This window comes from Chelmon rostratus, chromosome 13 (genome assembly GCF_017976325.1).
Source record: "Chelmon rostratus isolate fCheRos1 chromosome 13, fCheRos1.pri, whole genome shotgun sequence".
NCBI classification, from domain to species: Eukaryota; Metazoa; Chordata; class Actinopteri; order Chaetodontiformes; family Chaetodontidae; genus Chelmon; species Chelmon rostratus.
In genome coordinates, this window is record NC_055670.1 from 2,483,556 (window position 1) to 2,555,644 (window position 72,089).

At 42.1% G+C, this 72,089-nt stretch overlaps 1 protein-coding gene across 4 annotated transcripts; it reads right to left on the reverse strand.

Annotated features, from left to right (window-relative positions):
- Positions 1-19,494: 19,494 nt before the first annotated feature.
- parp4 (poly (ADP-ribose) polymerase family, member 4) lies at positions 19,495-45,009 on the reverse strand. 4 transcript variants are annotated; one of them, XM_041950637.1, is made up of 36 exons: positions 44,898-45,009; positions 44,316-44,443; positions 43,891-44,116; positions 41,081-41,210; positions 40,517-40,595; positions 40,334-40,438; positions 39,919-40,077; positions 38,989-39,126; positions 38,697-38,864; positions 37,804-37,955; positions 37,044-37,175; positions 36,468-36,566; positions 35,816-35,999; positions 35,364-35,505; positions 32,742-32,884; positions 32,389-32,520; positions 32,166-32,252; positions 31,690-31,854; positions 31,121-31,167; positions 30,796-30,877; positions 30,260-30,397; positions 29,996-30,185; positions 28,049-28,119; positions 26,505-26,692; positions 26,053-26,152; positions 25,606-25,776; positions 25,181-25,261; positions 24,857-24,937; positions 24,674-24,769; positions 24,388-24,531; positions 24,177-24,275; positions 22,940-23,790; positions 22,630-22,690; positions 21,976-22,078; positions 20,712-20,844; positions 19,495-20,288 (listed from the first exon to the last, which is right to left on the reverse strand). In XM_041950637.1, the coding sequence occupies exons 2-36, from the start codon at positions 44,439-44,441 to the stop codon at positions 20,081-20,083; spliced, it is 5,211 nt and encodes a 1,736-aa protein (XP_041806571.1). In that variant the 5' UTR covers positions 44,442-44,443; positions 44,898-45,009; the 3' UTR covers positions 19,495-20,080. The 4 variants fall into 4 exon arrangements, 3 of the variants coding, with proteins under 3 accessions (XP_041806571.1, XP_041806572.1, XP_041806573.1); XM_041950638.1 differs by having other exon boundaries at positions 44,886-45,004; XM_041950639.1 differs by having other exon boundaries at positions 44,891-44,909.
- Between the last annotated feature and the right edge of the window lie 27,080 nt (positions 45,010-72,089).

Below are 72,089 nucleotides of genomic sequence, written 5' to 3' on the forward strand. Positions count from 1 at the left end.
AGTAACTGGCAAGTAACTGTCCAAACTGTGGCCTGTATTTCTGCATGTTGCTACATTGCTGCATTTTAGCAGCAGCACAAATATGACACTTTGGAGCGCCGTCTTAAACTATCCAACAAGGCCACACCAACCAAATGAGCCTTTTTATAGGGCCATTAAAGGCTTTTTCATGGAAAGGGTTGACATCTACAGCACAGATCAAACTTCACAAATACGCTGACATGAGTCTTGATTTGTAGTGACTCTTGTTTCTTGTATGTGTCTTCTCTTACAGTGAAAACGTGTCCTGCAGGATGGACGATGTTCAGTCATGCCTGTTATTTCCTCTCTAATGAGTCTGGCTCCTGGGATAGAGGCAGACAGGACTGCAGAGACAAAGGAGCAGATCTGGTGGTTGTAGACAGCTATGGAGAAGAGGTACAGTGTGTGTGTGTGTGTGTGTGTGTGTGTGTGCATGTGTGTGTTTGAACCATAAACTGAACATTGAAAAACAATATGGTGTCAGGCAGATGTGTGTGAACCATAAACTGAATATTGAAAAACAATGTGTTGTGTCTGAACCATAAATTGGACGTAGAGAGATAATATTTTGTGTGTGGTGTGTGAGTGTGTATGTGTGTGTTGTTTACATGCATGAATCACAGTATGTGATGGTTTTAGTGTGCTCCTTGCAAATGTATTTCTTGCATGTGTGACAAGTGGTGCTGGTTTTCCTGTCCTTGTTGGAGGGGCAGGACTGGCACCTTTTTCTCTTGCTCCCCTGAATCCCCTGCCTGGTTCCTATTGCAGGATGCTGGTATGTGTGTAGATATGATCCAGCGCCTCATAAACAGTTTACCTCTTCTCATGTTGACTGATGCTCCAACAGAATGCAACTGATAATATCTCACTCAAACCCTGTTTATATATGCCAATGTTTATTTTTTTATTGAAAATGTGTCAATATGCTGCAAGAAAGTTTGAGCCTTTGTGCGTGTGTGTGTGTATCAAAAAACGTTTGAGTTCATGTAGGGTGAAGGGGGTGTATGTGTGTGTGCGTCTGCATGCGTACATGCGTGTGTGTGTGCGTGTGTATATCGATTCTGCGAGGAAGTTTGAGTTCACGTGGGGTGAAGTGTGTGCGTGCATGAGTGCGTGCGTGCGTGCGTGTGTGTGTGTTGTGGGGCACATTGAGCCATATTTGACCCCACAGCTTTTAAGTGATGCATACAACAGCCAGTATTCTCTGCTGGGTCAAAATTGACCCATAACACCACAAATGTCACTTCTTTTTTTTTTTTTTTTAGACCTTTAGAATTTACTAAAATGGTGAAAATTAATTTTGTTGCATTAAACTAGTTGTGTCTGAGGATTAGATGAAGCCTCGTTCCACTACAAAAAAGCAAATGGTACTTTTTACATACCTAAACTTGAAAACAAACATCATATAAGGAATTGCCCTCGAAGCTGGTAAATGACGTTACGTGTGCTCTCTCCCTCATTTTAATATTCGTTCTATTAAATGAATCAACGCCACATGGTGATTTATACTGAGATGTGATGTGCCTGTGGACATGTCCGTTTACTCTCTGCTGGTTAGCTGACTTGGAATGTGATTTTTAAGTTATTTGACTGGCTTGCTAGTTTTGGATTAGCTGTGCCAGCCTTTTCTGTATGTGTGTATATGAATAATGTCAAGAATGTTTTGGTGGCTTATTGGTTTTATGGGAGCTCTCATGGTCATGCTAGCCTCAGTTGTGTATTTTGGCTATGAACAAAACGCTGTGTAATGTGATCTGTACTAGTCACTGTAATAATTGAATGACTTCCTGTGCCTTTCTGCTTAAAATAAAAGGTATGCCTGTTCTGTTATTATTTATTATTGTTTATTTTATTTTATGAATGTATCAGAGATAAAATGTGGAATTGAATGGTCAACAATTGATAATATATGCCAATACTATTTGTTTACTGCCTTACTGCGGTTGATGAAGTAAGACTGGTATTGGTGGAAGTGAACCCAGTGGCAGTTAAAATTGCCCTGGGAGCTGAATGTGGAGAGAAGAGAGAACTGCTCGCTGGATTGCTGGAAAGGGAAATCCAAACTCCTGTTTGAAAGAGAAAAGATCTTTGGAAAGATGTAAAGTTTTTTCGACTCTGGAGCAGTGGTGCACTGTTCTGTGTCAGAAGTTTGCAACGGAACATCTGAACAAGCCTGATGCATTTTGGAAACAAGTCGTGTGGACTGCTAAATTTTTTGGACTGAATTTTTAGATGGGCGAACCGGAGCACCCGGAGAAAACCCCACATCTGAAGGAAGGACAGCGAAGGAAGCAGGGCTGGGAGCTGAAGCCTTACTTTGTTCAAGTAAAACTACAATGCAGCCCTCAGCACACCTCCTGTCGTCCATAGTGCACTATTTAAGCTCGCATCCTGCTCCTTCCTTTCCTCGGCTTCGATATTTTCAGCCACCGTCTCGTTTTGCTGCGTGTCGTCCGGCTCTCAAGCGACTTGTCTCGTGACAGGCGTTTGGAGACACTCCTTGTGTCTGCCCTCCTCACTGAATTTGGTCGCCAACAGCAGAATTGTCTCTGCTAAGGGCGTCAGCAGCAGCGCTGATGTCTTTATTCTCCCTTTCAATAGACTGTCGCTGTCTGAGTATATTTGTAATTACCTGTATTTCCTTTATGAGGCCAGTGTTCTCGAGGTGAATTCTCTCCACCTCAGCTGTGTTGTGATGATATTGATTAAGCCAAGTTTTCGCACTTTTATATTCGTCTTTAAAATCCCGGATTAAACACTGACATCTGTAATTGTCTTTTAACTTCTGTTTTTTCTGAGCCTTCAGTGACGCATACTCGACCCTCATCTGTCGTTCATCACCAAGTTTTTGGGTCAAATCCTGATGCACTTGTTGTTGGCAATCGATGAAGTGCCTCAAGATTCGATTCTCCTCCTCCTGTTTTTGAATTTTCTCTTCCATTTCATATCTCTGCCGGGCTTCCTTCTCTAGATTGTAATTTATGCTCGACAGTTTCATCCTTTGCCAGACCAACTTCTTGTTTTGAATCTTTGTGTGGCTATATTCACTCTCCAAGGCTGCATAGTCCTTTAATTGCCAGTGCATTCCTTCAATATCTTGCTGGAGAATGTAGTTGTCTTTGGTGATGTTCTCTAATTCTTTTTCTGAATTCCTACATTGTCTTTCCATTGTTGCCTGACAACCATATTTCATTCTCAAGTTGCGCACTGTATTACGAGGAAATTCCCTTAAATTCCTGGCTGCTTTTCTGAGAGACTTTAGCCACGTAGGACTCCTTCCTGGGTCTTGACTATTAGGCTGTCTGACAAGGTAATCTTGGCTTTGATTCCCGTGGATATTGTTCATCTCCATGGCTTCTGTTTCCTTCCTTTCCTCGGCTTCAGTGTTTACAGCCCCAACTGTCTCGTTTTGCAGCTCGTTGTCCGGCTCTCCAGCGTCTTCTCTCAGGACAGCCGTTTGGAGACACTCCTCGTATCTGCCCTCCTCGCTTTTCTGGAGCTCTTGGCGGAGCTTCTGAAGTTTGTCGCCAAGAACAGAATTGTCTGCGCGGAGCTTATCAACAGCAGCTATGATGTCTTCATTCTCCCTGTCAATAGTTTGTCGCTGACTGAGTACATTCTGCATTTCCTGTAATTCCTCTAAATGGTTTGTGTTCTTTAGGTTAAGCCTATCCACCTCAGCTTTCATCTGATGATACTGAACAAACCAAGGTTTCAAACGTTCATGTTTTTTTTTCAAATTGCGGATTAAAGAATGGTATGCGGAATTGCGTTTCATCAGTTCCCCTCTTTCAGCTATCAGTGATGCATACTTGACCCCCATCTCTGTTAAATCACTACAGTTTTTGGTCAAATCCGAACACTGTTGACGTTGGCTCTCGATGAGGCATCTCAAGGTTTGTTCCTGTTGTAGTTGGCCCTCGACAATGTAGCTCAAGGTTCGATTCTGGTCCTTCTTTGGTTGACATTTCTCTTCTACGTGTTCTTTCCTATCGACGACCACTTTTAGCTCCTCGATTGTGTCCAACAGCGACATCCTTTCCATGTACAAGCTCATTTTACGAGCTCTAAGCATCGCATAATTATTCTTCAATGTTTTTATTGCTTCTTTTTTGCTCATCTCCATGGCTTCTGTTTCCATAGTATCTAAGCAAATGCTGTCGAGAGCACTTGTTAGGCCCCGTTTGCGTTCAAGCCACCAATCCATCAGTTTTTCTCTGCTTCTGTATACCGCTTTAATACAATATGGTCTATAACGCTAGCTGTTTCACCAGTGTCAATGAGATAATATGCTACTATTATGCTATAAAAGTCTTATCTACCTACGCAGTGAAAGTGTGCTAACCTGATCTGTGTTTAGAAATGATCTAAAGAGCAGAGCAGGAAGAGTCCTTTCATGTGTCTTGATGTGCTTTGATGTATGACGCAAGCATTGGCCCCGCCTCGCCGAAGGCCGCGCTCTTGGCCCAATGACGTCACACGCTGCACGAAGCTTGCACTGCGCGTGCGCGGCATTGCATGTCCGCATTGACGGCAGTAATGCTGGGCGCGGAGCTCACAGTTAAGGAAGTGACAGTGAGCGACGGGCTTCTATGTCATCCTGTCGCGGTTTGTTTCTCCATAGGAACCTGCTCACTGTACATTATCCCGCTAGCTACCACAGCATTCAATAATGTGACAGAAAATAATGACAAAACATATTTTATTGATTTCAAACGAGCCGACTCTCGTCTGTCACCGCTCTCGCTGCGCAGCGGCTCTGAAAGGAAACACGTACGTTGCGTAGCAACCACCTGTGACTGTGTGCAGGGCGGCAGGCAGGATAACTCGTGTCTTTACAGTTATTTAGCCTAGTTAAATTAATCATTAATGAATCATGTCAAATTTGGAGAAGTGACAGGATACCTTAGACCTGCATCCTGCTCTCCAACAGGCTGATCCTGCTCCTGGAGCAGATCCTGTCAGTGCTGCTGTTTCATCCCCGCACACACTGATGGGAAGGTTTACTTTTTTTTTTATTTTTAATTGAAAAATACAATAAAACACTTTCAATTACAGGGATACAGTTATCCTTTTTTCTATAAAAATATGCATATGTGAGCAATCACATATACACATAAACAAACGAAAAAGTGTTCGAAGCACAGTGAACACCCCCTACACATGCCCCAACTCGGCTCTTCATGACCAGCGCGCATGCTACTGGTTATTTATGCAATATACAATTTACCAGGGTAATAGGCAGAAATTCAATCAGGCAGTATCTTTAAATTCGTGAAATAGGAATAAATAATAAATAATAAAGGATTGCCCTTTGTGAAAAAAATGTGTACTGTGTTTTCTGGTTGTTCCTTGCATCATTTGTCGTTTGTTTTGGTCTCTAATCTTTTCCTTTCTTCCTTGGGTTGGCGACATGTTATTGGACTAAATGTTCAAATCCTTACAAGAAGATGTACGTCTTTTATGTTCCTATTGTATTGTCATAATAAATGAATAAAAAGAAAAAAAAAGAAACTATACAGCTAGGAAGCCCTATCATCTGAGGAGAGGAAACGTCGCATACAAGGTGGCTTATGTGTATACTTTGGTGATGCAGGACATCGCAGAAACATTGTCTGGTGCGGCCAAAACATTGGGCTTGCCAGTAGCGGTGAGGGTCCAGGGGTCCGTTCACAAAGCAGGTTCAACAAACTCTGAGTGTGACCCTGAACTCTGAGTTGATCTACTCTGAGATAGGAAACTCTGAGTTTTCGATTCCACAATAGCAGATTTGAGTTAGTTTGATTAACTCATAGTAGGTTCACCTCGAGTTAAGCGCGTGCACCGCAACTTTAAAAAGACAGCATCAATGGAACCCCGATTTGAGGAGTCACCATGGCAACGGGGAAGCGGAAGGCTGCGTACTTCACGCCACTGGAAATCAGACATTTTAATGCGCTCATACAGCGAATGTGAACACGTTTTTAGACGGAAGTCCAACACCGCTGCAGCTGCGAAGGAGAGGGAGACGGCGTGGGAGAACATTGCTGCTCGGGTCAATGCGTGAGTATAAATGTAGTCCTTTGAAATCACAATAATATTACAGGGCAAAACTGCTTGAATGGTTGCCTATTAATTTATTTCATTTAGGTGCAATCCCGCGGGGGAGAAGCGCACTTGGCAGCAGCTTAAAATGAAATATAAAAACATGGTTGAAACAGGTAAGACCTCGGCATGATCTCATGGAGGTGGCTACCTCATTTTGATCATGTTTTACCTTGTAAAGTAAATATTAAGTGGCTCCCTTTCATTGTAAAATTGGTTATATTGTGTTCATATAATGTTTTGTTTTTTGTTAACGAATGAAATTAAATTTAAAAATGAAAAAAGTGTTCTCATCTATATCATGTTATGTTAAATAATTAAGCCTATATTTAAACTAACACAGACTTTTACTCAGCCAACAGAAAGAAGGCAGATGCACGAAGAACGGGTGGTGGCCTAACACCGATAACTGTCTGGAAAAGCAAGAACATCGTGGTCTGATAACTATCTCCCCACAAATATTTAATTCTCTCCGCAGTATCGCTGCACCTTCATCCACGGGATCATGATCGAAAGACGTTAACATGCCATGTTAACGAAAAAAGTCACCACCTACTGTGCCTAATGGACTTCCACTGACTGATATTTTTAATGATTTTTTTTAATAACAGACGGCAGAACTATGGCAAAACTCGTCTGCCGACTGAATGAATGAATGAGGAAATGAAATACGATGTGTGGTTGAAAGAGGGCGGAGACACAGAGAAACTCGAGGTTTCTTGAGTAAAACCTGGTCCCGACCAGGTTAGGTTCATAGAGTCAGTTACTGCGGTAACTGACTCAGAGTTTAACTTACCTCTGTCTGTGAAACAGGCTTGAGTTACCCCTCTTTCTCTGGTTTGACTTACCTTCCTATGTGAAACGGAAAACTCAGAGTTTCCCTCATTTCAGGGTTAACATACTCGGAGTTTTCAGTAAACCTGCTTTGTGAAACGGACCTCTGGTGAGTGTGACAACAGCTAACTCCTCATCCAACGTCAAGATATTGTTACCTGCCACCCTCAGCTGTCAATCTCACTCTCCCGGTAACCACACTGACTTAATGCAGCTGTGTGTCATGTCTATCCCCCGCACACCACTAGTTCTTGGCTAACCTTGGCTCAAGATCCACAACCCACACATTGAATATACAGCACTCAACACCTGCACCCAATCCGACCTGTAAATCACCAACGTTATGCATTACAGAAGCACAAATATCAGCACGACTGTCAGGATGGTGCTGTGATCTGCTTCCTGCTCTCCAACAGGCTGATCCTGCTCCTGGAGCAGATCCTGTCAGTGCTGCTGTTTCCTCCCCGCACACACTGATGGGAAGGTTTACATTTAATAACCACACACATTGCTACAAATCTTCATTGTTGAACAACAGCAAAACAAGTAATCCTTCATCAGAGACACTAAGTCTGTATGTTGCCTCTTCTTCCTCTCGTTCGGCCCCCCCTCCCTTCATATCGTAACAGTGTATTTGAACAGAACATCGGTCCACATGTGTAGGCCTGTACTGTCTGAAGTTTGTGTTCTTCTAGATAGTGGTGAACTTCCTCAAAAGTCCGTTCCCACTTGTCAATAGTTCCTATTATTTGTGTTTCTAAGGCATATAGAGTTGGTTTACCTGGGGGCGTCATTTTGCGCTGCTCCGCTGGCCTTGTGTTGCACTTAAACAGTGGACGATGAATCAAAACCTCCCTAACTCAGGATATAACAAAATAACCATCATCACAACCAGAATAATATCTCTGAATTCATTTATTTTCCCATTTTGTTCACTCAGCCCACTCTACCTTATCTGGAGGAGAGCTCCACGGCTGAATCGTGAAAAGGAAAATCGTGACAAAAGTTGAGAAAGAAGCAGAACAGAAAGCCCAACATCACCTCTTTTCACATTGAGGTGAAACTCGTGCATCTTTCATATGGAGGACCGGTCCTCTGTTCTTTCAGAGAACTCAAGCTCAACACAACAGTGACGAATGAAAAGCGCACTCACAGCGGGGAAGTACTGCTACAATGAAATACAGGCCACGGTTAAATACTTCATTGTCAGTAATAAAACAGCACAATAATACAATGACAATACGCTCGTTGTTTTAATCCTCACATGCAAAAGTTTTGCTGTAAAGCCAGCTGTCTTTATCATTTCTGACACCACAGAGCTTCAGACTGAGTGAACATTAACCTGGCAGACATCAGAGAGCCTTCTCAGACAGAAGGGAAGTATTCATAAGCAGATGAGAGCGTGCTGTGTGTGATGTGATTGATGGCATCACAGCACAAACATGGAGGTCCCGGCTGCACCGTGACAACATGTGTGAGCAGAGAGACAGGAACCTGACTGCCAACAAGGGCTTTGGACTGATTTATATTTAGTTTTAACCTCTAAATAGTTCCTACTTAAATAAAAGTGTTGTATCAATGTCATTTGTTGTTTGTGTATTCACTGTGAACGGGAGACAGAATGGACAGCTGAACAGTTAAAGAGTTGAAAGTGGTGTGAAGTGACATAACGATGATGAATTTATTTCATTTGGAGTCTTGACTCACATGTTTTGAGTCTTGAGTGGCAGCGTCTTGCAGGACAAATGAAGTGTATAGAGTATCTAATATAAAACAGTATAAAACAACATGGTGATTGTGCTTCATGTGCTGACAGCTGCGACAAACACGGCATCAAACAAGCAACACAATACACATGGCATGCAGTATGTACAGCAGCCTGGATTACTTCCCCGCTGTGAGTGCGCTTTTCATTCCTCACTGTTGAGTTGAGCTTGTGTGCTCTGAAAGAACAGAGGACCGGTCCTCCATATGAAAGATGCACGAGTTTCACCTCAATGTGAAAAGAGGTGATGTTGGGCTTTCTGTTCTGCTTCTTTCTCAACTTTTGTCACAATTTTCCTTTTTTCACGATTCAGCCGCGGAGCTCTCCTCCATCAGAGCCAACCTGACGGAGCGTCTCCAGGCCAGCAATGACCAGCTGGCTGAGAGAGACCTGCTGAACGCCAGCCTCACCGAAAGGACTCAGGAGCTGGACAGACTTCAGAGACTGTCCAAACAGAGTGAGTGTTGCCTGTGTGGGTTCTGCACAGCTGTCTCCTATCACGAAGGTCAAGACCCACCACAAACCACATCACCATCGAAGGATCCTGCTCTCAGTTCTGTAAACTACACACATTTACACTCAGTTTGCCTTCTCGCAGTGACTTCATGTTTTCTCTCGACTGATTTAAACAGACATGTATTTATGTATAAGGCAGGTTTTGCACTTATTCATATCTATTTTGTAGCTAAAACCTTGTTTTCAAATGTCTCGGTTTAAATGTGGACGCTGTCTCTGTGTGGAAAAATGGATCTTTACTTCTATGCTTGAAAGACTTTAACTTCCTTATAAGACTGTGATCTGTTCAAGGCTAATGCAGCTTCTTTATATGGAGATTTCTCATGTGCCAGTTAGATATAGTGCTGTAAGTAATCAGTTGTATCGTCTAATAATTATTTGGACCAATCGAGTGTGAGGAGTCATGAACAAGCCAACGAAGCAGCATGAAAGCACTTTGGCTTCAGATAAGGTAGAGTGGGCTGAGTGAACAAAATAAATAAATGGGAAAATGAATGAATTCAGAGATATTATTCTGGTTGTGATGATGGTTATTTCGTTATATCCTGAGTTAGGGAGGTTTTGATTCATCGTCCACTGTTTAAGTGCAACACAAGGCCAGCGGAGCAGCGCAAAATGACGCCCCCAGGTAAACCAACTCTATATGCCTTAGAAACACAAATAATAGGAACTATTGACAAGTGGGAACGGACTTTTGAGGAAGTTCACCACTATCTAGAAGAACACAAACTTCAGACAGTACAGGCCTACACATGTGGACCGATGTTCTGTTCAAATTCACTGTTACGATATGAAGGGAGGGGGGGCCGAACGAGAGGAAGAAGAGGCAACATACAGACTTAGTGTCTCTGATGAAGGATTACTTGTTTTGCTGTTGTTCAACAATGAAGATTTGTAGCAATGTGTGTGGTTATTAAATGTAAACCTTCCCATCAGTGTGTGCGGGGAGGAAACAGCAGCACTGACAGGATCTGCTCCAGGAGCAGGATCAGCCTGTTGGAGAGCAGGAAGCAGATCACAGCACCATCCTGACAGTCGTGCTGATATTTGTGCTTCTGTAATGCATAACGTTGGTGATTTACAGGTCGGATTGGGTGCAGGTGTTGAGTGCTGTATATTCAATGTGTGGGTTGTGGATCTTGAGCCAAGGTTAGCCAAGAACTAGTGGTGTGCGGGGGATAGACATGACACACAGCTGCATTAAGTCAGTGTGGTTACCGGGAGAGTGAGATTGACAGCTGAGGGTGGCAGGTAACAATATCTTGACGTTGGATGAGGAGTTAGCTGTTGTCACACTCACCAGGACCCTCACCGCTACTGGCAAGCCCAATGTTTTGGCCGCACCAGACAATGTTTCTGCGATGTCCTGCATCACCAAAGTATACACATAAGCCACCTTGTATGCGACGTTTCCTCTCCTCAGATGATAGGGCTTCCAAGCTGCATAGTTTCTTTTTTTTCTTTTTATTCATTTATTATGACAATACAATAGGAACATAAAAGACGTACATCTTCTTGTAAGGATTTGAACATTTAGTCCAATAACATGTCGCCAACCCAAGGAAGAAAGGAAAAGATTAGAGACCAAAACAAACGACAAATGATGCAAGGAACAACCAGAAAACACAGTACACATTTTTTTCACAAAGGGCAATCCTTTATTATTTATTATTTATTCCTATTTCACGAATTTAAAGATACTGCCTGATTGAATTTCTGCCTATTACCCTGGTAAATTGTATATTGCATAAATAACCAGTAGCATGCGCGCTGGTCATGAAGAGCCGAGTTGGGGCATGTGTAGGGGGTGTTCACTGTGCTTCGAACACTTTTTCGTTTGTTTATGTGTATATGTGATTGCTCACATATGCATATTTTTATAGAAAAAAGGATAACTGTATCCCTGTAATTGAAAGTGTTTTATTGTATTTTTCAATTAAAAATAAAAAAAAAAAGTAAACCTTCCCATCAGTGTGTGCGGGGATGAAACAGCAGCACTGACAGGATCTGCTCCAGGAGCAGGATCAGCCTGTTGGAGAGCAGGATGCAGGTCTAAGGTATCCTGTCACTTCTCCAAATTTGACATGATTCATTAATGATTAATTTAACTAGGCTAAATAACTGTAAAGACACGAGTTATCCTGCCTGCCGCCCTGCACACAGTCACAGGTGGTTGCTACGCAACGTACGTGTTTCCTTTCAGAGCCGCTGCGCAGCGAGAGCGGTGACAGACGAGAGTCGGCTCGTTTGAAATCAATAAAATATGTTTTGTCATTATTTTCTGTCACATTATTGAATGCTGTGGTAGCTAGCGGGATAATGTACAGTGAGCAGGTTCCTATGGAGAAACAAACCGCGACAGGATGACATAGAAGCCCGTCGCTCACTGTCACTTCCTTAACTGTGAGCTCCGCGTCCAGCATTACTGCCGTCAATGCGGACATGCAATGCCGCGCACGCGCAGTGCAAGCTTCGTGCAGCGTTTGACGTCATTGGGCCAAGAGCGCGGCCTTTGGCGAGGCGGGGCCAATGCTTGCGTCATACATCAAAGCACATCAAGACACATGAAAGGACTCTTCCTGCTCTGCTCTTTAGATCATTTCTAAACACAGATCAGGTTAGCACACTTTCACTGCGTAGGTAGATAAGACTTTTATAGCATAATAGTAGCATATTATCTCATTGACACTGGTGAAACAGCTAGCGTTATAGACCATATTGTATTAAAGCGGTATACAGAAGCAGAGAAAAACTGATGGATTGGTGGCTTGAACGCAAACGGGGCCTAACAAGTGCTCTCGACAGCATTTGCTTAGATACTATGGAAACAGAAGCCATGGAGATGAGCAAAAAAGAAGCAATAAAAACATTGAAGAATAATTATGCGATGCTTAGAGCTCGTAAAATGAGCTTGTACATGGAAAGGATGTCGCTGTTGGACACAATCGAGGAGCTAAAAGTGGTCGTCGATAGGAAAGAACACGTAGAAGAGAAATGTCAACCAAAGAAGGACCAGAATCGAACCTTGAGCTACATTGTCGAGGGCCAACTACAACAGGAACAAACCTTGAGATGCCTCATCGAGAGCCAACGTCAACAGTGTTCGGATTTGACCAAAAACTGTAGTGATTTAACAGAGATGGGGGTCAAGTATGCATCACTGATAGCTGAAAGAGGGGAACTGATGAAACGCAATTCCGCATACCATTCTTTAATCCGCAATTTGAAAAAAAAACATGAACGTTTGAAACCTTGGTTTGTTCAGTATCATCAGATGAAAGCTGAGGTGGATAGGCTTAACCTAAAGAACACAAACCATTTAGAGGAATTACAGGAAATGCAGAATGTACTCAGTCAGCGACAAACTTTTGACAGGGAGAATGAAGACATCATAGCTGCTGTTGATAAGCTCCGCGCAGACAATTCTGTTCTTGGCGACAAACTTCAGAAGCTCCGCCAAGAGCTCCAGAAAAGCGAGGAGGGCAGATACGAGGAGTGTCTCCAAACGGCTGTCCTGAGAGAAGACGCTGGAGAGCCGGACAACGAGCTGCAAAACGAGACAGTTGGGGCTGTAAACACTGAAGCCGAGGAAAGGAAGGAAACGGAAGCCATGGAGATGAACAATATCCACGGGAATCAAAGCCAAGATTACCTTGTCAGACAGCCTAATAGTCAAGACCCAGGAAGGAGTCCTACATGGCTAAAGTCTCTCAGAAAAGCAGCCAGGAATTTAAGGGAATTTCCTCGTAATACAGTGCGCAACTTGAGAATGAAATATGGTTGTCAGGCAACAATGGAAAGACAATGTAGGAATTCAGAAAAAGAATTAGAGAACATCACCAAAGACAACTACATTCTCCAGCAAGATATTGAAGGAATGCACTGGCAATTAAAGGACTATGCAGCCTTGGAGAGTGAATATAGCCACACAAAGATTCAAAACAAGAAGTTGGTCTGGCAAAGGATGAAACTGTCGAGCATAAATTACAATCTAGAGAAGGAAGCCCGGCAGAGATATGAAATGGAAGAGAAAATTCAAAAACAGGAGGAGGAGAATCGAATCTTGAGGCACTTCATCGATTGCCAACAACAAGTGCATCAGGATTTGACCCAAAAACTTGGTGATGAACGACAGATGAGGGTCGAGTATGCGTCACTGAAGGCTCAGAAAAAACAGAAGTTAAAAGACAATTACAGATGTCAGTGTTTAATCCGGGATTTTAAAGACGAATATAAAAGTGCAAAAACTTGGCTTAATCAATATCATCACAACACAGCTGAGGTGGAGAGAATTCACCTCGAGAACACTGGCCTCATAAAGGAAATACAGGTAATTACAAATATACTCAGTCAGCGACAGTCTATTGAAAGGGAGAATAAAGACATCAGCGCTGCTGCTGACGCCCTTAGCAGAGACAATTCTGCTGTTGGCGACCAAATTCAGTGAGGAGGGCAGACACAAGGAGTGTCTCCAAACGCCTGTCACGAGACAAGTCGCTTGAGAGCTGGACGACAAGCAGCAAAACGAGACGGTGGCTGAAAATATCGAAGCCGAGGAAAGGAAGGAGCAGGATGCGAGCTTAAATAGTGCACTATGGACGACAGGAGGTGTGCTGAGGGCTGCATTGTAGTTTTACTTGAACAAAGTAAGGCTTCAGCTCCCAGCCCTGCTTCCTTCGCTGTCCTTCCTTCAGATGTGGGGTTTTCTCCGGGTGCTCCGGTTCGCCCATCTAAAAATTCAGTCCAAAAAATTTAGCAGTCCACACGACTTGTTTCCAAAATGCATCAGGCTTGTTCAGATGTTCCGTTGCAAACTTCTGACACAGAACAGTGCACCACTGCTCCAGAGTCGAAAAAACTTTACATCTTTCCAAAGATCTTTTCTCTTTCAAACAGGAGTTTGGATTTCCCTTTCCAGCAATCCAGCGAGCAGTTCTCTCTTCTCTCCACATTCAGCTCCCAGGGCAATTTTAACTGCCACTGGGTTCACTTCCACCAATACCAGTCTTACTTCATCAACCACAGTAAGGCAGTAAACAAATAGTATTGGCATATATTATCAATTGTTGACCATTCAATTCCACATTTTATCTCTGATACATTCATAAAATAAAATAAACAATAATAAATAATAACAGAACAGGCATACCTTTTATTTTAAGCAGAAAGACACAGGAAGTCATTCAATTATTACAGTGACTAGTACAGATCACATTACACAGCGTTTTGTTCATAGCCAAAATACACAACTGAGGCTAGCATGACCATGAGAGCTCCCATAAAACCAATAAGCCACCAAAACATTCTTGACATTATTCATATACACACATACAGAAAAGGCTGGCACAGCTAATCCAAAACTAGCAAGCCAGTCAAATAACTTAAAAATCACATTCCAAGTCAGCTAACCAGCAGAGAGTAAACGGACATGTCCACAGGCACATCACATCTCAGTATAAATCACCATGTGGCGTTGATTCATTTAATAGAACGAATATTAAAATGAGGGAGAGAGCACACGTAACGTCATTTACCAGCTTCGAGGGCAATTCCTTATATGATGTTTGTTTTCAAGTTTAGGTATGTAAAAAGTACCATTTGCTTTTTTGTAGTGGAACGAGGCTTCATCTAATCCTCAGACACAACTAGTTTAATGCAACAAAATTAATTTTCACCATTTTAGTAAATTCTAAAGGTCTAAAAAAAAAAAAAAAAAGAAGTGACATTTGTGGTGTTATGGGTCAATTTTGACCCAGCAGAGAATACTGGCTGTTGTATGCATCACTTAAAAGCTGTGGGGTCAAATATGGCTCAATGTGCCCCACAACACACACACGCGCACGCACGCACGCACTCATGCACGCACACACTTCACCCCACGTGAACTCAAACTTCCTCGCAGAATCGATATACACACGCACACACACACGCATGTACGCATGCAGACGCACACACACATACACCCCCTTCACCCTACATGAACTCAAACGTTTTTTGATACACACACACACGCACAAAGGCTCAAACTTTCTTGCAGCATATTGACACATTTTCAATAAAAAAATAAACATTGGCATATATAAACAGGGTTTGAGTGAGATATTATCAGTTGCATTCTGTTGGAGCATCAGTCAACATGAGAAGAGGTAAACTGTTTATGAGGCGCTGGATCATATCTACACACATACCAGCATCCTGCAATAGGAACCAGGCAGGGGATTCAGGGGAGCAAGAGAAAAAGGTGCCAGTCCTGCCCCTCCAACAAGGACAGGAAAACCAGCACCACTTGTCACACATGCAAGAAATACATTTGCAAGGAGCACACTAAAACCATCACATACTGTGATTCATGCATGTAAACAACACACACATACACACTCACACACCACACACAAAATATTATCTCTCTATGTCCAATTTATGGTTCAGACACAAGACATTTTTTTTCAATATTCAGTTTATGGTTCACACACATCTGCCTGACACCATATTGTTTTTCAATGTTCAGTTTATGGTTCAAACACACAAACGCGCACACACACACACACACACACACACACACACACACACACTGTACCTCTTCTCCATAGCTGTCTACAACCACCAGATCTGCTCCTTTGTCTCTGCAGTCCTGTCTGCCTCTATCCCAGGAGCCAGACTCATTAGAGAGGAAATAACAGGCATGACTGAACATCGTCCATCCTGCAGGACACGTTTTCACTGTAAGAGAAGACACATACAAGAAACAAGAGTCACTACAAATCAAGACTCATGTCAGCGTATTTGTGAAGTTTGATCTGTGCTGTAGATGTCAACCCTTTCCATGAAAAAGCCTTTAATGGCCCTATAAAAAGGCTCATTTGGTTGGTGTGGCCTTGTTGGATAGTTTAAGACGGCGCTCCAAAGTGTCATATTTGTGCTGCTGCTACAATGCAGCAATGTAGCAACATGCAGAAATACAGGCCACAGTTTGGACAGTTACTTGCCAGTTACTGTTTTCATTAATTCACGTTTGATTCATAAAATGTCTAATTTTGGCCTAAAACTGGCCACAACATCCTAAATCAGATCCTAAAAAGATCTTCTCACAATGCAGGGTGACTGAATTATTGAACTTCTGAGTAAAAAATGCTAAGATAGTGCTAAGCTCACTCTGTTTGACCAAACTCTGAAGTCTTTGCAGCTCTTGAGTCATTTCACTGAGGCTGGCATTCAGCAGGTCTCTCTTCAGTCAGGGAAGAGACCTTGTTCGTGGCCTGGAGACGCTCCGTCAGGTTGGCTGTGATGGTGGACAGTTGTGCAGCTGAACGCTGAACGGAGTCGTGGTCTGAAAGGATCAAGAGATGCGTCTCTGAAACAGAGAGATATGATGGATGGAAAAACCTGATGAGAAGTCAGGGTAGCTTTCAGCAGTGGAGATAAAACACGTCACTGCTGTTCTGCCTTGAAAATGTTATTCCTGTAAAAAACACACAATTCAGCTGACGCTGGATAAATGCTGAAAAGATGAGCTGCACTGAATTCAACTTGAATATAGCAACAAAACCAAACTAGAAAATTCCGTCTGGGAAATTTTGAAAGGGACACGGGGGGCTACTGCCAGGGGAACCATCTCTGTCAACACAGACAACACAATGATCATCTTTCACTGAGCAATGATTGAGGAGCTGTAATCACATTAAGTCTTCTGTGTGTGTGTGTGTGTGTGTGTATCTCTGTAATCAAGTTACCTGTATGTGCGTGCATGTGTGTGTGTTTAAGCCGACAAAATTATCTACATTTTAAAGTTTGAATGAAGCCTGTCGGAGAAAGTATGGCGAAGCAGCGGACAATTGAAAAAGGCTGAAATTTGAGGAAACAGCAGATAATTACCTCTCTACCTCTCCCACTTTTTTTCCCCATTTTTAACCCTCTCACTGCCAGTGTTTCTGTGGCTTTCTCCTTGTCTGTCTCTGTTGATCACCTCAGCTGTCTGTGTCTGCTTCTCTCCTCTGCTTCATGTCTCTGTTAACATGAATTAATGAACTGAATCAATAAACATGAATGGAGCTAATGCTAACGGAGCTAACAGAGCTAACACTAACGGAGCTAACAGCGCTAATAGAGCTAACAGCGCTAACGCTAACAGAGCTAACGGTGCTAACAGAGCTAATAGAGCTAACGGCGTTAACAAGGGGGCGGGGGGATGGGGTTTTCATTATGCATTTGTCTGTGTGTGTGTGTGTTTATGTATCTGTCGTTGTGTGTGACTGCGTATGTGTGTGTCTTCTCCTACATGGAGATGTGTCTGGTATATGTGTGTCTGAATGTGTGTGTGTGTGCGTGTGTAACTTCTGCCCCACCTGCTGATAATTACCTCTGCACCTCTCCCACTGTTTACCTGTTCCTGTTCAGTTTTGACGTGCTTGTTTTTAATCACTTTTAGCTGTTGGTTAGCCCTTTTTGTGTGTGCGTTTGTGTGACTACTGTCTCAACATTTTTGGCAAAGAGCTTTCTGAAGCTGAGTTTAACTGTTTGTTGGATGGAGATTGTTTTCAAACAATGCCCTTGTTTTGACTGAGCTCGTTAAGATAATCATTCTCAGGCTGGTTGTCCTGCAGATGTGTGTGCGTGGGTTATTGACCGGTGTGTGTGTAAATGACAGTTGCACCTGTTCAACTCTTCCCTTGAAAAGCGGCTTTTTCGCTGTCGGTTTCTTTCGAACAACTTGCGATTGTGTCAAAACCGTAGCTGCTATCAAAAAAACGATTACACTGTGAGATGCGGACAAGTCTGGGCCAGATGTACGTGTGTTTTATGTCCAGATATTCTTTAGAAAAATGACTAAATGGTCGATTTAAAAAGACACTGTCCGGCAGGCTGCGACTCAGAGAACAGGAGTTTGTATTGTATGCAGTGAGATTTGGGTTCGGTGAACCTCCTGAACTAAATCCTCTGGTGAGAGAACCGTACCTCGTATCAGAGTGTACTATAGATCATCGGACTCCCGAGACCTTCCTGAGTCCGACTATCTCCTCATTTTATTCCTGAGACAACAACTTTTCTTTTTATGGCGATCTAAAGACAGGAGGCATTTCTGCTATTCTCCCAAAACAGCTCTTTTACCAGCTATTACCTAGAGGATCAGCTCTGAAGCATGGGCCACAGCTTGTGTTAATCATGATGTGGCTTTCAATTTCTCTTAAACTATTCAGGAAGTTACACGTTTTAGTGGTGGTGAGAATAGACTGTACAACAATCTTTCACCACCGGAGCGTCTGTGTAGTCACATGAACAGATACATCTAAAGTCTGCGAGGAGAACATGGCCAAAATATACCAAAATATACACAGATTTTATTTCTGAACTGGATGGACTATGTAATGAGGTTGTCACAGAGACATTGTTGAGACATTAAATGACCTCTAAACATTAGTGAATGAATGAGCGAGGGACCACCAGGCCCCCTCAGAGAAACCCAACCATGCATAAAAATCAGAATTACATTTTTCTGCTTCATTCCAAATTTAAGTATATTTGTCCTCAAATTTAATTTACAGTACAATGTTAATATTTCTGAGTGAAAATCAACCAAATTTAACACCACTTCAACTTTGAGTCATTTTGGGAAATGCTCATTTGCTTTTTTCGTGAGAGTTAAAAGAGAAATAAATATTCTACTGTCAAACGCTGGAGGTGTGGGCAAACACTCATGTTGTGACCTCAGCACTCCATTTTTTACCCCGTCACTTGACCCAGCAATGTTCTGCACATAAACCAATGGTGGGAAACCTTAAAGCCATCATTCAGCAACAAGCTGCTGTCCCCACAGACATTCACGTGATCCTGCAGATGTCTTCTGTCTGCCGAGGAAGAAGAAATGTTTGCTCAGGGTGGAACCAAAGTTGAACTCATTAATCACCAGCATGGCCACCATGAAATTTAAAGCTTTAGTTGAGAGTGTCTCACAGGGTGAACTGTGGTGTTCTCCTCACTTTTCTTATCTGAATGTTGGGAAGCTTCACACTAGAACATTCTGTCACATTCATTACATTAAACGGAGACCTCAACTCACAGACCAATGAGATGTAAAAACACTGACAGTTTACCAACAGTGTAAAGATGTGGTTTTGACAGGTTTGATAAGAGGCCTGACAGCTGCAGGGCTGCTGTGTGGACGGAGGCAAAACACAACAGAGGTGTCCTGCAGAATGAGTTAATGTGATCTCAAACACAAGAGGAGATATTAAAGCACTCTGGAAACATTTTAAAATAACAACAAACGACACTTTAAAAGCAAACTATCGTGTATTTAATGAAGAAGCCACTGATCACCAGAGTAAAGCAATGGATCACATTCTCTCTGATCTCTCTGATTTGAAACGTACAAGTTAACATCGATTCAAAAATAAAATAGTGTCAAGAGAAGTCTCCTTAAAAAAGCTAAAGCTTTTCAAAGCACATCTAGTGGACACACAATATTTTCCAGGTATTTATCTTGCTTTCCTTTCCAATGTCTGAGACAATCTGCGTGCAGCAAGTTTAAATTCTGTCATAAGACAGGCCATTGTGACATGATGGGCAAATACACACATATGTATTAATGTACGTATGAGTCATTCCTGACATTGATGCTTGTGGTTAACACCAGTAGCACAAAATGCAACAATATGCGCAGACAGAGAGCGATGTGTGGATTCAGCATGATGCGTGTCCTCTAAATCGTCACCTAGAAACTCTCTCCATCCGGTATTTATTAAGTGTGTTTGTATTTTTTTCTGTTTGAACTGACAGACTACAAAGCAGAAGTAAAAGGTGCTGAAAGGCAGCTGCATATGTAGGACAAGCTGTAGTGGCCGTTGCTATAGCATGTTGGCCTGCTCAGTGGACCAGTAAAGGGGCAGCGGTCCTCTGCAGCTTCAGACCGCTGAGAGGCGAGAAGGGAGGGAGGCCTTCGCAGCCCAGCAGCTGACGGGTGGAGGACTCCCAGCTCAAACCGAACTCCAGCCGGCTGTAGACACATGGGTACTGCCGGTCGGCCCAGCAAACCCAGTCCACTGCTCTCTTCACCTCGTCCCACCGCTCAGGCCTGAGAGAAAGAGGCAGCTGTTACTGCGAGAGCAAACCACTCCGGGAATAGCAGAAAATCACAATAAATTCTGAAACTTCACAGCTGAGAAAAATATCTCAAGCCAGTTTAAACAAAACGCTGATACTTGTATAGCCTGTTTCCTCATACGGATTATTTCCTCTTCTGGCAATGCCAAAGCCTTTATGCTCAATTTGAATTAATCACACCGATGGTGATTCTAACGTAACGTCATGTGAGCAAGGCTGAGTGGAAGTAAGGTAAAGCAAACATGTACTTCATTAACAGAAAACATCACGCTACTTTTTCCAAGTCCTGTTTTTAAAGATGTATTTTGGCTGCAGCAGTTGCTGTGCTTTCACAAATGCCTAAGAAGTGAATCAGGTGAATCTTGAGGTTGTTTTTGTCTGGTTTTGGACAGACCTGGGCTCAGAGGAGCCGTCCAGGCAGAAGAGGGTGCGGAGCAGTTTGCCTTCCTCCAGCTTCTCCACCCTCATCAGCTGCAGAACCAGTAGAGTCGCCAGCAGCTTCAGGATGTCAGCATGGGCTCTCATGCCTACACACACACGCACACACACGCACATGCAGGAGATCGGAGTTATCACGAGGAGAACATGCACGTCTGTGCCAAACTGGACAACCGTCCACCTAAAAGCTGTGAAGATATTTCAGCAACAAACACAAACGTGTCAAGCTGCTGCTGCCAGAGGAAAGTCAGAGGGATTCAGCCTTTGGGGGCCATGAGTATACAACATTTAAGGGAAATCCAAATCCAGTTCTGTCACTGAGAGATTCAGTCTAGACCAAGGTGGTGGACCGAGAGCCATGCTGCAGCTGTGGCTAAAATATTTCTTTGATACTCAGATCACCAACTGATGATGGCTCTAGCAGCTTCTTCCTTTGAATGACGATTTCACATTCAACATGAAACTTTTCAACTATTCAGTAAGTTGTTTTTAGAAAAAGTAGTTTGAAGAGCAGTGTTTTTACAGCTTAGACAGAGAAAGGTTTCATCATTTTCTCAACCTTTAGAGCTTCAATGTCCTCCTTCAGCTCATCTTCATGATATAAAAACAGGAACATCTTCATACACAAGACAAGAAATTTTCACCTGAAGGTTCAGTATGATCGGCTCTCTGAGGATGTAGGTGAGAGGAGGATGTTAGCCAAGCTGACATCGACGGACAACCCCTCCCACCCCCTGCATGACACAGTGGGGGCCCTCAGCAGCTCCTTTAGTAACAGACTGCTGCATCCAGTGTGTAAGAAGGAACGCTACCGCAGGTCCTTCATGACATCAGCTGTCAGATTATTCAACTCCAGCATCACTTAACATAAGACTGAGTTGATGTTGTTTGATTTATCTTATCTTATCTCCCCAACATCATAACAGCAACAATACTTAGACTGAGCTGGTCTGGTAATTTGCTCATTTAAATACTGTTGACATGAATACAGAATGTAAGAGAGTGCATATAATACTTGCCTTTGTGACATTCAGCTTGTAGGGAATAATTTCACACAATGGTACATTTACTTAAGAATATGATGTGAATGTTTCTATCTCCGCTGTATAATCCCAGACTTACAGTCCCCAAAACATGTTAGAATTGGTTCAAGATGATCTGAAATACGAAGCTATGACGCTATTTTCATTCTGATGGAAACTGGTTCTGAGAGTTCTCACCTAGGGAATGGATGCCCTTGCTTTTCAGGAACACGTTGGCAAAGAGATCTACATCAATATTTATGAGGTCTCCCAGTTCTGTGGTTAACTCCCAGTAGCCCTCCTGCAACACACAGACACATTTTTCAATTTTTCCATTTCCTATGCAAAGCAGAAAGGACTTATGTGACCTAAGCATTGATGTCCCACTTCCCCAAGGAATGCCAGTATGAGCGAGCATGGTTATAGTCAAGGACAGCTAAACATATTTTTCTAAACAAAGACAAGAATCAATGCTGCAGGTTTGGACAAAAGCATTCACAAAATGACTTAACAGAAATAATACTAAAACTGACACAAAGCTGCTGCTCACAGTGCCTGCTAAGAAATGGTTCCAGTGTTTTAACAAAGTGCAGCGTGTCTTTGTGACAGCTGGTGGTCCTAGAGAACAAAGGGTTAGAAAAAAAATCAAAGGATCTGAATGGATGAACCTTTCTCATAGCCGACAACTTGCTGGCAGGAAAAGCGAAGGCTTAATGTGGGAACACGAGTAAGCAGCATACACAGGAGCAGGGCCCGGGGACTGCTACAGCTGAGTGAAATGAAGCCATGATTTACGTTTTTAGTTTCAGTTGAGCTACTATCTAGATATATAGATATATCATCATATCTCACTGAATGCTGCATCTGGAAGATCTTTGTCCATCTGAGCTTCAGGTCTTCGGGATCTGCTGATCTGAAACAACGTGATCACAGGAGGACACTCTCAGTCTACATACATACAGAAACATAAACATACGCTTCTGCTAACTGTCACATAGATGCACATACACAAATAAGTGTAGTAAACATACAGATGATTAGCTGATTTTTCATTTTGTCAACCAAAACCTTACCACCATGGAAAATAAGTAGAGCATTCAGAGATCAGATTTTTCTAATTTGGCAGAAAACTACAAATCTGTAGGATTGTTTTGGGACTCACTGTAAGGCTTGATGAATTCCCGGTGAAGTCTCCATAAGGCACATTTTCTTTAAACGACGTTTTGCTCCTAACTTTCTCGCTGATGAAAACGTCCCGGGAGGTTCGCCTCTAACCTTAGAGCCAAGGATGTCACCAAATGACCGTTGTTGCTGTTGTTGTTGAGCTGCAACACTGTATAACTGTTGGCGGGGGGCAAAATGGAAACCTGTGTATCCAATTTTGTAACTGTATATGCTTTGATCGTTTGTGAGAGACCATCCGGATCCTGAGGCATGAGACTCGGCAGCCACCTGAGGGATGCCGAAACCATTCCTAACTCTTCCAGTCAGGAGACTGCTGCTGTAGGGCGCGGGGGCTCCATGAGAAAGGGACTGACGGCCAAAAACTCGTGCCCTGACTATCTCTGCATGGTGGTGTTCTTTCAATGATTGACGCCTGATATTAACGAGAGGCTGACCAGCACGTACAGGAGCTCCACAGGGAGGAGGAGGAGGACGAGAAAGAGGACCAATTGAGGGTCCTGGAAAACGAATGACAGACGGAGGAGGGGGAGGACTTGAGAGTGCTGGAAGATGAATGCTAGGCGGAGGAGGGGGAGGTGGAGGAACTGGAGAGGCAAGAGAGGAGAGGCATGGAGGAGGAGGTGGAGGAACTGGAGAGCCAAGAGAGGAGAGGCATGTAGGAGGAGGTGGAGGAACTGGAGAGGCAAGTGAGGAGAGGCATGGAGGAGGAAGGAGAACAGGAGGGACATAAGGAGCTTCATGAAGAACACGGGAACGCATCTTGCGCGCCAGGTGAATAGGAGGAGGAGGTGAATAATCCATCCCTTCATCAGATGAGTCTGAGCCGCTCTACAGAAGGCGAAAGAGAAAGAAAACACACACCGGAGTCACAAACCAGTTTGCTGACAAGTTGACCTGCTGAACTACAAACCTCATGCTTTTTAAACATGAATGAGTTGAATGAGCTTTCACAGCAGCTGTCAGCGTCTGCTGTTATATTAAAATCTTTGCAGCACACGCAGGAAGAACAGTTAGTCTCTGTTGGTGCATCAACATGAACACAACTACACAGCGTGCACTGTTTAATCATCAATACAGGTGTGATACCACACAAGGATATGTGTGTGATGTGTGTTAAGCTATTATTGTTTTTTTTTTCACACTTTCCATGCATCAAAAATAGCATCTTTATCTAAAAATGCATTTGCTAGCCCTCCTAGTTAGCATTTGCTAACCGTTGGTGAATAACGACGAGAGTCTGAGCTTGCTTCCGAACACAGAGCTTCTTCCAAAACATCTTCCTCATCTTCCTCAGAAAGATCTGCCCCCGGAGCCTTACAAAGATCACATCAGAGACAAATGCAGCAAATAAAAGTGGCAGTTAGTGAATCACAACAAGCAAATTTACTCTTCCCCTCCCCTGATTACACTGCGAAGAGTGTTTACTATCGCAAAGGAGATTTCATCGACTTCGTCCTCTTCATCTCCACCATGTTCTGGAGATATCCAGCTGACATTGGGGAGGAAGTCCACATCTTCCTCTGCGATCAGCTGGGGGATGTCTGTGAAGCCTACTGTTTGTTCTGAATCCTGAAACAAGGTAGACGTTTAGGTAGGTAGATGTTTTTTTGTTTGTTGGGAAATACAAAATCACATCCAGTTAAGCAAAGTGGGTGAGCAGCTATGAGAACGGAATAATACAAATGTGAAGAAAGCCGAAAACTGCACAAACCCTTTCCTCGATGGCCACAAAGCTGGTGAACTGAGACAGGATGGAGAATTCTTTGCTCAACTCCATTATGAAGCGCTGTAACTCCACCTTCTTCCCCTGGAAAAAGCAAAAAGCCATGTTAAACATGGGGCGCTCGGGCGGGGCTTGCTTTTGGTCGCGCTCAGTGGTGAACATAAAACACACCTCATGCTCAGCTTCATCAGTGTCCAGGCTTCCGTCTTCGTAATCCCTGATGAGGGCCCTCGCTGTGAGCTTGTGAAGAAACTGAACACACACAACACATCATCATCATCGCCTAACCATCCTCAAGATCAAGACAATCACAATTAACCTGCCTCAGTATCTGCAGGGCAAGTGACTTATGATGTGTGTGTGCTGTGTGACACACTACTACAGGTACAGTATGATTTTTTTTCAGTGAACAAAGAGATTCGTCCATTGGCATTAAGCGTATACAGCAGGTACTGTGGAGCCTGCTGGGTGTGAGTGAACTGTATGAGTTCTTACTGTGCCCCTGGTCTTCTGCAGCTCACTGGTTGACACCATGGTCTGCAGCTCCTGACCACTCAGGTTTCCAAGGAGGGTGGCCTGTGGTGTTATTTCAGTCATTTATCAAGGAAAATGCCAAATATTTGCTGGGTTATTGTTTCTTTAATATGAGTTTTATATCATTGTAAATTTAATATTATCATGCCTTTGACTAGTGGTCAAAGAAAACTAGCAAATTGAAGATGTCGGCTTGATTTTTCACCAGTTTCTAATGTTTTACACTAAACAATTAATCAGAAAAAACAATGAAAAAAATAATCATTCAATACAGCCCTAACTGAGATTCAGAATAATGTTCACATTCACAAAAACATAAAAATATCTCCAAGCAACAGCTCAGCTGTAATTCGGTTGTCAGTCAGTCATCTCTATAAAGTGCGAACCTGAGTGCAGTGTGGCACAAAGCCATAAACCAGGGTGTGGCAGTCATTAAACAGAGCACGGAGCTGCTTGGGGGCTTGCACAGGACAGGGGGCTGTCGGATTGAACTGCTGCCACTTCACTGACACTGAACTGCAGCCAGGAGATGCCATGCGCTTCACCTGACATGCCACCTGCAGCCAAACCACACAAAACAACGAGTGAACAGATGAATCAAGGCTTGTTCATTCTATGTGAACATGCATTTGTGTCACATTTTATGACATTTGAGATGCATTAGGATTGGAAGGGTCTTTGGGAATTTGTCGAGTCTGGGGGTGAAACTGCACATGTCCAATGTGGCATCAGACAGATGCAGTTCCTGTCAATTCACACAATACGCAACAGCAGAAACATGAAATCTGAAAATACTGCTCAGTTCTCTGTGATTAATGAAAGGTCAGTCTCACCTTCTCGGCCCAGTTGTGTTTGGTTTTGGTGTCAAAGAATTCAAAGGCTCCACCCCCTGCCTGGGCCAGCGCTCTCAGCATGTGCCGATTGGCTGTCCGGCTAAATTAACGAAAAACAAAAACAATGATAAGAATAATGATAATCAAAAATAATTACTGCAGACAAATAGTGTATATGAAAAATGTTAATGCAAATGTGTTTGTGAGAGAGTTTAAACCTGTCTGCATCCTTTCAATCACCTTTTACAGGTGTCTGTCTGACTGGTGCCTGTCACAGACTGTAGCAGTACTCGTCAACACAAACAATAAGCTAACAGGACGCTTTCGTGGTCTGGGGCTACGGGGGGATACGGGCTTAAAAACAAACTCATGAGTGTAACTTTGACTGACAGAATCAAAAGTCAGTATCCGCACACCCCCCCGTGACCTGTGACCCATCGACTCATTCAGACCTGAGGCCGCAGGTGAAGAGGCGACTGTGCTGAACGTTGTCTCTGAGCAGCCGCAAGGTGAGCTCTGCATTCTGGATGTGGCCGTCCGACAGCAGCAGCAAGTTCCTGACGCCGCGAGACGGAGGCAGCAGGCTGAGAGCTCGCAGGGGCCGCCACAGCTCAGTGCTGCCCCCTACTGGAGAAAAGCGCTGATAGGCGAGAGAGAAGCAGAGCTCTCAGGCATATGCAAAACTCAAATTATGAGCAGATCAGAGATATCGCAAATGTGTGACACAGATGATATCTGACCCTTGGTGAAAAGACAGTTGGAAGAATGGCTGCAAATGCACCACAGCTACGGCAGTTACATCAAACTAAAATCCAATGTTAACACTGATGCAGTCGACTCAGCTAATTTCATAGGAGCTATACACTGTTAATTTGTATCTGGTTTCACTTGGTAACAAACTGCTACAAATAAAAAACTTGAGGTTATTTATCTGAACTGGGGCTGACATCACTGTGGAATGCCTTGTCAACACTCCCAAGTCTGAATAAGGCTGGTTATCCTGTTCTTCCCATTTTGCTGACATTGCGTGTATGCAGTAATAGAAAACCGAGTAAATATTTTATTTTACCGAAGTTACTATTACTAAATTCAAAACTGTCCACACAGACTAGGTGTGAAATTGTTTTTAATAAAAATCTACCATTATTCTGTGTGTTGGACAATCCCAATTCCAAAAAAGTAGGGATGCTGTGTAAAACACAAATAACACAGAATGTGAGAAGGTGTTTTTTATTCTGAATTTGATGCAGCAACACATTTTAAACAAGTTGGGACAGGAGCAACAAAAGACTGGGAAAGATGTGGAACGCTCCAAAAACACCTGTTTGGATCATTTCACAGGTAAACAGGTTGATTGGTAACAGGTGATAGCATCATGATTGGGTATGAAAGGAGCATCCTGGAAAGGCTCAGTGGTTCACAAGCGAGGATGGAGCAAGCTTCACCACTTTGTGAACACATGACTGGATAATGGACGTTACTACATGGACTCAGGAACACTCTGCTAAACTGCTGTTGGTAAACACAGTTAATTTGCAAATGACTGCTCTCTGTTTTTATTTATATCTTACTCTGAGTTCCAACTTTTTTGGCATCAGGGGTGTAATAATCCCCAAATTCATCTTTCATTGACTAGTCCAGCTAAAGTCATCATTTTCACCATTGTTCCCTCTTTGTTATTATATGGTGATGAAACGTACTGACAAAATATACAGTAAGAAAGAGTTCATCTCTGTGTCACACCATCAAGTTTCTTTCATGGCTCCAAGATCAAGTTGGAAGCATTTTACACAGATCAAAAACTGACTTGATAGTACAGCATATTGACCCAAGTCTGATACATACAGTTTAAAATGTTACGTGGCTGTCATGCAGTTGCTCAACATATGCTTCATGCCTCATGTCAAAGCTCAGCAGCAATATCATTCAATATTCCTGAGAGCAATGTCTTCCAGGCCGAACTACAGTATGAAAGAACCTGCCCGTCATAACTCACCTTGATGAAGCTCTCAGCTGCCTGACAGGCTTCAACCAGTGGCTGTGTTGTCAGGAAAGCCTCTGTGTGATCTGACAGACAAAAACACAGCAACAGTCAGGAAAACGACCACTGACAACCGGAGTCATTACTTACTCACGCTAAATATTTGTTTCGATGATAATGATAACACTTTCTAGACACTTTCTATGTATATATTTATTTTTTTTCTTAAACTTTTACAGTTGTAATTTATTGCTCCGTTTGTTCTTATTTGCACCTTAATGTTCGTATTGTTCTTACTTGCACCTCCACTTGCTGTTTGCCCCCCCCCTTGCGTGTTCTGAAGCGCTTCTGGAAGAGTGAATTTCTCCACTGTGAGATCAATAAATTCTTATCTAATCTAATCTAATCGAATCTAATGTAATGACTGAACAGGTTTAAACTCTAAACAGAGTTTGGTTTATTTTATATATATATATATATATACACACACACACACACACACACACTCAACAGCCACTTTATTAGGTACACCTTACTAGTACCGTGTTGGACCCCCTTTTGCCTTCAGAACTGCCTTAATCCTTTGTGGCATAGATTCCTACTGGAAACATTCCTCAGAGAGTTTGGTCCATGTTGACATGATAGCATCATGCAGTTGCTGCAGATTTGTTGGCTGCACATCCATGATGCGAATCTCCCGTTCCATCACATCCCAAAGGTGCTATATTGGATTGATATCTGGTGACTGTGGAGGCCGTTTGAGTACAGTGAACTCATTGTCATGTTCAAGAAACCAATCTGAGATGATTCGAGCTTTATGACATGGTGCGTTATCCTGCTGGAAGTAGCCATCAGAAGATGGGTACATTGTGGTCATAAAGGGATTTACATGGTCAGCAACAATACTCAGGTAGGCTGTGGCATTGAAACGATGCTCAATTGGTGCCAAGGGGCCCAAAGTGGGCCAAGAAAATATCCCCAACACCATTACACCACCACCACCACCACCAGCCTGAACCGTTGATACAAGGCAGTATGGATCCATGCTTTCATGTTGTTGACGCCAAATTCTGACCCGATCGAGATCAATTGAGACTCATCAGACCAGGCAACGTTTTTCCAATCTTCTGTTGTCCAATTTTGGTGAGCATGTGTGAATTGTAGCCTCAGTTTCCTGTTCTTAGCTGTCAGGAGTATCACGCAGTGTGGTCTTCTGCTGCTGTAGCCCATCTGCCTCAAGGTTCGTGTTGTGCGTTCAGAGATGCTCTTCTGCATACCTCGGTTGTAACGAGTGGTTATTTGAGTTACTGCTGCCTTTCTATCAGCTGGAACCAGTCTGGCCATTCTCCTCTGACCTCTGGCATCAACAAGGCATTTTCACCCACAGAACTGCCGTTCACTAGATATTTTCTCTTTTTCGGACCATTCTCTGTAAACCCTAGAGATGTTTGTGTGTGAAAATCCCAGTAGATCAACAGTTTCTGAAATACTCAGACCAGCCCGTCTGGCACCAACAACCATGCCACGTTCACAGTCACTTAAATCACCTTTCTTCCCCATTCTGATGCTCAGTTTGAACTGCAGCAGATCGCCTAACCATGTCTACATGCCTAAATGCATTGAGTTGCTGCCATGTGATTGGCTGATTAGAAATTTGTGTTAACGAGCAGTTGGACAGGTGTACCTAATAAAGTGGCCGGTGAATGTATATATGACACTGAGATGAAGTGCTGAAACACTCTTGCATGTTGTTAGAGTGTGTGCCAGATCAAGATCAAAGAAGTGATGGTTTAACATCAGTTTTATTCCATTTTAGTGGATTCCAGATTAATTCCTTTCACTATCTATCAGCTTCAGTTTTATCTTGCTCTTCAAAACGCTGAGACAGTTTAGCTTTGTCTCACCTTGCCAACTTGTACTTCCTCTGTCTTTAAATTTTATAACTAAAAACACAAAACTGACCTGTGCCAAACAAAATGACATTGAGTCTGAGGTTGTGGTCGAGGGTTCTGAGGACCTGAAGGGCGATTCTCTGGGCCATCTGGAGAGACTCTCCCCTCATGGACTCAGACGTGTCCAGCAACACAATGACTTCATCGGATGCTGAAGAGGAGTTAACGGCGAAGTCTGGATAGAAAACCAACATGCAGGCCTGGAGGAGAGCGCGAGACGGTTAAACAAAGAGTAACACAGAGTGAGAGCCAGACAGGAGGCGGACAGACAGACCTGGCTGTCCTTGTCAGGGTGTTTCTCCACCCACATCCTGGGCTGGTGGACCTGAGACAGAGTGACCGACAGCTGGAAACCCTCTGGACCCATGACCTCTCCTGGCAACACACTCAGCACAGCCTTACAGTCTGTTCTCTGCGGAATCACACACAGAAAAGAAAAGAGAGGAAACGGACGGGACTCTTTTCTTACTGATTAAACTATCAAGCACAGTTTCAATGACTCAACTTTTTATAGTATAAAAAAAGTCAAACATAACGACAAATCTGCATCATAAGATCACATACTGTAACCCTGAAGACTTCTAATTATTTATGTAGTCTAAGCAGCAAAAAGCTTCTGATGCGATAAAACACAGAGAAGCAGATACACTCCACTGAAGCTGTAACAAGCAGCTCTTCAGTATTTTAACATGAAAAATGAATCACTGTGTGACGTCTCTACTGATTGACTTTTTCTTAAATGAGACGGTGTTAAACTGACAACCATGTTTCTGCATCATTAAAATATGACTGTAAAAACAACCAAAGTACCTTCATCTTGATTTTGTGAGTGCTGCACTTCAGGCTGCTGATCTCATTTGGCATCTCAATGGACACGTCCAGGGTGAACTCTCTGAGGGTGAGAAAGGAGACACTGTACACAGCCTGCAGCTGCACACATTTCAGTGTGCATTATGAAAGACAACACAAGGAAGGGCACACACAATGCTTCAGAAATGATTCACTGATTAACAAAATTGCGACTGATGAACTGTTTATGTAGTTCGGCTGCTTCACCACACTACATCACTGAACAGTCAGCACTAAAGATGGAGCCAGATTTTGGGAAAGAGTCAAAACACATTATATAGCTCACCTCGTGCTTGACTCCTCATCAGTCACACACACCTTCTTCACACTGACCTGTTGAGCAATGGAAAACACACAAAAACGCAGATGAGAGAGTAATTTTACTCTCAGTGCAGAGCCCTTTGCATACTAGGAGATCCAGCTGCCCTGTCTGTCCTTTGAACTCCATCCAAAATAATTAAATAAAGAAAAACAGCAACACTTGGCCTCAGTTTATAATTTCTCCTGTGATGAATGGTTCATGCAAAAGATTGCCTAATGAAAGCAAACTAAAAATTAAAACTGAAGACCAAACACTGGAGGAAAGAAATGTTTGATATGTGTTGCTATCTCATACAATTAATTGCTTTTTAACTACAAAAACACCCAAAAAATGCACCCAAAACCAGGAGGAATAATGAAATAAACCCCAATGATGCAGGTGCATGCTTACACTGCAGAACAGCAGACTTTGCCCTATGATTGTTTTCTCCTTCAGGGACTTTTTGACAGCTTTCACACTAGTGACAGCCTGCAGAATAAGAAGCAGCACTTTGAAGTGGGACTTTTTCTTTTAGTCTTTTCAGGCCTTCTTACTTGTGTTGTCTGGTTGAGCGCTGCACCCTCCTGCCACGGAGCCACACTCCCAGGCAGGGAGAAGAGAATACTCCCATCCCTGACGATCAGCTCAGACACGAAGGTAACTTTAATGAGGACAGTCGCACCGGGAGGCAGATTGCCCACACTGATGGTGAACACATCCTGCAGTGAGCACACAAAAATCACATCACAACCAGTGTCCAAACAGAGCAGCATAGCAGGAAGAGCTATTTTGGGTACAGAACACTTCTGGAACCAGCGTTTTCCCACTTTCCCACAGCGTTTCCCCACTCCACACTATACTTTATGTATCGATTTAAAGATTGGATGACATTAATGCGATGCTGTGAAAAGAGGATATAAAATATTTTGGTACACAAGTGGATCGGTCTGATGTTTCAGACAGATTGCTGTACGTAGAGCTTGACTCAGCACGATGATAAGTGTTTGGTGAGTGCAGTTGGTGGACGTACGGGAGCGTCTTGGTCCATGAGGTAGGCTCCATGGCCTTTCTCAATAGCCTGCTTGTACTCCTTGCGAGCCTTCCATTTCTCCTTCACCTGAGATAATAATATAGGTTTTTTGTAAAATAGGTTTTACAAAAAACTAAAGAAACAGGATATTAGATAATAACGAAATGCATTACCTGGATGTGAGGAAAAGAAATCTGTGATGAGAAAAGTTGAGTTTGGTTACCTGTCCCACCACATGTTTCCCATTGATGAAAGCCTCAAATCCACACACTGCTGCAGAATCAGCCAGTGGGAAGACATACTTTGCCTCAATGGGCACAGAGCTCAGGTTGGTGTATTTTTGGAAAATGATGACCTAAAAGAACACAGGGGAGAGGACAGATTTTAACGATGGTGATGAGATGAGAGACGTAAACTGTCAGTGCTTTAATGGAGGCATGAGCCAGTAAACTCAGCAGCCTGTTAAAGATTTACATTCAGTTGTCTGATGTATTTTAGGAGGGTGAAATGAAATGAAATCACCCATCAGATCACAGAAAAAAGTAAAGAAGAAAGTGAATGAGCTGATTCTTTCACCTGAGAGAGCAGATCCATGAGTTTGCACTTCATGTGGACGGCCTGCAGAGGGAGCTGCTTCCCAGAGCTGTCCAACAGTCCAGCAGTCACGTCCTCCAGAGGGTTTTTAATGCTTTCAACCCCGCTGTCCTCCGAAATGAGCTCTACATGCACATGTGCACGCGCGCACGCACGCACGCACACACACACACACACACACACAGGTACAAGCATACACACACGCACACAGACAGACACAGGCAAACACACAAAATGCTTGTTTGCTTGCACAATCAGTAATCAGTTTTAAAACGAAGTTTAACAAGTCACATGTAAATTCAAGAATATGTACAACCAAGTATTTCATGAAATGAAATGTACTACTGAAACACTTCTCACTGAGGAAATATAAGACTTTGAAAAAAACAAGGTAAAATGTGACCACAACACTCTTCCTGACTCACACTAAATTTTATACTATTGCAACTTTGTGTCTCAAAACACTGCATAATAGCTCTGGTCTATTAAGTACACTGTATTTGTATTCTTTATTTTTCATGCTTCATACTATATATAGTTGATTCTATGTGGAATCCTAAAGGTTTCTCTAACATTATTTCTCATCCTTTGAGGTTTGAGGTCATTATTGAAGAAGCTACAGTACAGTAGTCAGTGTTGGGAAAGTTGCTTCCAAAATATATTACATATTACTTGCTACTGTCAGTTGAAAGTAATAAGTTACATTACAGTATTACTGTCTCTGTTGAGTAATGCATTACTGAGTATGCTACTTTTTCGTTACTTTGACCAAAATAACTGCAGAAGTACAACTAGCACCTTAAATTAAGGATAAATTTTGGTTTGTAATAATAATGCTAGTTCTACTATGGCCTCAGCAAAACCTGTTCTCCATTATCTTACCTTATCATTGCTTTTGATGGGATTATGCTGACAAGCTACATCAGACATGTTTTTCCTACAGATACATTCTCATTTTAATCTATGCAGCTGTCTGCACCAGCTCCACGCAGGCTTACGTCTCAGCAGCGTACACAGCTACCTGAAGCGTTTATTTACGCTCCCAAATAAATGTATCAACCTAGGCAGGGCAGAGTGTGCTGCTCTCTGGACAGAGACAGCCACACACACGTTACCGTTGTACTAAATAGCCACCAACAGCCAAAGCTTGAGATTTTCAATATAAAACAGTGGTGAGAGTCTGTGTCCTCTTATCCAATCAGAAAAGCCTCTGACAAAGCCTTTAGACCCGGCATCACCAAATGGCGGACCGCGGTCCGGGTCCGGACCGAGTGAGTGGTCTGACCGGACCCACGAATCTCCGATCAATGTAATGTAATGTACAAAAATTTACATGGAGCATTTTTCTGACGGTAGTGGGCGCTGCTACTCCAGTTAATACGGTAATAGCGCCGACACTCAGTTGAGCCAATCAAATCCTTTGTTTACCCTGCACAGCCAGTGCACCCAAAAGCCGAGAGGAAGACAGAGGGGAAAATGAGGGAGGTCGACGCGGAAAACCGTAGTTTTAATGATGAATGGATGGAGAAATTTATGTTCATTCTTTCAGCAGACAGCTCAAAACCAGTGTGCCTCATAAGCGGCAACGTGAAGCGGCACTATGAAACGAGGCACGCCTCTTTTGAGTGAAGTTATCCCCTGAAGTCCGAGCTGAGAGCACGCAAAATATCCGAGCTCCGAGCCCAGTATGACAGGTCTACACGACTCATCACGCAAATATTAACAGCCCAGCAACGTGCAAATGAGTGTTCGCTAAAGGTAGCGTGTGAAAGAGTGTCTGCGTGCGGTTGCAGAGACATTGTTTGAAGGAAAACAAAAAGACGAAGTCTGTGAAAAAAAATCAGTCATCTTTAAAAAAAGAGCCATTTTATTGTTTTGAACATGTTGACCCGTTGGCCTCTTGAAAAGTATGCCTTCAGTTCTCTTTAGACATGGACTTGTTTAATTTAAAAAGAAGGTTGTTTAGTCAATGCTCTGTTTGCACTGTTCCTAAAGCAGACACTTTTTGTGACCTTTTTACTTGAAGTGTGGGCCTTTAGTCCTTTAGGCTGGGACCTCCTAATTTAAAAGAAAACAGGCTCTTTTTGCACTTAGTTTATTCTGAGGTTTCTGTTTCCTTTAATCTGAAATAGAAGCCTTAAATTTATTTGACTATGTAAGTGTACTTAAAACTGATAATACAATATTGAAAACCACAAACACAATAATACAAGTTGGTCTTCGGTTCGGACCTTTTTATGTGGAGGAACTTTAAGTATTGGACCTCAGTGAATTTTAATTGACTACCCCTGATTTAGACCATCATCTCTGCTTTTTTCTTTTTCCAAACGTTCCTGTGGTCTGACTCAAAAAAAAAGCCTCCACACTAATGCTGAGTGGAGTAAAGAGTTGTAAATTGTACTTTGACGGGATTTTGTTTTAGTTTATTGAAGTGGTGTAAAAATGACTTCGAGAGCAGAAGTCAGAGGTGTTTTCAATCATGTTATCCATTAACTGAATATAAAAAATGGCAATCTGTGTAACAATATTCGATTTTCATGTTATGAAACTGCTAACCCTTCGGAGAAGCATTCTTTAAATATTTTGCAGGTGTCCAGTGCTCACCTTGGTCAGAAGAGGGCAGACCCGGCTCAGCCGAGGTGTTGACAGCAGGACTGAACTCCTTTAGTTGGTCCCCCTTGATGCTGAACTGAACCACATACTTCAGTTTCACCTGATCAGGACTGTACACTACATACTCATCATCCTGGAGAACAAGTATAAGTAAATACATTAGTGTGCACAGGGCCACAGATGTAGAGAGGCGTGCAGGTTGAGCACCATTCAGTCAAACACAATCGTTTAGTTTCACAGCATACCTCCATGTTAAAGTGCCACTAGCTGTATTTACCACTTGCTGTGCTCAGAGGATACTTACTTACATACAAGCCACTTTTCACAAACAGTCATTTAGATACAATAACACTGTTTTTTTTGCTGAACTGCAACACAGTCTTTAAGCTAAGTGCAATCAGGCTTGTACTGTTTTTTTTACACTCACATGCAAAGACTCGTACCTGAAACTCAGAGGGAGTTTTAGGGGTGTGGCGGACGCCGTGCACACTGTGGTGTCCCTCAGGAGCCTGGCTCAGTGTGGGGTCTCTCTTGAGGACATCCCTGCACTGTCCCAGCGCCACGTCACACACCAGCAGCAGCCGGGAGCCGTCTGTCACACTGGGCCTGGAGTATTTCAAACTGGTGCTGTGGACAACATGGAGAGTGAAGGACAAGCTTACTAAAGGGACTGCGTTGTTGCCATCTAGGTTCTCACATGATAAAGTGACTGCAGGCTGCAGCAACATCTTTCTTAAAATTCATTTGTTTTTCATGTTTTAAGTCAGGCATGTCAAACTCATTCCATAAAGGGTCGTGTGGCTGCAGGTTTTTGTCCCAACCAAGGAGGAGCACACCAGACCAACCAATCAACATCAAGGGATCACTTAGTTATCAGCTGAAGACTGAGATCAGCTGATTAATTGATTCCAGCCAAGTGTGCTCCTCCTTGGTTGGAACGAAAACCTGCAGCCACACGGCCCTTTATGGAATGAGTTTGACATGCCTGTTTTAAGGTAATAATGTCACTTGTAATTCAACTTAAGGACAAGTTAACTCACATGTCTCGTGTTAGAGGCAGACTGACACATTATCAATTTCACATTTTCTACCAACCTAACAGCGTCGCTAAAGTAGATTCCACTGCCCAGATGACCAAAGTCTGTTCTCTCTATCCCATGATGCTTCACTCCAACACGGGGCAGCAGTAGGCCACTAAAGAGAGAGTGAAAACACAGTTAGAAAATAAAAGTCAATAAGAGATTTCTTAGTTGTTTAGTTGAAAATGCAGACCTGCACTATACTGTACCTATAAAGGGTTGTGTGCATTGCTAGAACATCTCGTTATATTAATGCCATCACATCACTATGTAACACATGCATTAATAGAAAGAAGACACAGAATGACTATGTAAAATATTGATTGACTGATTTAAGTTGTGTATATGTGAAGAAGTGAGTTACTACATCCAGCATCTTCAGCGTCTAATAGCATAAGAGGGTTACTGCTTGAATATTTGAGCTTTTTTATCCATAAATCCTGCTGGGTGATGTCGGGAAAACTGCATTTACTCACAAATTAATATCCAACAACCCGGTCAGCCTAGAAAAAGGCTTTAAATGAATGAAACCAAAAGAACATAGAACTTTCCTCTGGAGGTGCATTTCCTAACCACACACAGTGTGGCTTACCGAGACAGGATTCCCACATAGTTGCTGGAGTTGGACGAATGGAGGAGGGGCTTAATGTTCCCGAGATCGCTCTTAAAGTTCTGAAGCTCCACCACTCTGTTGACACGCAGGACCCGCTGGACCTGCACCTCGCTGCAAAGCACGGGAACATGCAGTAAGGTTCAATATACACACAGAACACTATGTCACCGTGTTGCAGAGTTCTTTCTTTCTATAATACAGATTCCAAGCTGAATGCACTTTAATGCTGATTTACTATTTTCATTCTGTCTATCGTCTGTATCATTTCTGATAACATAAAACTGCAGTGATGATTGTGAGTGGGCTCTGGTATTGTTAATGGCCTTAAAGGTACAGTGTGTAAGCTTGGACACCTGTTGAAGGTTGGCCAAACAAATAGGGGGCAGCATATCACCAAAGCAGCCGCTAAATGCTGCTCAGTATACTCACTGCTGTAGCTCTTTTTGGCTGTAGCTATTAGCTGCTGTTAGCTAGTTAGTTCAGTTAGCCGTGCAGCTAGTGGCCCTTTTAGACCCGACTGAGAGCTCGGAGCACCGGGGGAGTGTTGGTGCTTACACTGGGCAACAGAACTGGGCTCAGTAGCCTCCCAGTGAAAAGGCTGAGTCGGGACTGAATACAACCTCCAAGACAGAGAACAGTGGCTTTGACCAGGACTCTGATCCAGGGACAGTGTGTTATGGGGTTTAGAATCACGTCAACCAGAAACAGAAGTACAGGCATTTCAGAGGCGGTACACTACCTGTCCTGCAGCAGTGAGGTCACAGCCTGAAACTCGGAGCTGCCGGGAGGAACGGAGTCGATGCTGCACCTCAGAGCGCGGTACTTCCCCACACAGGAAGGCACGGGGCTTCTCAGCGTCATCTCGCTCACGCTCAGAACGTCTCTTATTAACTTGACAACAAGAAATGATGGTGTTCATGTTAGCCTGGATATGCACAGGGGACGGCGGTGACTCGGGTTTATGGATGTGAGGCAATGGCATGTGTTTCAATGTATGTGGGGGCTTGTGAGTTTTTGCACTGATCCTTCAATATTTTGTGGTCAGTAGAAGTGTCTTGCCATGCTACACACTACAATTGTTTAAACCAAAGTAAGGTCATATTATTTGCAATAACAGTGGTTTTAATTACCATATAATAGATGCAATCAACACAAATTGAAACATCTAAAATGCAGATGTGTACATTCTCAGTTGAATAAAACCTTGAATGTGTTGAAAAACTGAATGGATACAAGCATGTAATCCCTCAGCTGAAAAGAAAACATGACAATCAGCACAAACAATGTCAGATTTTACTCTTAACTAAACTGCCAACCCTTAGTGTGTGAGTATTTATCAGTGTCTATCAGATCCAATTCTGCATACAGTATATACTATACTAATTTTCTTAGTACAATATTGGAATGACCCAGCCAATTCAATGTCACAAATAGACATAAAAATGTTTTTTCAAGGATGTTATTTCATTATTTGAGCACACCAAAGACTCCAAACCTGCTTAGATTTAGTGTGTGCGCATGAACTGAGGGCACAGCTCGCATGCTTGGTTCCTTATGTCTGTACATGTGTATCCGTCTTAGTGTGTGTGCTTGTATCCATTTGTTTGTGCATGTGTGCATGTCGTGTGTTACCTGACAGAGGTCCAGTTTCTGAGAGATGAACCTGGCATCGGGAACTATGTTGATGTCTCCGTGCGGCAGAAGAATGCAAACTTCTGACAGGAGAGAAAACACCTCAACATGTTTTGCCTCCCTCAGTTTCCTCTGAGCCTGAAGCAACAAGCCCTCGGCCCTGCTAACCTACACACACACACACACACACACACACACACACACACAGCATGGGGAGAAAGAGTTATTCTAATAGGCTGATTCTGTTCTGGAAGGTGACATTTTACAGAACAATCCACACAGGAAACCTTACATCATTGATGCTGAGCTTGTTGACTGGAACACGCAGGATGTCGTTAAGGCAGCCAAGGGCCTCGGTCCACAGCAGCTCCACAAACACGCCCACTTCCTGCGACAAGCGTCCTGTGTTCAGCTTCTCCTCCAGCAGCAGCTGCCAGTCAAACACGTCCCATGTAAAACACCTGATCAGCTCATTAGATTCAGCTACACAAATGTCCTGCAGCAGTGACTCCTACAGCTTCAGATATCACAATAACCCAACTGCTGAAATCCTACTAAGGTGCTATTGATGTGAATCAGAAATACCTTTGTCATGTCAGAACATAAAATGTGTGCAAAAACTATTAGAAAAAGTAGTGTCTTTAATGAGTTTTATTGCAAGACCCACCTCCCTCACACATTTGTATTCTAAGGTAAAAGAAACACTGACATTCTGGTATATTATGAAGCCGGAGATCTAGTATGTGATGCTTATTAGCTTAGCATCATGTACCACAATGTCAATATGTCATTGTTATGTAAACCTAAAGACGATGATGTGATGTGTTACTATAACTTGTGTTGTTGCATTTATTACAACGGTCTCATTATCATATAATGCATAAATTATCACGAGTCGTGTTGAGGAGGATATTTAGTGAATTAATTGACTGGACATGAATGATTGTAAAGACAAACTAAAAAACATCTTGAACAAAAAAGATTGGTCAGAAATTTCACTCTAAGAAGATCAATCACATGCTGCTCATGTCTGTTCAAATGTGAAGAAAATGCAGGTACTTGAACAGATAATGTGATGATCAAATGATGAAATTATACTAGAAAACTACAAGACCCACAATGCCTTGCAGTCATTGCCTGCAGCTGCATTTTTCTTCCTTTGGATAAGACTGTCAGGAAAATGTGTGAACTGTTTCAGTAATGTGCAGTGAGTATGTGGGACCTGCTGGAGGGGGGCAGAGCCCAGATCCTGGGCCTGCGGCGGGATGCTGCTCCTCAGCTGCAGACCAGCAGCCTGCAGGGTCTCTCTCAGGGTCTTGTACACCTCCAGAGCTTCCTCTGAGGTGGACAGGAACACCAGGATATCCCTCACAGCCGCCCTCTGTTAGCACAAACACAGATCTGTTTAACTGAATATGTCAACAGTAAATTATTCCAACAAACACAGATAAACAGCACAAACAACATGGAAAAACAGGCAAGAATTAAAAACTATGAAAGATATAAACAGTGCAGAGAACTATCTGCAGTGGTGTCGAGCCCACACAGATTATTATGTTGCCAAATTGCTAAAAAGCAAATAAGGCAATCGGTGAGCTGACATGCAGTACAACAGTAATAAAGAAAAGACTTCATACCTTGGTTCCTATATCGTCCTTCCAGTACTTGACCACACGGTACTGCCAACCCGTGTCCCCTCTGAAACTCTGCAGCTCCAGCACACACCAAGCATTGCTCTTTATCTTCAGAGAAATGTATATCATTAACAATAGTAGTTGCAGTACTACTACAATAGCAGTAGCAGTAAACTGCAGCTTTACCTTTTGCAAGATTGAATACTTGGCCACTTGAAAACTATCGGGATACGTTGGGAGGTCAAAATCAGTTTCAGCATAAATTCTGTGAAATTTAACAAGGAAAAAGCGAACATCAGTGGAATTTTATGTTTTCCTTCATCTTTTCCAGCAGAAATGTTTATGAACTGATTGTTGACTTGAGGTTTCAACTCGTCTGCTGTGCACCATGTGAAAAAGGTGTGTGAGCAGTGTGTGGGGTGACCGTCTCTGAATGGAGAACGCTGAGATGTGGAGGAAGAAAATGATGGGATTTTGTCAGAAAATTATTGTTACGGTGGGCTGCAGCCCCAGGTGACACAGCATGCCCTGCCTGTGAGCAGGGAACGAACAAAGAGAGAGAAAATCTGGATTTTATAGTACGTGAAATAGATGTGATCAGGAATGGGCTGATGATGATGCTAAATGAATGTTTTTTAAAAGACTGAACTTTAACCACCTGTACAATTAAAAAGATTTTATTTTCTGTCTTCTTCCTCACTAATCGGCCAGTGTAAATATAACACACTGCAGTGCATGTCCAGTTCACACCTGAACTGTCCCAGGATGTTTCCGCTCCTCTCGGGAGTCTCTGCACTCTGAGTCAGGCTGACAGAGTCCACGGGCTTGGCTGGGCCTCTGGGCAGCTCAGCGTCTGCTTTGCTCTGTGGTGCTTTGGACACTACAATGTACAAGAAGGAACACAAACACACAAACACACAGACACACATGAATGACACATGCATTGGAACTGTTAGGCATTTAAACCCGAGTACACACAGTATGTCAGCAAGGTGACATATGGATTTCTACAAATACTCTTCACAAAGGGCTCATTGCACAACACTGCTGCAGGTGTGAATGAGCTCTAAATAAGTAACAAAGTACAGTAATGCAAACAACTTGGAGAGCAAACGCACCCTTTATCAGAGCTGAGGACTGTGTAGTTAGACCTGCTGACTGAATCTGAACTGTCATGTTATCAGAATGTCCATATACTCATGTGGAAACAGATAGGTGAGGACAAAACCACTGTCTCCAAGACCTGTCCCTGTGCTGAGTGCAAATAAAGGCACTGACCATGATGAGTCACGAGTCATTGTACTGGAAGTGGGTGAGTCCAAAGTGAATGACATTTTTACCCTCACACATCTGACCGCACAGTGTGCAAACCCACGCTCCATCATTACACTTTAAAGTTTGATACATTAACACAACTAATGTGCATTTTCAAAACTGAGGCTCACCACCATCAACCCTCTGTTTGCTGCTGCAGTAACAACACATAATTGTCCTGCACGGATCAATAAAGCTAGAGCTTACTTCAAAGGGAGGCTCTCCAGCTCTGCGGCTGATTTGTTGTTATGCTGATTCTTCCACTGCATAGAATTGACAAGGGATATCTCGAAAAAGCTCTGCAGATATTCAGGCCTGGCTCCAGCAGGTCAAATGCAGGGGTTAATCAAATTCAGATTTTCGTAGGCTTGGCCCTCCTACAGTTTTGTTTTGGAGCCTCTGGGATGCAGCTTCTGTCAATTACTCCCCAAAGCTCTGGACCACACTACCTCCAGTTGTCAGTGAAGCCAGCTGGCTGAATATTTTTAAAAGAAAGCTAAACACTTAACTTTTCATTTTAGCCTTTAACTAGCTTTGACTTTACTGAAAAAGGCCTGAAACGTTGTGTTCTGCCTCACTATTATTACACTGCCTTACACTTCTGTTAACATGTGTTAACTTGCATTCTGAGGACTCTATTTTTAACTGATTTTATTACTATTATTCAGTGGTTTTATTTTCCATCTTTTGTTATGCACTGCCTTCATTTTCATCCTCATTCTGTCTCATTAACTGGGTTTTATTCTCCATGTTACTTACCATTAATTTTCCATTGCTGTTTTTATGTCCATTCTATGTCTTTTCTATGTGAAGCACTGGGTGTTTTTGACTTCTTTGTAAATGGTAAATGGTAAATGGACTGTATTTATATCGCTCTTTTGTAGTCTACCGACCACTCAGAGCGCTTCTCAACAGGAGCCTGCACTCACCCATTCACTCGTGGTAGCTCATTAGGAGCATTAACACACTCAAACACCTATGTAAAGCATCGGGAGGAATCTGGGGTTCAGTATCTTGCCCAAGGACACTTCAACATGTAGCCTGCCGAGGCCAGGGATCGAACCACCAACCTTCGGTTAAGGTGGGTTTAATTTTCTATGTTCTGTTATATTGTCTTATGTTATCCATTCTCTTTATGAAAGACTGTGGTGTTTTATTTTGTTTCTTTTTTTAAACCCTTACAGCACCACAGAGGGGTGTTTTTTTCCACGGCAGCTTCAGGGTTGTCAGACACAGACGATATCCACAGCGAGGTTAAACCCGCGGGAAGACGTTCTGCCGGAGGCTGAAATAGGTTTATTTTGGTTAATCGGGACTGGTGCTGAATCTGTGTCCGTCGGGAAATTGGGAGACTCTTTTATGCTTGTTTGCTTCAGAGGCGCCCACTGGTAGAGTGTGCACACAAGGCACTCGAGTTCTCGCCTAGAAAGTCTCAAGCTGCTGACTGTTGATATATTAAAGGAATAAGAGAGTCTGGAGACCTTTGATGTTTCTATTTTCATCCTTAGTTTTATCTTGTTTTCATTATTCTCATCAACTGAGTCTTATTCTCCGTCTTACTTTGATGGATTTTCTACCTCTTGTTTCATGTGAAGCACTTGGCTCATGTGATTTCTCTGCTGTAAAGCACTTTGAGCTACATTTCTTGTATGAAAGGTGCAATACAAATAAAGTTTATCATTATTATTAGAATTAGGATTATTGGGGCAGCATTAGCAGAAGTGTGATGTCCCTCTGTTGTTCTTTGGATTTTGGTAAATTTACTTTGAGTGTGGCAGTGCTGTTTTTGCTGGCTAAATAGCCGTCTAGCAATCTATTGATATGACTCGAAGTGAATTTTATTTTTAGATACTGCGACACCTGAGCCTGAACTTCCTGGAAGACATTTTTTCAGGCACCAATAATTGTTTGTTTTAACTGATGCTCTGCATTTGTAATGGGCCATACGAGAATCCCATGTACCACTAGAAACTGTGATGACCGTGGCAATGTTTATTATTCACTATGTGTGGAAGGGAAGAGGCAATTCACACAGAATTCATTTCCAGCCTAAACGGATTCCCAGTATCAAATGCATCATGCATACTGACAGTATATGTAGTATATGTACATGATGCAGACTTGATGTAGTTATTTCTGTTGTAAACACATCATGAGTCATGTTCACAGAAAATGGAAAAGAGGTGAGAACACCACAACAATGCGCAGTGTTTTTTTTTTCTAATTATTTCCTGAACTGATAATACCTTGATGTGACGGTGGCCTCTGTAAGAAGCGAGGAGGAGGAAGAAGAGGCGGAAAAGCGGAGAGAGAGGAAGTGTCCAGCTTGTATTCATCCACGGACAGAAGGACTCCTCTCTCCAGACAGCGCCACACATAATCCACTCCCACGACGGGCGTGTGGTATTTCTGGATGCTGCGCAGCCTGCTGGTGCTCAGGTTGGACACATCACTGACTACTACCAGAGAGCACTGTGGGAAATGTAGGCAGAAATCAGACAGCAAGTCACGATTCTTGTCACTGCATATGAATATATCTCAGTGAATAATCTAGAAAGTAGCAGCGTTAGTGTCCACCAGGATGTACAGTACAATCATGCAAGCTGCATCTCCATGAATCACACTGGACACATACACCACCTACGGCGGACACAGTATCACACCCTCTGACCTGCTTGTTGACCACAAAGCAAATGCTGCCTCCATTCTCTGTTACTGCTGACTTCAGCTTCTTCTTCTCCTTGATGAGCAAGTTTTTCAGCTCCAGGAGCACAGAGCAGTCCTCAAACACAGCCATGCCTGGAAGGAGAGGACACGCCCACAGAATTTCCGATCATGAGCAGGGCTAAAGGGAGTGGTGGGGCAGGGGCAGGGGCTTTTCATGCACTTTAAACGGCAGGATTTTTACGTCTCGCGAGGTCTACAGCACACTGTCACTGTATGAAGAATGGCACACACCTAGTCACACGACTACAACACGACAAGTGGACTGTTGGAAGACGAATGCGGAAGCAAATTCCCCCAAAACACAAGAGCTGCAATAAAAGTGCAAAGCAGGCCGCACTGTGACAGAATATGAGTAAACTTTTATTCACATATATAAGTTATGACGTTACAATCAAACCGGCTGAACCGGAAACAACATTAGCTAATTTACATGACTGTCCAGCCAAATATGAAACAGATAAAGAAACTCGTCATCAAACGTGACGTCCGCTTGAAGAAATAAATTGAGGTTTACTTCACTGCTCACACCCAGGCGACGCTTCTGCGGTTGCTGTCAAAGGCACAGGTCGACGTTAGCTCATTAAACTGCGAGCTGAAGTGTTAAACTACACAGATCTTCCGCATCTGTCAGGGTAGCATCAAGCTAGCAGCAGAACACTTTCATTTTCCGGTGTTTACGTGTTTTCAAAATAAAGTCTCTGGCGATAAAATGGCATGGGAACATCCAAAAACCTTGTTCGTATATCCAAAAATAATTTTAGCACATGTTGATTTCATCATGTAAACACACACACACACACATACAGTATATATAGTCAGCTTTTATTTTGTATTTTGTATTTCTCTATTCTGTTGTTATTTTCCCACTGCTATTGCCTGATAACATCCGAATTTCCCTGGCTGGGGCTTAATAAAGTCTTCTCTTATCTTGTCTTATCTTATCTTATGTTATGTTATCTTATCTTATTTCTAACCCACTGATTTGTACCGCTGAGTTATCAATCACTGCACGTCGCCCAAGTGTTTGCTTCAACAAAAAATAGTCTGCATTAACTTACATTTAAGTAACATGCCCCAGAATGCAATTTCTCTGTAACTTGAAGGAATAGCTCCATCTTAGTAGTAGGGGGTAAGATGCAAAAGACTGATACCACTCTCATGTCTGTATGGGAAATATGAAGCAGCAGATGGTTATCTTAGCTTAGCATAGCATAATGACTAGATACAGGAGGAAACAGATAGCCTGGCTCTGTTCAAAGGTGATCCAGGAGAATGTGGCCTAATGTGACCCTCTACAGATCAAAAGTGTCTTTTGACACTTGTAACTCACCATGACTCATAGTTATGGTTTTATGGCACATTACTGACAGGTAGAGATGGTGCTAAACAAATCACATGATTTTGATAATTGATCCAAATAAAGACGCTTTTTTTGTCTGGCTTTTAGATTGAAAAGAAATTCACAAGGGTGGATGTAGTCTCACTCTCAGTTACTGTAACTTGACAAAGTTAGGCGTATGCTGTCTTCCTGGTTCATAACAAACACAATTTCCAGCTATCCACGTGGGTTTCTCTATTTACAGCACAGCCAGCGGGCCATGCTGCCCCCCTCTGGATGAACAGCTGTACTACAAACAAGTATGGAAACCTGAATGATCAGGGCTAAGTTTACTGAATATGCAACCCAGCCCTGTTCACCACACTGACACAGATGCACAAATATATGTGTTACATTGCCCTGAATGATTAGTGGACACTGCAGCTATGTGTGTAGTCTGATGTGTTCTTTCTCGCTATTTGAACCAACAACCTCAAGCTTTAAGCCAACACAGGGGCTTATATAGTGGAGCTTACACAAAATGTCCCATACAGATGTGACATTTGGAGTGGAAAAATGAATGAGTAAATACTGGTTATACAATGTGTTCTAATTTTTTATTACTGCTTTTTACCCCAAAGATCTGCCCTAGAGCAAATGCAATTAATTAAAATTAATTAAAAATGTAATCAATTTTCCAATTTGAACATCTTATCAGATCTCAAATTCTCATATTTCAAAGAAGAAACACTGAGAGCACAACCAAACCTAGTTAGTAACCACAAAATGACAGGCTGAACATCTTGCAGTGGACTAAAATTAAATAATAATCGGAAATCAAACGGTTGATTTTGATACAGTACAGTCTGGTAACTCTGGCTCTGGATGTGACACACTGAAATCACTCAGCAGACAGTAATTACGGTTTGGTTATTTGGCTGAGAATGACAGAAAATGACCATGATGAAATCAAGATGCAACACAGCACATGCAGAGACAGGAAGTGTTTGGACAGAGAGAACAGTGGAGGACCAACAGCACAGAAGGTACTGTAAACATGGCGGTGTCCAAATCTGGCACATACAAGGTGGTGTTACTTAAACGGCTCTGTGCTGCACCAGCAGCAGTCCCTCCAGTACAGCATCCATCCCATCAATGTAAAGGTCCCACGCTGTGATGCTGAATTTCAGACGACTGGCTGCTGAGCGCAACTGATTGGCGTGTTTGGTTGCTTCAAGCAACGCTCTTCTTCAGCGGGACAGGCAGCGGCACGTTCCTGACCACCTGATATCACGATCCATTTTCTAATTTGTCAGCCTAAACAGTATTCTGCTTTCTGAACATGCAGCACATTAAACACTCTGTATAGTTCGACACTACTTTGAAGTAAAAGAAACACACAAACAATATTTGCAACAATGCTCTATTTGTAAAAATCTTGCTGAATAAACTTGAATTAGTAATCTGTGCCGGTGCTGCTCTGTAATACTATTTCTATTTAGTGATAAAAACTAATACTGCTGTTAAACACATTGTAAATAAAGCAAAGCTACTGAAAGTGTTTCTCTAACTCTGCAAGGTTGTTGCTGTAGCAAATCAATCAGCTGCAGACGCTCTCTAATAAATAAATCATTAATAAAAAAAAATGGCACAAACATCCATTTATTCATCATCAGCCCCACGCAGCGTTTGAGGTATACAGCTAAGCTTCGAACAGATCCAGGATAGAAATCCTAATCATAAGGAGCAACTTAAATGATCACTTCATTAAATGGATGTAAAGATGGTAAAACAGATCCTTTCAGCAGCACTACATTGTTTCGAGGAGGATGGTGTCATGTTTACTCATGTCCACAGGATCCTAGCATGAATACTGGAAGCCACGCTGAAGCCTACAACAAGCCCAGTTGCTATTTTCTAACATAATTACTGTTCTATCCCAAGTGCATTTGGCTGTTTGAGTCGGCTAATTGCATTGACTGAGCTGCGAAGCACGACACAGCGGCACCAAAAAACAGGAACTGTAACTACTGTTAATGCATGCTGATGTGCACTTCATTCATATCCAGCAACAGCAAGACTGCAGGACACGATTCGCCCGAGGAATGCAACAGCACAAGCTTGGCAAATATTGATGTGTGTGAGCGACTGAAGATGTGGGAGTCGTTGTGTCCGACAAAAATTTCTGGATGACAAATTGGAGGATAACCGCATGAATCATGCTGAAGAGGAAACGCAATGATGGATTGACAGACAGAACAGCGGGCGGCAAGTTCATCACAATCAGAGCTTTCTCTTGTCCTGTGATTGCTGAAAGCTGAAGAACAGAATGAAATCAACACCGAATGACACACACACACACACACACACACATGCAGCATCCCAGTGGGGATTTTCACAGCTGCCATTTCTGCCTGCCAGGACTTGCATCATCAGGTACCAGAAACCCCCAAAGCTTCTGAAAAGCTGCAGAGAGATGAGAGGATCACTGATAAAACTGAGAATATTCTGAATCACCCACAAACCCTGAGACAAAAAGTGAAGGATTGAGCATGGGCTGTGAAATTATTGCATTCCCAGTATTATCTAGATAAAGCTTCCCAAGCCAAAATTAAATATATTTTCTTTGGACAGCCTGCGGGTATTTTGTTACATATAGATCCAATCTGTTCATGTCATGCCTTAGCACTCCCTAACAGCGGCCACCTTTCATGTCTCCCTTGGCATCTTGTGGTTCACTTTTTTCCTACTCCAGCAGATGCAAGCAGCACCTCAGCTGAGTCATGGAGCGTGTTTATGTGTTTAATTGCAGCATTACTTCAGAAAAAGCTGATTGCGGGCTGGCTTTGATTGCACGTTGGCTTTGATACCTCGCTCCCCTCCGACCTGCCATCCAGACTGTCTTTGAGTAGCCTTGCAGTCGGGCCACAGTGGATGAGTCAGCTTTATTCAGAGCGAGGGCTGAACACAGACACAGTATGAATGGGCTTTTCCATTACAGTTACCTCTGAGTCTGTACAGCTGTGACCTGAATGTGCTTACCGAAGGACCATTGTCACAGCATTCATCGTCCAGTTGTAATATGCCGTGTAATATCTTAGCTGTGTAGTGAGTACCATGTAGCACCAATAAATCAGTTACAATTGATTCAACATTGCCTGAGTGTTGACTGGGACCAGATGGGGAGCACACATTAGGCCCATTTTACAGTCTTTCCAGTGCCTGCCCATCAGTTCTTGTATTGCTAGTTAAATTATTTGACCAGTTTATTAAACAATACACGGCCTTGAACCAGCTTCCCCATTTGATATGCACGCAAAGTATGAACCATTGGCTCGTTTCATAAAAGAGATTTATGTGTCTCGTTTCACAAACGGTTGCCACTCGCAAAATTATGGGAGTCCTCCATGACTCCCACATGCTCATGCATGGGCTGTGAATATGGACTTTATTTCAAACAGTAAAATGTGTTCAGATTGACGCAGGGGGAACTCATTAATGTAAGTATGTAATGTAAGTTGGAGCATGTTCAAAATACAGACACTCCTCACTGAGCGTTTAACACTTGGCAGCACGGTGCTTAGCACACAGTCCTCGGCTGGAGCAGGGCCGTTCTGCGTGGGGCTTGCGTGTTCTCCCTGGGCTTGCGTGGGTTTCCTCCGGGGGCTCCAGTTTCCTCCACCATCAAAACATGTATCTTGGGTCAATTGTCTTGTCAGCGCCCTTGACCAACAGCCCGGCTCAGAGCTGGAGTCGGTCTCTGGGCGCTGCACGCCGCCTGCCCGCTGCTCCGTGGGATGGCTGAATTGCAGAGAATAAATTTCACTAAGTCAGATGTGACAGTAAAGGAACCTTCTCCTTCTTCATCTAATCTGCTTAATCAGGGCTGTGTGGGAGCGGTTTGATCACAGTTGACTGACAGTGACCGAACGACCCACCAACTATCATCAGATCCTGATTCACATGCAGTTGTTTTTGACTTCACGATCATCATCATCATCATCAAAAAGCAGAAATCTCTATCTGAAATCAATGGAAGCTATTTCGCTTTGGCAGAAAATAGAGTGATGATCACCGTCTCTCCCAGAAAAGAGCAAATGTTGTCTGTTTGTTTCTGTTTTTATTGTCTTTTATCTACTGTATTTTATTGTTTTTATTATTTGGTTTCTCTCATTTATATCTTAATCTTACATCTCTAGTATATTTGGATACATGGATGCATGAACCTCCATTTGTTTTAGAGCTTATATGCTCTCTTACTATGAGCTTTCAGTCACCTGTAAAGCGTATTTACCTCGGATGCATCAGGATGGAGGAGGAAATTACTATTGCTGTGGTTAATAGAAATACAAAGCTCTGCAGTGTCTTTGTGTCTGGACTTCCTGGATTCACTTTTATCTCCTCGTCAGTACATATAGAAGCATGTACTGTTGCTGGCCTGGATTTGACATGGTGCCCGCGCCTCTCAGATCACTGCAGTGCCCAAAAGTGCCAGGAGGAGGAGCTCTGGCTCCTGTGGTCGCCAGCAGAGCACTCCCACCACAGACACAGACGAGGAATGAGGATTTCATCCCGCTCACATTCCTTCTTTTGGGAACAACACATGGTTATAATTTCCCTGAATGCTAGTCATCACCTCACACTCCAGACAGTTGTCATCTTGACTGATTTCATTCATGCCAAAAAAAAAAGTGAAGCACACGAGCTCCTCCTCCCTCATCCATCCCGTCTTTGTCCTTCTGCAGCCTCCTCTGACTTCCATCGGGCATTCACTGCCACCTGTCTGCTCCCTTTCTCTGTTCCACTGATGCTATTTACTCGTCTAACTCCTCTTATTGTGCAGTATGTCACATTAGCAGGATTGGACGGGTAGATTCCCTCCATCTCTCTCCTCTTCCTCCTCTTGTGGCTCACTTAAGCTTGAATGAGAGAAGGGGGGAATACTGTAGCAGCAGCAGTCTGAGGTTAATGTCGCACGACTGAAAATCTATGATGCCTGCGGTGGCCTGCAGGGTGGTGGATGACAGCGGCTGCCCAAATATCAATATAAGACACATACATATACTGGGGGAGCAATGTGAGGAAGCACAGCAGGAGTGTGCATCAGGATACCTGCTTTGAGAGGACACATTTAGGGCTTTTCATATATCCCCCAAAGGAAAAAACTATTACAATTTCCCTGAAGAAATCAGGTACTAGAGAGCTGGATTTGCTTTTTAGTCACTGACCAAATTAGGTTGCTTAAAAATTGGCAACAAGTGCAACATCAGATTTTTAGACTATAGATTTTTGATTAATATTTCACAATTTCATTCATGCTGCAAGTATTTCCTGTATTTCCTTTCTTGTACAGCAGCTTTAAACAATGTCAAACACTGATGGCTAAATACAAAAGGAAGAAAGGGTTTCTGCAAATATTGTTTTGGTATCACCACACTGAGGTATCACATAAGCATGCTAACAAGACTGAGAATTACAGCTCTGTGAGACGTGCTCAGGCACAGTGCTTTGAGCTAAATGCTAACATCAGCAATGCTAACATGCTCACAATGACAATGCCACATACTGATGTGTAGCAGATACTGTTTTATGACCACCGTCTTACACCTTGTCTAGACAGGATGCGTAGTGAAAATAGCACATGAGCTTCAGTCCAGCTAGGATGCATTCAGGCACACGACCGCTTTGTAGGTCACCTGCAAACCAAACAATTTACATGCATTTTTGGTAGCACTCAAAGCTCAACATACAGTTATGACGCATAACTAAACATAAGTATGCTTCTGGATGCAGTTGCGTGGGTAAAGTGCGAATGAAACATTACATGTAGACAGCTGTGTTGATAGAAATAAAAGTGTGGGTTTCCTGAACTGTCAAATGTGTAAGAATAACACCCACACCAGTATTTAAAACTTCAAACTTTAAGGACAAAGTCACGTAATTCCAACGGAATTGTAAGAATCAGTGGATTCGCTTGCAGCGGTGAAGTAAAGTGATGAATTTTTTGGGATTTAGATTAATCCCAATTCGTGCCCAGTACAGAGAAACATTTATTCATTCAGTGCGATTGTGAGTGACTAGCACTACCATATTCCCAGCTGGCTAGTGTGTCAGCAGTTAGCTTGTCGGCTAGAGTAATTTGCCAACTAACCAATGCAGTCACTAGAACCATATATTTATCATTTTGCTGTGCGATGGTCCAGCGTAATAATGACTTTAAATCACTTTGTTAATAATAATAATAATAATAATAATAATAATAATAGTAGTCTTTATTTGTATAATACCTGTCATACAAGAAAATGACCCAAACTGCTTCACAGTAAGGAAGTTACAAATAACATGGAGTGATAATAATGGTAGAGTTATTATAAAGATGACAATATAGTTATATAACATGGAAAAAAAACTCTCTGCATAACAATAATAATAAAAAATAAAGTTCGAGTACATAGAATACATAAAATCAAGTAAAATGCAACAGTTCAAAAGAAGAACAGCAGTGCATGAGTGGGAGGCACAGCCCAAAGGCTTCAGGTCTGTATCAGGAAAGTCACAGCTAGTTTAAGGTTAAATTGTAGAGATGAGTTTTTAGCTTTCTTCTGAAAATATTCAGCGAGCTGCTTCCCTGATATCTGAAGGGAGTGTTTTCTAGAGCTTTGGGGCGTAATGGACAAAACTGCATCCCTGATTTTCTGTCACCTGTTGATTGAATCTTAGATCTGAATCTAGGATATCAAGATTCAAGATTCAAGAGTCTTTATAGTCATTGCGCATGTCAATGAAATTTTCATTGCAACCCCCATGTTAGGAACAGATAGTAAGAAAGATAAGAAGACTAGAAAGAATAAAATTAAGATAACTACAATAAAATAAAATAAACCAACATGCAATAAAAATATTCGTAAAAGCAATTAAAAATATACCAGAATGAAAATATACTAAGGCAATAAACTATACTAAACAATAAACAATAAAATATGGAAGTGAAATGTGCAACAGAATAAAATATACAAGCAGAATAAAATATACACAGTGAAATGTAATATACCAGTGGAAATAAAATATACCAATGAAAATGAAATGTGCCAATATACTTAAATGTATATCATTTAGTTAAGTATATGTGTGTACCTAAAAGTTAAGTACACAGAAGGTGCAGGTGGAGGTGAAGGTGTAAAAGTGCGGTGTGCAGTGGTTCACAGTTCTCACAGTCTCTCACTCTATGAGGGGCTGCTGGGGGTGATAGCTCTGACAGCTCTGGGGAAGAAGCTGTCCCTCAGTCTGTTAGTGGTGGTGCGGATGTTCCTGTACCGCTTTCCTGATGGAAGCGGTACAAACAGTCTGTGGCCCGGATGGCTGGGGTCCGTGGCGATGGATCTCGCCCTCTTCCTGACCCGGCCTTCATATATAGAGTCTAGGTCAGGGAGGGGGCAGCCCACGATGCCCTGTGCAGTTTTAACCACCCGTGCCAGTTGTTTCCTCTCCATCACCAAGACTCGTATCCTCAGATTTAATCCACAGAGTTCATTTCCCCAGATTATTAAACAGCATATTTGTTGTAGAAGTTTAATTTCTGTCATCATTTAACTTCAAGAAATTATTGCTCATCCATGATGACACATGAACTCTGAGACTGACACAGAACGTTTTCTGATTGATGTTTATTTTAAACCCTTTTAACACAGAGTCAGAAACTGTTCAAGACAATGGATTAAGATATCATGGTCAGACGTATCAAACGCTGCACTGAGGTCGAAGAGGACAGGACCTGAGAGCTTGTTTTCATCAGAATTTAGATTTTGCTGTGGTCTATTCTAAAGCCTGAAATTCCTCCGCGATTTTCTAAAAGAGGTGTTGACTGCACTGAAACTATCTTTTCCAGTACCTTACTGTCATCGGCCTGTAGTTGGTGAATGCATTGATGTGCTAGTGAGAGTCTTGAAGAGCTCAGTTGATAGAATACGGGTGAAGTTTGAAAGACGTTGCCCTGTAGAGCCAGACAGTGTCCATATGTCTAGACACAGTCTGACTAGTACAGCTCCAGACTCAACGTAGATCTGTAACAGTAAAACTGATGTAAAATATCAGTAAATATTCAAGACTTGGCTCTAATTGAGATTGTTTTAGAATTGAAGAACAATGCCAGTTCTTCACAACTTGATGTAGATCTGTGGACAGGTGGAGGCGGTGCTGAGTAGCTGGCCAATAGTGGAGAACAATATTCTAGAGTTCCCAGCGTCCTCTTTCAAGAAAGTAATCCTTTCTTGCCACGTTCACTGCTTTGTTAAAGTGAGTCATGGCGAACTGTGAGCCTGTTCTCCTCGACACATTCTCCTCCTCTCATCAACGCTGCTGTTGTTTAACCACGGACAGATTCTGTCAGTCGACCTCTTTTTAACTTTTAGTGGAGCGACAGCATTAAAAGCAGATGACGTGGTGTTGTTGAAAGGGTCAACCACGTTGTTTAAAGAGCAGACACAGCTGTGTATTAATATTACAGAACTTTTCTTCGGCCTTGCTACCAAGGAATCTCTTTTGAACCAGAATTTCCCTTTTAGACTTTGTTAAGATAAGGTTGGCATCAACAAACACAGTGATGTCCAGTAAATTTATAAGCTCCATAGCTTTGGAGTCATTTCTTTTTGTTGATTTGGATATTCAGGTCCTTCAGGATTATTCTGTCATATCTACTGATACCAAGGGCCATCAGCTCTGAAAATTCCCGTATAAACAGCAATGAATATCTTGGTCGTCCATACAATGTCATGATAATGATGAGCACTAATAATTCTGCTTTTAGCACAAAAGCGAGATATTCAGATGATGTAAATTCACTCAGGTCAATGTCATTACACACAAACTGTGTAGAAAAAATGGCTGCAATCCCTCCTCCTCTCCTCTCCTGTCTGGTCTGCCGCGCTGTTTAGCCAGCTCTTAGCTAAAAACACAAAATGCAAATGATCAGATCATTAACCAACAAAGGATTTATTAGCAAATGATCTGCCATTAAAAAGAGCTCATTTCAGCTGTAGGGATTGTGTGACAGGAGAGGAGGCTGGCTGCGGCTCAACATCGACAAATTTAAGACAAATATTGTGCTCAGATGAAGCATAAGCATGAAATAAATTGTGTTTGATCACATAGCCACAAACTGTTGTTGCAGCATTAGGAGGACTGTTTGATGTCTGGGACTTCAGGACACAACAGAGCTGCCACACTGTGGTCTGCTGTGTGACTCGCTCTTAAGGAGGAGATGGGGTGTGAGTCCAGTTTGAGGTCTGCTTTTCACAGATCTCGCCTTGTTCTCGTCTTCAAGCGAGCCCTATCCCACGGAGAACTCGGAATATTTCACGAGTGGAAACTTTGCAGAAGCTGTGACCTCTTTGAATGAATTTTCATGAATTGGAGATCACTGGGAATTATAAATGGAAACAGCTTCACTGTCAATAGTATGCTTTGTTCACGGATTCACTCATGAATAAGTCACTGAATTACTTGAAAAATTGATTCATTTTTTGTGGGTCCATTGCACAATTTCTTCCTAATCTGTGGAGTAAATAGATCTTTTCAGTAAAATGCTGCCTGGCTGTCTTACGCCGTACTTTGTTTGACACTTTCTCAAAGTCAGTCAAATAGTTTTGCATAATTTGCCTCCAGTCGTTCATTTGGTATGTACATCTATTGGTATTTTGCCTAAATTTGTGAGTAATTTTTCCACAAAAAGTATGGCAATAAAAATTTGAGCTCCAACGGTGATGTTATAGTTGTGCTAAAGATTCATCTTCCTCTGGTCTTCACCTTCCGTGGAGGTGAAACTCAGCACTGCTCTAAATGCTTCAAGTTGCTATCTTTGAACAAGGCTTTTTGTAATGAACAATTCAAGACAAAAGTCATCCAAGGCCCAATTTGCTTCTCTCTCTTTCTATCTTCTATCGCAGCCTTCCTCCACCTTCAGCCCAGAATGAAATTAAAGGAATGTGCATGTGACTGCAGAGCTGAAATCAAGGCTGTTGTTTACAGCTGATAAGTGTTTGACTTGGAAACAGAAAATATTAGCAGACAATGAGCTTCACTGTTATAAAACAGAAAATTACCCAACGCCCATTGTGGTCCTGCATCATGGAGCACTAATGGAAGCACTGTAGATAAAATTCAGGTACAGGTGCAAACACCTCGGGAGAATGAGGTCGAACAAATGTATTTTAGAGATTCCCGGTCTGACAAAAATCCAGCGGGCAGTGAAATCTGACTCCTCCTGCCAAACAGTATTAAATTGGCTCATTTTGTCTTTGCTCTCACTCGCTTGCCAGGTTTCTGATAACATATTCAATATAAAGCTGGCAGCAAATTAATGGCTCCTGACATAATAAACAGAACTCAATGCTGTTTGCTTAGCCTGTGGGTGTGAAAGCAATTCTCTTCATAAATGTTGGCAATAGGCATCCAATTAATTTAAGGACTGTCAATATCTGTAGTTACATGGAACAACAGGAAAGAGATTATATCAACAACTACTAATGATTATTTATACATCTATTAAGTCTGAGCAAAAGAAGATCATTTCAATCAAACAGGTTTTTCATAAACTAACTGTGTATGATTTACTTAGTTTAGAGAAATATATTATTTTCCCCTCCAGCTTGGTGTGCACTCTTACAGAGGTTGGTAATCACAAGCAACAAATTAGAACCATGAATAAAGTCCTGAGTATGACTTGAAACCATGATACTTCTACTTGACTAAAAGTCAATTATAACGACAGCAAAAAGTAATACTTAACAAAGTGAAATGTTTACAGTAATAATTTCTGAATATTAAAATAAGGCTCAGGCTATAAATAAGTCTCATTATATATATTCACATTCAGACTATTCTGAATGTGTGATGGACATAAAAAAAAAAAACAAGTTTAAAATACTCTAAGATTGTTTCTGTCGCCAAAGCAAAGAACGGAGAGGAGAAATACTTCATGCCTGATGAGGTCTATCTCATTGAAATGTTGCATTTAGAATCATGGGAGCTAATTGACAGTGTGTGTGTGTGTGTGTGTGTGTGTGTTTTCTAATAAAAGACAACAGATGACCTACCTTTTACTTCCAATTATCATCACAAAGTCGCCTCCTGTTATATTGAGCTGCGGTGATGGAATAGGATTGTGACGCATCGACACTGTCAGAAATCCTGTCAGGAATGACTAAACCCTTGAGCAATTAAAATGCAGCTATTATCATCATGGTGCATTCAGTATAATAAACACTTCGTTTGTTAGATGCTCTGTTTTAAAACTTAGACACAAGGACAGTCTGCAAAATGATTGACTGATCTATAAAAATATCTTTTGCTCTTTCACTTCCCTGTAAGGCCAGGAGTTATGTCTCTGTCACCATCCTCTAGGAATGATGCCTCTGTTTTTCCAGTGATCTGATTGGTCAGTATTCAGGACTGTTGGCAGATTTGATTTGATCCTCTGAAGTTAACCTGGCCTGGAGCAGGTTAGCCATGCAGCACGGGTTACCATGGTGATCTGGGGCAAAGACAGGTAAGTGCAGACTCCTGAATTTTAATGTTAACTTGTGATGCTAGACAGAAATGTTTGGTGTGGTGCTTGCGGGGATGAGGTACTGTAGCTGAAGAGGCTTGGTTGGAGTGCTTGGCTGGTTTGTTTGATCGATGGCAGCATGCTAGATATGGAATGGGAATCGCAGAGTATTCTGGGGTGGCCATTTTTGAAGGATAGCATACTAGCTGTCATCATCTGTCACTGGTCATTTGTTATCAGTCAGACGTTCATCAGAAATGCACGTGAAAGACAAATGCCTACATGAGAAGCTCTCCTCAGAGAAAAGGAGCGAGTTATTACAAAATTTAAGTTATGCAGGGATCAGACTACATAAAAGCTCTGTCTTTGATGATGGTCAGTGAAGCAACTGTCAGTCATGGCGACAGAAGCGTTGTGTGTCAGACTGGTGGCTTGTGACTGGAAGAAAAAAAGTCTATGAAGTGTACAAATGCAATAGGCGATGTAAACTTCAGCCCATTCGGTCATTATTCATATTGAATGCTACTGGGTAGCATCCGGATGACACTTACGACAGGTATAACCAGTTTGACATATAATAATTTAATTTCTATAGTTATTTTTGCACAAGGAGCAGGCTTGGCTGTGTTGGGTGCATCAAACAGGCTAACCATATGCTACTGGAGTAATGATAAGCATATTCCTGTAATTAGGACCGGGAATAACATGATGACAGCATAGCGACTCGCCTGACTGAAGAAGCTCTTCAGCTATTTCTCACCAACAATTGTCTTCTCGATCTTGGTACCGGTGTTCCCTCGAGGAGACATCAAACAGGCATATAGGTACAGCTCAACAAACTTTCCGTCTTAGTCGTTGTCCCTCCTGACAGCAGCAAACTCAGCATCTCTCCTCCTCCTCTTCGCCATGGTTACCTGACTGTACTCTTGAGAGCACCTGATTGGTCAGGAACATGTCATGAGAGTGTCACACTAGGCGCATCACAACAAAAAATCTGGACATGCTAGACCTTTTGGTTGTTGGTTTTTTTTTTTTTGTGGGGGGGTCTCAGATGCTGCACAACAAAATCATCTCGAAATCGGGCTAGATTTGTGAAGCCTGATCCCAGCATTAGCTAATGATAGGGTTAGGGTGAGCTAATGTTATGTTAACAAAAGGTCAGTATCATTATTTAGCAGAATTAAACACACATCATTAGCATACTTTTGTGCCTGATCGTACACAGCGACATTTGGCGTTTTGACTCTTTTTCAGTGTGTAATGTGTTTTGTGTTACGTCAGCAGTTCCTGACATGACAGTAAACATCCAGCAGATGGCACTCTTTTAGGTAGTGCTACGGTTATGAGTACAAAACAATAAAATATCTAAATTGAACTACCTCTAATGGACCTCTCCATCTATCTAAAAGTGAGAAAATGTTAAAGACACTCTGCCTGTTTGTTGGTTGTGCAGCTGGTTGTTACAGGTTGAGACTACCTCGCTAGAGGGGTGGTGGCGGTGTACAGGTGAGAGCTGATGACGATGATGTCACATTCTCAGGTGCAGACAGTTTTCCAGGTGGGCTTCTTGACATTTAGGGCCAATGCAATGCAAAAAATACACTTTTTTAAAAACCTCCACCCTGCTGAATAAAATTAACCATGTGCTTTGTGGCTGACTGACCCGGGGGAGGGCTGCAGTGCCCACTGAGGTGGGGTAGTACATCTGCCTGTCTCTTTCTCCCTGCTAATTACTTTTGATGGAGTCCATCCGGACTTGAACTGGGCAACACCCAGGTCAGGTCAGGCTTGATACGTATACTGAACAATCAAGGAAACCAATAATTGGTGTTTTGAATCAATATACAGTACATTAAATACTGTGCTACCAGTAAAAGTCCTGCATTCAAGATCTAAAATTGTCAAATAAATGTAGAGGAGTAAAAATTATACCATTAGCCTCCAAAATGTAGTGGAGTAGAAGTCACACACAGGCCTTAAATACAGTTCTAATGTCTAACAACAATATCCTGCAGCTCTCTGTAGAAAAGACTGAGAGTATGACCTGCTCCGGTAAGCGTCATGCCAGAAATAATGTGGTCGAACTGGGAAACTGGATCATAAGGTTGTGGTGTTTTTGCATCTTCAGTGTAGAAGATTGTGATATTTATAACTTTGGAAATATCTTACCTTCGAAACACAGCTCTGCTCGCTAGCTGAACTGCTCCACATTCCTCGGTGCCTGTCTGTGGCACAGTGGCCTTCAGTGTTGACTATTATTCAAGATCTGTAACCAATTTAAAATCGATGTATGTTCTTGCCAATCGGATAAAAAACAAAACAAAAACCAACTGTGATAATTATAAAATGCTGAACACCGGATCCCAATCAGCAAGGCCGACACTCTGTCGACCCTTCGGATAACAGCGAGGTCTGGGTTTGGCTCGCTGACCATCTAGCTACGCTGTGCCCTTTGAAACATCAACTTTTCATGAACCGACCAATCACGACCTGGACGGGTTGGGACAGTAAAAAAGGTGGTCAAGCTTCAGCAAACTTTCAAAATGTTTAATTCATTGCTTTGTGTGAATGATTCTGATTATTGATGAGTTAGTACTTAGTACTAACCACCAATCTATAATATCTATCTAAGGATTTAATGATGGAAAAAATCCTGTAAAAATGATAAGGTTTGACTGTGTATCTTTTAAACGTATTCCAGGTGGAATTGGTATTATGAATTATTATTATGAATAAAGTAAGATTATAAAAATCAGATTTTTATATTATGTGCTCCTCCTAGACAAGAGGAACATCCCTTGTTCTGTTTTACATCTGTGTTACTTAAGTTATTGTTGTGGATATTATTCAGTAATCGTGCTTACATGAAGTGTGGCGTGGGCTGTGGGTGGTGATGTATCGCCGGCGAAGGTTTGACAGCGGGCCAATCTCAGTCAAAAAGTTCAGAGCCGTTTTTCGTTAACTGTCTTTCCCTGGCTGCAGGTAAAACTCAACGAAACACCAGTTATTGAGAGCATACCCTTCTTTAAAAAAAAAACAAAAAACCCCCCCAACTTACTCACAGGTTTCTACCCACAGTGGTAAATTCAGGAGTTTATTGCTGTTTATTTTTACCATGACAACTTTAAACTTGATAACAGCATATTCAAATATAACGTTCAGTAACTCTATTTAGGTCCAACACTGTTGCGTCATGAATGACGAGTGGAAATCACTTTAGTTTGGGGCCAAATGTTAAATTAAATGAATTTTATCAATTAAATATCATCTGTGATAAATAACATGGACTAATCAATCTAAGAGCAAATCAGAACCAGGCAAAGAAACATAATCCAAAGTGGTCTACAGCTGCCGTGCCTTCATCATTCTTTTAGTTTACTGATGGTGTGTAACATTTCAACTTTCAATATTACCTGAAGCGAACAGTGGAAGGAATGAGAGGAGGATGACTGAAGGGGAGGCAGCTCCAGACAACACAATTTCAGGAGAGCTGACCCTTTCTAACAATCGAGGTCAGCCAGTAATGGAGGGGATCCAAGGAGGCGTCCAATCTGATCCTGGTGCTGGCAGCTTCCACCCACATTTGTTTCCGCAGGGCATGTATAAGTGGTTTGGTAAAGCGCTGTAAATGCATATTTGCAGCGGCCATCAGATGTGAAAAGTCTTTATCTAATTTACACTTGAAGGAGATACTATGGTTTCGCCTGAGCTGTCAGCACGCGTCCTTGTCGACCCCCACGCGGAGGTAAGTGTCAGTGCAAGCTGTCTGTCGGCGTTCGCTCATACGTTGAATCCACTTGCAGTTCTCTTAAATAATTCTTCAGGTGGACATCAGTGGTGAGGAGACGCTTTCCATGCACTCAGGGATTGCTCAGGGGTAAATTGATCTTTTTCATATAGTGACGGACCCAAATATTCCAGAGCACACGCCTGGAAATAATCATGGCCTAATGAATCAATGACAAGCTTGAGTTAGTCCGCACACAGGCTGAACGGCCTCAGGTGGCCGAAAGAATCTTGAGTAATTGAGTAGCTTTGCTTGCTGATGTATTTCACAAGGAGGGGAAAATACTGTCGGCCTGTGGCCTCCACCTCTAGGCCTTCATCAGTTCAAATAGGAAGTGTTTCATATTTTCAAGTAGTCCTATGTCCATCTTTGAAAGTGAACTTAGCGAATCACGAGCACAGTACAACACCAACATGACTGAGGAGTCTATCCCAGTCATCTCTGTTGCTTGATTAACACCTCAATGTCCTGTCAGCTAGTACAGCTCATACCGGTTGGAGCAGACAATGTGAGGAGCCTCTACAAACCGAACCTGGAGCTGGACAGCATTAAAAAAGAGTAATGGTACATGAGGGGCTATTTCTTTCCTGATGGTCTTGCGGAGCACCACAAATCCTGACATTATTTGGTAAGCCTGCTTGGGAGAGACCCCCAGGCCATGGAGGCAGTTGAAACGCTACTTGATGACCCTGAAGGTCATCTTCATCCTGGCCCCGCATTTACCGAGGGACACATTAAAACAGTGTTGTGGTGGTGTCTGTGGGTCAGGAGAGGGGGTCGTCCGAGTCCATCAGACAGCGGTGTTGATAGAGGGAGAGGGAAATGACATGATTAATGTCACAATTAAACAGGCGAATGAATTAATTACGTATATTTGCCACACCTTGCTCAAACCGGTGACTCAGTGATGAGTCCTGGAAAATGTGGGGATTCATGAACCGAGCCCATCCAACATCCACACGGGACGTTCATTGGTGGCTGCAAGTCATCTGCACAGGCAGCGCACGTTAATTTCACAGTGAAAGCACTGAAACAAAAGGCGATTTAAAGGAAAGCGATGGCGCTTATTAATGTGACAAAGTACTGGGACAAAGACTGTGCTGTATGTGGATATCTCTGACAAATGTGCAAAGTCTGCTGTGCAGCACTATTGCGAAGCTTACCTGTGCGTAAAGTGTCACCAATCACACAACAAAAACCAGTACCAGTTTACCTGAACACTGATGCTGTGAAAGGACTTCCTATTAACAAAATCGCCCTCATGTTCCCTTAAGGCTCCAGTGATGGGTATGTAGGTGCAATCTACATAATAAGGAATAATATGAAGGAATTATAAGCACATTCAAAGAGTTTTTTCCGTCTTTCCTTTTTTCGTCACAGCCTTCTTCCCTTTTCTTTTTATCCACACAGACTAGTTTTACTAATACAGTACACTGGGGATCCTTGCTCTCTCCGACAGTACTTAAGCTGAATTCTGACTGCAGGACTTTTAGACTTCAGCTGTTTTGTAGATTTCTGTTTCCTTTCGAGACTAACAGCCCATGAAGCAAAAGCCTCAAAAAGATGTCCTATAAGGTGAATGTTCCTTGTATTTTTCTGGCAGACATTCTGACTGAAGTCAGTCACTTTCACTGGTGCTGCCTCCCTGAAATCTAATTTCATGCTGCTCTCACCGTGCACCATGCTCCGGCTACGCTGCTGATCTAATATTTCAGCCGTTAGATTGATTTACATTGCTACAGCTTCTATTTGGAATGCTTCTTTGTTAATGTAGCATTCTTTTAATGTAATAACCGAACTGACGTGCTTCTTTATCGTAATGTTGGAGGCCATTTGAGCGTGGAGCTGATCACATCCCACTGCACTGGACGAGCTGCAGTGACCAACACACGGGCAAAAGATTTTCTTAAACTGTCTTTTCTAAGAAGGTCTTTGGTGGAAGAGAGTCTGAACTTAGTTTCAACTGCTTCACATCAATGAGTCTGTTTGAACTTGTTTGTTTGAAAACTAACTAAATAATTGACTTTTTAAACTTATTTGACCTTGTCCTAGTAGCTCATCCTTGAGGTTGAACGACCATAAATGAACATTGAAAGATATCACCCATGTCTCATCTTTACTCCAGTTTTAGAGGTGGCGTGATAGCTTACAAATGGAAAGACATGACTAGATGCAAATTGGGCCAGGCCGTGCAAACTGACATGAAGTCTGTGCGAGGTGGCATGTTTTAACTTCGGCTCTTATCCCAGTGGTTTATGAATATACTTCATAAACGTACAGACATGAGGGAAGAACTGGGGGGAAGTCAACACACTCCCACACACAGGCAGTGAACATTTCTCGCTGGCTTGTAGCTAATTCAGTTCACCGTCTGTCTGAACACACCTTTAGGGTAAACCCTGTTCATTAGAAATGATGTTCATGCACATATATGCCACAGCAAATACATCTGAAATCAAAATGCACTCATGAACATGAGGACGTGTTGCTAATTAACAACTCTACCAAACCAAAATGTTCATACTGAATGTGTCAATAAGATGTCGACTGACACTGTTTTGCATTCGCTGTAGCAACTAAAGCATTTTATGGATAAGCAACCACAACACGGTTGAGCTTAGGTAAAGATCACAGCTTTGAATTAATACTGTGAGACAGCTGTGTTAACTTAATCAACATTAAACAGAAACCTCAATCTTTCCCTCATCTTAAACAAGGTAATATAATTCAGGCACCGATTGCATTTCCCTGCAAAACATACCTTGCTAAAACAAACAATCAGCAGCATATAAACATCATTCCTATAGGAGAGAGGTTTGTTCGGGCGAGTCCCTGTGACTGCTTCCATTTTAAATGCAGCCTCAATTTGCCTAAATACAACCTTAACAAATCTGTCTGTCAGCCTCTCCACCAACAAAACAAGTAACAGCACCATTCATATTGATGTGTGAATTCAATACTGGATTCAGACCTGAAAACTCCTCAGCCTTGAGAGCATATTCTCTTGCATTTCCTGTTCGGTTAACCAAACGCCGTATGAGTTCAGAGAGGTCAGGAGGAATGCAAAGCAGCTTCATGCAGCAGCACAGTATCCTATTTTTCCCCATTCTCTCCATTAGCGACACGCCACTTTTCAATTTAGCCCACACTATGCCTGAAATAAAAGCATTTCAGGGGATTGATCGATATCCATTGATTGCTACAAGATATTTAGTTCATCTATCCTCTTAACTCAGGCTGAAATAAAAGCAGCACTCTGGCCCAAGTTGTTTTTTGTTCTTTCACAGCTCCAGCTGTATAAACAGACCCTAAAAAAATAGCCCAGCGGTTTGGTGTGAAAACCACCCAGCGTTTCAGTTCAGCCAAATCGATTTAGCCTGGATTTCTCTGTAAAACACATTAGAACACTTTTGATTTTTTCTCTCTCTCTCAAACTAAAGTCTCTGCAGACATTCACAGGTCTGTCCCTCCTTTTTCATGAAAAGCATTCTCACCAAGAGTAAATGTGGTAGACAGGTTCAGCTCTACAAACTTGAATGTCCTCTTAAATTATTTGTGTGCAAAGAAGAAACATGTATGAACTCGGTTATACATCCCAGCGATGATTGTTAAATGTCCCTTTCACACCTGCGATTTGGTTCACTTGTTCTGGGTCAAGGGATGAATGAATGAAATGAACCAAGAGGAGTAAACAAGAAGTCTTTACGGACTGAGAGGTAAACCACTGAACAGGTCTGATGACTGTCATCCTGCATCATCATCTTCATTCCTCCTCTGCACTTTGCTGTGTTTGTTGGGTGTATTTGTTCTCTCTGGCTGTCAATAAGATCTCCCTAAGACATACTGTATAATCAAAAGTGCTGCAAATGGACTTTATATGTCATAAATAATGGAGAGGTAAGAGCAGGACAATAAAAATGGGAGGTCATGGAGAAGGACACAAAACAAGCCGAACACACCTTTGCTTTAACTCATTTTCACTTCTGAGTGCATCAAAGGAAAAACCCTGCATGAGATCTCACGATAAGCAAATGGATTTAATAGTAGTTATTATTGGAGTTTGTGCTTAAGATGACTGATCCACTATCGCACCATGTCTTGTTGTTGGTCTGCTCTGTTTGCAACAGAGGTCAGTGGCGGTGTACCAAATAGGTTAGCTGTGAAAGCAGCCTAAAGCTACGGTAAATGAGCAGGAAGGTTAGCTTTCCTTTCTTTGGACTCCCCAGTGCGTCCCACACCTTATAGGTCAGCCCAGCCAACAGTGAGTGCTATTCATCATCAGACTGGGTCCTATTAGACCCTTATAGACAGCACTGATGTGGTGTTAATATGAAATACCAAGGTCGATATTGGCCAAACCAGACCAACAATCCCTTACTGGCTTAAAACTACAGTATACTGTTTATAAATAACAACGGGAGCTGGGGTGATAAGAAATATATTATATCTATATTATATATACAAAAGTGCATTATATGGTCTGCCAGTGGGGAATTAAACTAAACCACAGAAACCTGTTATTTTCAGCAACTTAACCTCGAAGAAGAGTCCTGTCCTTTTTTATACATGAGCCTTTTCACCAGGCGGACGCTCTCAGGCTGATGAGATGCACAGGAGATAAATCCAGCATGTAGGAGAGTGGTGTTCAACATTCACTCATCTTTCCCTCTTCATGAGCTTTAAAAAGAAAGAGCTAAAAGGAGAAATACTGCGCTCATTCACGACCCCCTCACCTACAGGGCATACCTCCTTTAAACAGCCCTCCTACGTCCTTCCACAAAAAAAGCCCTTTTTATCCTGCAGTGATGGATATGCACAGTATCCGCTATGCAGCTGCTTATAGCGGCACGGCTTTCTCGAACAGCTGGAGGGATGGCTTGGTTTCTCTAGACCCTTGTTTTTTGTATATGTTACAGTGTTATTAGATATTATTTCATCATACTAATTAAATAAGTAAACAAAATCACAGTATAACAAGACCAAGAGTCTGCCAGCTGCTCTGTGAAGCTTAGCACGGCTGAATGCGAACATCTGCATGCTAACATTCTCACAATGACGGTGCTAATGCTGTTCATCGTCTTTAGTTTGCTATCATGCTAGCATTTGCTATTTTGCACTCAACACAAAGTGCATCTGAGGACAGGATGGGAATGTCATCAGCTTATAGTTTGCTCATAAAACAAAGTATTGGACAAACTGATATTTTGACCTGATGATGGCACCACATGAGAAGTGGTGGATTAGCAAAGTGATTATTGTTTGTCCTGAGGGGGACATGAAAGTCTACACCCAACTTCAGGCCGTCCATCTAAATGGTTTTGAGACATTTCAGAATGTACCACAAATGTGAACCTCGTGGTGGGTCTGGAGAATAAATGTGGGAACCATGAAAGTCTACATTTTGTGCTGATTCATCCAATATGTTTAGATACAGCACTCTCATTTTTCATAAGCGAAAGGTTTGACCCAATGGTGGCACTCGAGGAAAAGTCAGGAGATCACCAGAGTCATTAGGATTCATGCTCGGGGCACCATGGAGATCTGTGCCAGCTTTTAAGGCAAGCCATTAAGCCGTCACCAAGACGTTTCACATTGCTGCTAATGTGGCCAAAAATATGAACCTGACATTTTCATAAGCCATTTAGATGATGATATAATACATTTATAGCCTGATAAACTCTTCTTTATTTATGTATTTGATCATACTTTGGATTCATCGGCGTCATTTGCTACTCTCAAGCATTAAAAGGCAATGCGATCTCCAGTTTTTCTGCATGAAACGCTTGTGTTGGGAGGATATACATCGTCTGTCTTTACCAAATACACAAGCATATAAATGAAACCTTTCCGAGGTCTGTGTTTATTGTCTCTTCAAAGTAAAGCATTTGAGGCTGAATTCCCTGGCTAAACACAATCAGGTTGTCTTCTCTCAGTGTTATCAAAGTGTTACAAACTGATTTGGGAGCAGTGGATCCCCAGGGTCTCTGTGTGCATACTCTATTATGTCTGTACCTTTGATTTGCCTTTACAGCAAATATTACCTACAAATCTCGGTTAAACCTCTCAACAGAGGAATTCCTCAAGTTGATTCCTTTTAATTCTTTTACAAAGGTTTGAGGCAAATTTAATAAAGTATGACTAAACCCTGCAGTTTCCAGTGGGACTCTACCTCCAAAGCTCCTTTTCAGCAGAAACAATGCAAGATAGAATAAAGACGCTGAAGAGCACTTTGATAGTGTTCTTCTGGGCTCATGAAAGGTACACTGTAAAACATTACACACTGGTTCAACTGCCAGACACGAGCTCCCTCGCTGCAACAGCAAAGAGCACGCTCAACTTAAAGGTAACCTTTTTTTGCGACTCACGAAAAAGTAAAGTCGAAAAAGTTCTGACTCGTGCAGCTCCAGTCGTGCTGAGCTGACAGTTTGTTTACTCAGATGCTCTTGGTTTAGATTCTACCGCTCACTAGTACCTGATTTTAGGTCTTTTATGTGTCTTTTTAGATCAGGCAATTTAAGTTTCTGCGAATAGGGGCGTTTTGCTCCTGCGCTGTTCCTCACAGCACGTTGTACATCTTTACATCACTGAATGTATTTCAACTTTTTTTCATAATGCAGTGACTTCTCATTGCAAGGGTGGAAACTGTGAGCAAAGAGAATCGGAGATTTCAATCCAGACTGTCGTCACATGACAAAAACAGCATTCGTTGTTTGTTCAAAGGCATCATATTGCCTTTGTTCACATTAACCTGAGAAGAACCTCTGGCAGCATCATGAACAATGAGTGAATTATTGTCTGCAACAAAGGAGTGTTGGAGTAAAGCAGAGTGATGTTGCTATTAGCGCCACAAAACCTTGAAGGGATGGAACAACTGAACGCATGACTTGGACGACCGTGTGTCAAAGTCTCTTCTTCCCATTTATTACGGACAGTCGATGTGGGTTTCTTTTACCATGACCACACGCACACACACACACAGACACACACACACACAGTTGACACCTAATGTTACCTTGTTCTTTTGTTTTCTGGCTAGACTGTTGTTAATTGTCCTGTATAAAACACAACCAACCTTAATCAATTAGGCATTTTTAGCCATGCTAGCGGCACGACTCTCGCTATAGCAATGTCTGTCTGTCGGTCAGTCCGTCATTTTGGTCCAGACTGAAATATTTCAACAACAAATGCTTCTGTCCACCTGACAAATTTAAATCAAAGACTGCTTTTAGCTCTGTTTTGGTTCCCACAAGAAGGAAATATCTGCTCTGCTAAATGCTTCACTGTGCTCACCAGCTAGTCGGGGATAACACTCTGTGGTTTCACCTTTACAAGTGACCCAAGCAGTCACATGATTAAACATATTGATTTTGCACACTTAAACCAAAGCAGCACATCAGACAATGGTCATATGAATCATTTTTCAAACAGACTGAAGTGGCAGTACTGTGTTGTTTAGACTGGAGGAGTGTGTCAGGTGACAATAATGTGACAGTAATGATCAGTTGTGTGCTAACACATAAACAAATGACACATGGAGGGGAAAAGTAACCCCTATGGTATCTCATAAGTCAATCTGTTTATACGTTTTTCATGTAAAGTCTCAAATAACAAATGTCTTTATTTTAAATGAAGATGACAGTGTCACCATGGAGAAGGTGGGTGAGAGGAGGATGTCAGCCAAGCCTGACATCGATCATGGACCCCCCCCCCCCTACTCACCCCCTGCTTGAGACGGCGGAGGCCTAAAGCAGCTCCTTCAGCATCAGAGCTCCTTCAGCATCAGACTGCTGCATCCAGAGCATGAGGTCCTTCATTCCAGCAGCTGTCAGCGTGTTCAACTGCAGCAGCTCTGTGTCGATGCTGTCTCACATCACAAACCTCCTTTTCCCCCTACTCTGTTATTTATGTTAACATTTGCTAATAGCTATTATATCTGTACAGCTATCTTATGTAATATTACATATTTTTCCTGTGCTCATATTTTTTTATTGTTCTTTACGGCCTTACATATTTTCTACCAAAAACACCACAATATTTTATTATCATATCTTACTTATGTGCAATCCAAAATCTTCCATTGTGAAACTATTCCTCACAAGGCAATATTATTTCTCTATTCCTTTTGTATATAATGTACATATTTATAGTTGATTTCATTTTGAATCCTTTTTATCGTATATTTGATCTTTTCTCTGCCTCCTTTTTATTCTTGCTGTCTGGAACACCTGAATTTCCCTCGTGTGGGATCAATAAAGTTTTATCTTCTCTTATTTTCACCAATCAATGAACACTGGCCTGAGAACGGTGATCTGACTCCACATCAGCCTTTGGTTTGACAGAACTTTTTATGTTTCCTTTTTTGTTGTTCATTTAAAGTTCTCGCAGTTGAACGTTATCTAAGACATCATGTCTTAGATAACGTTCTCATTGCATAGGCTAATAAAGACAATTCACAGGCAGATTAAGTGTGCCCTTGATGAACACATTAAATACATGAGAGCTTCATTCTGTGGAAAAGATCGGCACACACAACACTAATAACTAATAATATAATTACAGATGGTGTAATTTCCACACAATATTTCATGATTAGAGTGAGATAGGCCAAGAGCTTAAATAGTATTTGCTTTTGATAGTTACCTTGGAATGCATAATTAAATGTTATTAAAGCATTGTCATCCCTACAGAACTGTGTTTCCACATAATAGATTTAAAATAGCGGTATAGTCTGAGTGGATTTCTTTTTTACTTTATAAATGTACATAATAGGTTAATAATAGTTTTGCAATCGTGCTTGAATTGAGAATCCATACAGGACCTCCTTCCTTTCGCTTTTCTTTAGTGAAACAGAGAAACTATGTCAGCTCAGCAGGGCTTTAGCAGTGGGGAATTGCAAATGGAATCTTAAGATTTTATTCCAAACGTACAGCCCGTCTGCAGATTCAAGACAAGACCATTAGTGAAGCGTGCAGTCATTCTTTCTTTCCATATTATAACTAGGAGGGATATGGAAATCTGCGGTCCCTCATCAGCAACACTTGCACTCATCAAAAGAGATACATAATAAATGGAGGAAAAGCCATAGCAAGCCTACTGAGAAAGAATTAGGAGTCAAACATGTAAGGAATCATGATCAACAAGACTCCGCTGCTCTGTGTAGATGAAAGCACAAATTTTCTAAGTCAGAGCCATAACTGAATGGAATATTTAGGGGTGTTCCTGTTCATATTTCAGTCTTCCTGTAACGTTTCTGAACATTACAGTGTGAGGACTCAAAAGCAGCATTCAAACACACATCAGATGAAGTTTAAAAAGACGTTTACTGGAATGCTAAAGCCACAGAGCACATAAGATGATCTGGCAAAGACCTGGGAAAAAGGGCTGGTTTATATACTGACACCTTTAACGAGGGGCAAGCGCAGCCCGTCCTCAGCAGAAAAAACGTCCGTATAGGTCAACTGTGCAACTAGCTGTAGTGGCCGTAGTAATTATGAAGGGAGCAAAGGGAGAAGCCGGGTCACTCAGTCTGCATATGGAGGACAAAACAGGACTTTCACCCAGTAGACTACTGTTCGTGTCCCTGAAGACAACTGAAGGTCACCGCTGACCTATTTTTAGATACTTAAGTTGCATCATATACATAAGAGTATTGTACTTATTTTTACCCATGATCGTTTTCTAAACCTAAGCAAACAGTTTTCTAAACCTTAACCTATGCAAACTGCTGGTGTCTGGGGGACAATGGCAAGCTCTGCAATGACAGCCAGACATGGGAAATTTATGAGAAGTGTAAAATGGGGAAATCTGAGGCAGTTTCTTCCAATTATGTGAAAATCCTTGAAAGTTTTTGTTGGATACCATGACTCTTCATGACATTTGAGGTTGTCTGTGATACGCCTAATGGTACAAATGATACTTGTGTCAGCGTTTTTCATTTCATCACTTCTTGTCTTCTTTTGGCATATATTGTGCTTGCTTTTATGTTTTAACCCCTTAACGCCGATTGTCGCGAATTCGCATCATACCGCTTCAATCCCCTTTAATCGCATGCATTCCTCTAATGTCAGTTTGTGCATATTCAACACACACCTAGGAACCTTTTGCAAGCACTGGTTTCTCGTCGGACCGGTCAAAGAGAAAAAAACTACATCCTTTGTGTTGTTGTTACAATGTAATGGTTGTAAGACAATTTTGCTGTTTTGATGAAATAAATGAAGTCTGAATGGCTTTTATGATGCACATTTATGAATTTTGAAAATAATATTTTAGTATTTTTATTGCATTTAAGCATTAACGCCTTTTGTCGCTAATTTGCATCATACCTAAATTTATATCTATTGTATGTGCTACAGAAAAATTAACAAACTCCTCTTAATTCAGGATCAATTTGAAAGCAAAAACACAAAGAATTAGTTTTTTAAATATAATTCTAAATAAATTCAGGCGTCAAGGGGTTAATATTACTTCAGCTCCTTTTTAAGTACAGATGGTTTATCATACTGAGAAGTTGCTAATAATCTTTCATATGCTTCTGGGTTTTTTCTTCTTCTCATAATATATTTTAATGATTCAGACCACATATATGCTAATACTCACATCCGTATGACAAATATATACACACTAGTTGCTTACTAGCTCTCATATGATGATGATGATAATGATGATTATTATCATTACATGATAAAGAGGAAAAGGGAGAAGGAGCTGGTACAGAGCTGAATGTTTGCGGGACATTCGAGAACTATGCAGAGGGATGAGAGAAGCTGCAGAGAGGCAGCAAACAGGTGTGGAGGAGGCATGGGAAGATGGAGGGAGGAGCAGATACCTTAGCTTAATGTGGTGAGAATATTGTAGGCACCAGTTAAAAAGCAAGAACAAGACCATAATGCATATAGCCAAAGCTCAGTCTCCACAGACAAATGCCTGCGTACGCCTGCTTTTGTCCAACACTCAAAAAATATTGCCATGAACATGAATGAGAGCTGTGTTTGAGTCTTTTTTGAGTCATGGTTGTGTGTTCCCATGTTGCCAAACAGCGCAGAGTAGAAAATAGACATAGGCATAGCTTTTG

What these genes read in the sequence shown, in the direction of transcription:
- parp4 (XM_041950637.1), bottom strand. Translation starts at nt 44,441, where the DNA reads ATGGCTGTGTTTGAGGACTGCTCTGTGCTCCTGGAGCTGAAAAACTTG. An exon ending in GGAAACATGTGGTGGGACAG is followed by an intron (nt 32,253 to 32,388) that starts GTAACCAAACTC and finishes TTATTATCTCAG; the next exon opens with GTGAAGGAGAAATGGAAGGC. An exon ending in CTGATGAAGCTGAGCATGAG is followed by an intron (nt 24,770 to 24,856) that starts GTGTGTTTTATG and finishes TGCTTTTTCCAG; the next exon opens with GGGAAGAAGGTGGAGTTACA.